At 44.1% G+C, this 70,909-nt stretch overlaps 4 protein-coding genes across 5 annotated transcripts; 2 read left to right on the top strand and 2 right to left on the bottom strand.

Moving 5' to 3' along the window:
* Nucleotides 1-319: 319 nt before the first annotated feature.
* srd5a1 (steroid-5-alpha-reductase, alpha polypeptide 1 (3-oxo-5 alpha-steroid delta 4-dehydrogenase alpha 1)) lies at nucleotides 320-5,867 on the bottom strand. The gene is made up of 5 exons (XM_070846729.1): nucleotides 5,557-5,867; nucleotides 5,139-5,305; nucleotides 3,726-3,827; nucleotides 1,575-1,725; nucleotides 320-1,455 (listed from the first exon to the last, which is right to left on the bottom strand). The coding sequence occupies exons 1-5, from the start codon at nucleotides 5,865-5,867 to the stop codon at nucleotides 1,389-1,391; spliced, it is 798 nt and encodes a 265-aa protein (XP_070702830.1). The 3' UTR covers nucleotides 320-1,388.
* A 496-nt stretch (nucleotides 5,868-6,363) lies between these two features.
* nsun2 (NOP2/Sun RNA methyltransferase 2) lies at nucleotides 6,364-17,560 on the top strand. Of its 2 annotated transcripts, none has more exons than XM_070846920.1 (20): nucleotides 6,364-6,394; nucleotides 6,828-7,086; nucleotides 7,758-7,915; nucleotides 8,085-8,189; nucleotides 8,276-8,381; nucleotides 8,592-8,663; nucleotides 8,758-8,842; nucleotides 9,051-9,243; nucleotides 9,818-9,892; nucleotides 10,229-10,359; nucleotides 11,282-11,355; nucleotides 11,511-11,641; nucleotides 12,381-12,477; nucleotides 12,703-12,917; nucleotides 13,910-14,002; nucleotides 14,094-14,229; nucleotides 15,159-15,239; nucleotides 15,755-15,893; nucleotides 16,724-16,763; nucleotides 16,860-17,560. In XM_070846920.1, exons 2-20 carry the CDS (start codon nucleotides 7,021-7,023, stop codon nucleotides 17,158-17,160), a joined length of 2,298 nt encoding a protein of 765 aa, XP_070703021.1. In that variant the 5' UTR covers nucleotides 6,364-6,394; nucleotides 6,828-7,020; the 3' UTR covers nucleotides 17,161-17,560. The 2 variants fall into 2 exon arrangements, with proteins under 2 accessions (XP_070703021.1, XP_070703022.1); XM_070846921.1 differs by lacking the exon at nucleotides 6,364-6,394 and adding an exon at nucleotides 6,579-6,656.
* Nucleotides 17,561-36,199: 18,639 nt separating this feature from the next.
* Nucleotides 36,200-46,623, bottom strand: ube2ql1 (ubiquitin conjugating enzyme E2 QL1). Its single transcript, XM_070847038.1, has 2 exons — nucleotides 45,722-46,623; nucleotides 36,200-36,746 (listed from the first exon to the last, which is right to left on the bottom strand). The coding sequence occupies exons 1-2, from the start codon at nucleotides 46,424-46,426 to the stop codon at nucleotides 36,615-36,617; spliced, it is 837 nt and encodes a 278-aa protein (XP_070703139.1). The 5' UTR covers nucleotides 46,427-46,623; the 3' UTR covers nucleotides 36,200-36,614.
* Nucleotides 46,624-48,675: 2,052 nt separating this feature from the next.
* med10 (mediator complex subunit 10) lies at nucleotides 48,676-51,424 on the top strand. Its single transcript, XM_070846509.1, has 4 exons — nucleotides 48,676-48,913; nucleotides 48,996-49,079; nucleotides 50,395-50,497; nucleotides 50,639-51,424. Exons 1-4 carry the CDS (start codon nucleotides 48,792-48,794, stop codon nucleotides 50,732-50,734), a joined length of 405 nt encoding a protein of 134 aa, XP_070702610.1. The 5' UTR covers nucleotides 48,676-48,791; the 3' UTR covers nucleotides 50,735-51,424.
* Nucleotides 51,425-70,909: the final 19,485 nt, after the last annotated feature.

Raw genomic sequence — 70,909 nt, 5'->3', positions numbered from 1 at the left:
ATTGATGAAACCATGTGCAAAAACGATGACAAAATAAATTTATTTTAAACACAACGCATTTTTTTCACTTCACCATGACGTGACCTTGGCTGCGACTGGTGTTGGAAAATGTCCCCCACTGGTGAAGATGAAGCTGTTCACGAGTTACAGGAGGAAACTGCAGCTTGTGCTTTGTGGAAGAGGCTCCCTGTGGAGGGCTTTAGTGTTAACAGTTCAAGCCAAGCAAGGTCATTTTGGCTTTTTTTTTTTTTTTTTACCAAAGTGATGAGATAATTGCACTGTTTTAAATCTAAACCTATTATGAGAAACACTGAAAATAAGGCAGATCACATTATTATTGTGTAAAACGAAAGACTTGCACGGACAAAATGATATGACCATGAAACAGTAATAGTGGAGAAGAGGTATTTGCTATCGTTACCAATGTTTCCCTTTCTTTATCTTTTCTCCCAGTCAACCTCGTCCATTCAGTGTCTTTTAATCCTCGACGTGGGCCTGCTCTCTCACGCTCCCCCCGAACTTCTTCCTTTCATTTCTTCACCACCTCTTCTTCTCTTCTCTCCCTCTCACAGGGCCAGACAGGAGTGACGTGCTGAGGCAACGCTGTCTTCTTCTCATTTCAGGCATGGCTGAGTTATTGAGGGCCATGCTTGATCTCTTTGATGCCCCTGCAGCTCAGTAGCCGTTGACAGGCCCTGCTACAGTCTCAGCCTTTACGGGAGAGAGATGCACTCATGCCTTTTGTTCCGCGGCGGCTTCTCTTCCAGGAGTGCGAGATGATGAGGTAAGTAGAGAAGTCTTTCTGTTTGCACCCCGAGCGAAATGAGGTAGGACTTGATTCGAGGTCTGCTCTTTCATCTGGCTAATTCGAATGAATGTTAAAAAGATGCATTTGCAACAGATGCCTCCTGTGACTGAGAGAAAACTTTAAATGTCTGCTTTGCATTTCCAAGTTTATGTTCCATCTGGGAGAATATGCAGATCAGCGGAGAGTCTTGGAGCTGCTTATCGCTGGTGCAGAGAGTTATAAATCCACTGTATTACTGGTAGGCTCTGCTCACTGCCTCCTGTCCGCTGGAGAAGCGCTTCATGTCATCTCTCCAGCAAACCCAACTCCTACAGTACATTCAGTTCATGACAGTTGAAGTTACTTTGCGCTCCATGGACGTTATTATCAAAGCAACGGCAATAATGCAAGTCTTTTTACGATGGTGGCTTTTACACGTTTCTTGCTTTGCAGCTTGGATGAGACTCACAAGCATGCGGCCCAGTGTTTCAATCTGTTTTCAGTCAACGAAAATCTGCATCTTCAGGGTTTGTTCTGACATCATGCCATCTGCCTTTGTGAGAACCAGTGCCTTTTCGGGTTTCCAGTGCCCACAGTGTTTTTAGAACAGAAAGGGGATCAGCGCCTTCCTACTTTTAGGATAGTCTTCGAACTTAGCGAGGTACCATCTGTGGAGAGAGGAAGAGGGAAAAGAGCCATTTCCTCCTATTAATACTGGTATTTGCTTCAAAGTGTGTGATACAGTCACTAAAAACTGCTTACTATGTGTGTGTGCTATGATTCGTACTTGTGGTGGGCCACAGCCCTGCTGGTGAGGACCACTGTGGTGAAAATGGCGAAGGCTGAACTGTGAACAGAGTGGCCAGCCAGAGCGAAGCCTGCCCACTCTGTTATCTCTCCTAAGAAGTTGGCTCCAGACACGTATTCAAACATTCCGCCTGTGGGAGGAAGACAGGAATCAGGGCAGGTATGCTCATCCTTTCATTCGTTCACTGAAGCAGAAACAACCCAAATATTTTACTCGGGAGGAAAATAAAATGTGATGGATTTTCAAGCTACTAGAATTTAATACTTAGCTGAATGAGTGCTGACATTTCCACCATCTCTAAATGTAATTTCAAGTCTGCTTGCTGCTGAAAACTCTGTGCTGTACTGTTGCTATGCTCTGTGTGAAAATGGCAGATTCTTGGCAGAGGGCGCGCCTGGAAGTTCATTTGGAGCAGCACAGCTCACAGCTTCCTCCCGCCTCGCCTTCTCCGCTTTATTTTCCTTGACGGTCCGGGATGGATTGTTTGAACAGGTTCACCGCGAGTTCAGGCTCAAGGTGCTATTGTTGTGACTATGTTCTCAGCCAGGGCAGACGCTCTCTGTGTGAGCCTGTTATGATTACTGATTCATTTAGCAAAGGAATGATCCAACTTGCGATATGAATTAATTACGTGATCTGAAAAAGCAGTGATGTGGATGTTTATTTTGCTTTTCCAATACATACGAGCCTCAAGGCTGTTTGTCAAAAGGAATTTGGGGATGGGTCAAATCTTGTTTACCCAGCCCCTCCCCAGTACTTGTCACATCTCATAGAATGTGCACCCATTTTGGCATAGTAAAAGGTCATATGCTGTAAAAAATATATATATATATATAATATATCGTGCCATAAAACCTTCTTTTTCTCGTTTTGTCAGTGCATTGTTTTCATTGTTAATCGACTCGTTTCATGAATTTACTGAAAATTTCATTGCTACATCGTTCTTTACTTTAAAGGAACAGTTTGACATTTTGAGAGATGCGCTCTTTCTCTTGCCGAGAGCCAGATGAGGAGCAGGATCGACATCACTCCCTTATCCCTTCCATTACATCTGAAGCTGGAGCCAGCAGCTGCTTAGTTTATCTTAGCTTAGCTTAGCATAAAGACTGGAAACAGGAAGAAACGTCCATCTTGGCTCTGCAAAAACCACCCCCGTTGTTTTTGCTTGTACTGTTTTTGTATGGATTAATGGGTGGATGGGTCAGATTTTGTTACTGTAATGCTAAGCTAGGCTAACCAGCTGCTGACTGTAGCTTCACATTTACCCTATAAACATGGGTGTTGGTGTCGAACAAATAAACATTTAGCCGAATTGTCAAACTGTTTTTTTAAATACGGTATTTATGTACGGAAAGCAGTCTTGGAATTACTGAGTCAAAAACAAGCATTTGTCAGTGGACATGAAAGTAATCCGTACGCTGAATGCTTTATTGAGCTTGAATCTCCACTCAGTCTGGTCCCGGCATCCACAGACATATAATGTACATGTTCCAGCACGGGGCCGGCCTGCTGTCGAACATGATTACTATCAAGGCTGCGCTGCTTAGAACATTTCTATCTGTGTCAGGAGCAGCAGGAACCTTTTTAGAACGCTAATGTGAGGGCTACAGAGGGCAAGGCAGAGCGGAGGAGATAACTATTGACAACCTGTGATTCTGCTTACAGTGCGATCCTGTATAATCACGCGACCACACTGGAAAATTAGCATGTAGCGCTGCGTTCAAAGACCACAGAGTTCTGTGCCACCGTCTGATTACTGCTTTTCTTGACTTTCTTGTCACCCCACAGCAGGGTGGAAAAAGCATTCAAACTCTAAAGCAAAACAACGTATAATGAAGCTAAATGTCCCACATTCTACATTAAAAATACTCTGAATACTTATTTTACTCTTATGCATGTTTGTTAAATAAAATATTTCTAAAGACATATTGTCAAGGCTGCCTCCAGTAAGAAGTAACAACATCCATCATTTACAGTTAATGAAACAAAGTAAAATAGTGAAGTGTATATAAATGCAGTGCATAAATCTCCTCTCGGACCGTTAGATGTCCTGTAACAGGAGTATAAAAGACTTGCTCTCTGTGGTGAGAGAAATAATTCCCCCCAGTGTTCCATGACTAAAGCCCTTACCTGTGGGAATCTTGTACCCAGTCTCCCCGGGCTTCCTCAGGTTCCTCAGGATGTGGTCAGAGTGCATGTTCACCAGCCAACCCACCAACCACAGCACAGACCCTGGAGACGCACCAAGCACAGGCCGCTTTAGCACCATGTTTTACCAGGCTGCTTACAATTTATGATGAAGAGGTGTAAGTTGTTTTGCTCTCTTTCCAAGAATGACACGCGCAGATCGATATCATTCTCGTTTATGTGCGATAGTAGGTTGTTTACCCCTGATAGCAATCTTCGCCTGCAGCTCCACACCTCATGCATTTGCCAAATGTTGGACATTTCTATAAAGGCTACAGCATGTGTCCACAGTATTCATCAGTATTGCTGCTGCTGTGACCCACCGGCGATATAATCCTTTTGTAAAGCGTCTCTTTAGTGGGTCAAATCAGGGCCACGTGTGACTTCAAATCTACATAATGAGGAACTTTCTAATTCACCTCGATAACGATGAACTGTTTAGAAAATAAACACACGTTCTGTTCTCTTCGGTCACTTCTGACATGTTTGTCCTGATTTAAGTACAAGTACACTGAATTTGTACTTCAATACAGTACATTAGTACATTAGTAAATGTATTCAGCGGCAGTCCATCACTTTTCAGGCAATATATTGACTGAAAGCTCATAATACTCAATATATTTGGTGTATTGTTCAGCTCTAGATAGATAGCTAGATACTTTATTCATCCCCAAGGTCAAATTCAGGAATGAGCAATATATTTTTAATAATATTTTAGATTCTTTCCCGTCTGCTGCAGTGAAGGGTTTGATAGGGACTGTGAGCGGAGTGCGGAGGGACAGTAACAGTGGAAAAACATATATTCTAAACTGACAGGCTCCTGCTTTAGCTTCAGCAGCAAGTGGAGCCAAGAAAAACTGCTGAGCACTTTGAGCGCGAGAGGCTCCTGGCAGGGGAACAGAAGCCAGAAGAGGAGAATGACAACACGGACGAAGGAGTTTGAATGACAGCTATGGTTTTAAAGCAAAGTCTTGCCTTTTAATTTAATTATAAGTGGAGAATGAGGGGAGGAAAGAGTGGTAGAAGGGATGGACGGAGGGTAGGGATCCTGCTGACTGTGCAGCTTGCTCTGCTCCTGCCTAATTCATTCGATCGGATCATTTCATCCGATGCGGTTTAAAACACAGAGCAACTTGCACTTTGAGTACTTTCTTTACTTTCAACATGAAAAATAAGAACTAATGTAAAATATTATTTCTGCCATGCTAACGTAACACAAATCGGTCTGATACTATTTACAATGAGTCCCCCAGGCATGGGCTTCAGCACAGTCATATTCCCCCTGTAGAGACAAGGTGTGTGTGTGTGTGTGTGTGTGTGTGTGGGGGGGGGGGTTACCAGACACAGAACACCTACCTGCCACGAAGCACGGATGTGTAACCCAGTGTGCTGGGTACTCAGCATAATGGCTCAGGTACCTGACCTGCATGTAGCCATTATACATGCAGAAAAGAAAGGCCAGGGCAAATGAGGCGAACGGTGTTGGTTTACCTCCTCGGATTAAAAATGGATAAATGAGGGATCTGCAGCGGAGCAAAAATGGTAGAAACACACGTCAGTTTTTAAAACACACACACGGTTACTTATTTATTATGATGTGATACAATAGAAGAGACAGTGCACCTTTTTACAGCCTGATTATTTAATGACATGATAATTCAGACATTAGTTTATCACTGATAAGAGCAGGAGCCCACACACTGGGAAACACTTTCTACTCTATCCATGCTGCTGAAAGCCTCCAGTCGTGGCTGACCTGACAGGAAGTACCTACCTTTGAGCATAGTGGCAGAAATACATGGCCATGAGCAGCTGGTTGGGCAGCACAGAGGTCTTCCCAGAGGATGTCCAAACCACCACACACAAAGGCACCAAGAGCGCAGGCAGCTCCTGCACGAACCAAGCAAACCTCACATTGACTGGGAATCCATACTTGCTGCTAGCATACCGCCCGTACGGGACGTTTTCGAAAAGCAAAGACACGGAGGTGCAGGCTGCCATGAAGACCATGAGGTAAGCCAAGCAGTCCAAAATGTGCAGCTCATGCTCCTCCGAGGAGAAGAGAGCGGAGAGCAGCGCGTCCATCACGGCGGAGGAGGAGGAGGAGGAGGAGGAGGAAGGGGGGGCACTGTTACAGGGACGGTGGAAATGTTGGCAAAGAAACTCTCTGCTGTTTGCAACATTAACTAATGTGTCACGATGTGCTCTATCACTAACCAGCACGCTACTGACGCACGGGGTTCCCCTCCAGGACCAATCACAGGCCGAGGACAGATGTGGTCGTAGGACCTCGTCAGCCAATCAAAATGCCCGGTTTTGCATGGAAGTGGTGTCAGGTGATAAATATTCATGGTGTATTTAGCCTATAATACCGCCTGACCAGAGTCTAAGGAAGAGAAGGGAAAATAATCAGAATCTAATCAAATAAATTCATGACTGGAGGAGGAAGGTGGAGGAAGGTGGAGGGGGTGGGGGTCCTCCTGAAGTCCGCGGTCATCTCCACAGTTTTGGGGCACCGGGTTGTTAAACTGAGGGGTCTCCTCAGGTGCAGTCGTCCGTGTGGAGCGACCTGCTGCCTGCAGTCCACCAGGAGGTGTGAGGTGCACAGACAGGTGGGGGCTGGCTGCCTTTAGAGCAGAGGTCTGCATCATCCAGTGCTCTGGTTGACTAGCGGTGGGCACACTGACTGCAGGGGGTCCGGCATCCATGGCCGGCAGGGGCCTGTGATGTCCCCGGAAGCATGTCAGGACCACAGACAGGAAGGAGGGCCATGTAGCACCGGTCCTTCAGTCTTGTGATGGAGGGTTTCTAGGGGTTACCTGGTGACTCACTACACTGACATATTAACTTAGAAAACAGACAGAAGACAGGCAAGTTGGAATAATCGCAATTATGAAATAATACAGGTTTATGAATTTAAATTCGTAGTTCTTTCTAAGCGAATTTCGTTCGTTGTGTTATACATCACACCGAAGCACATTGAAGTAATTAAACTCAAATATTTAAACGAAGTGCCTCGAAGATGTTTTATTTTACTTCAGGCAGACTTCGCGGCCACCTCGAGGGGTCCTGATTCACGTGCGTCAGAGGCAGCACGTTTCGAGGATACACAGCAGAGCAGTCCACCCTCAAACCCTCAGCGGACCGACTCTTTATACGAGTTGCAAGTCACTTCTCTCGGCTTTCACCCACCACGTCTTTCCGCAGACTTTTCTCCAGGGTTGTCTGCTACTCCAACATGGGGAAAAGAAGCAGGCAGCGGCAGAAAAACCAGACTGGCAGCAGGGACAACAGAGACAACGCTGTAAGATTCACACTTCTTCTGCCTGCAGCAACTCTTGCTAGCGTTTGGTGAAAAGTGCTCAGTCCGGCCACATTTGACCTTTTATTTACTAAAAGCGAAGGGGTTAGGTTTACTTCTTACATCTTTACCAAACGTGTGCAGTCACGCTGCTAAACAGCTGCAACACCAGAGAGCTTCACTGTTAGCTGCTGTTCACTCTGCTGCTCTCACAGCCATGTGTGACCGCCTCTGGTTAAGTTCAGCCTCTCTCCTGATATGAGCCTTTTTTTGTTTTTGTGTGGGGAGATTGTGTGTGTTCACCAGACTTCGCTCAGAAGTGTGCTAATTTTTAGTGTAGCCGTGCGAACAGGCAAAGCGGCACTGGCGTTCATCTTTGATCAAAACACCATGGAGGGAAGAATGATGGAGGGCTATAAAAATGTGAGAAATTCAATTGAATAACCACTGTTTGTGGATTAACACTTGCCGAATACACTTTTAGTGCATACATAAATGAAACAGGTGTCATGACGTACTCCACGAGTTGGTTACCTTAAACTTGGAGCAAGAAAACATTAAATTCACAGAGTTTTGAATGACATTCAATGTATTTTTTTCCAAATGCCAAACATGACATCCCCAAGTAGTTGATAGTATAGGACCCGCCCACTAATAACAAGCTGTGTGTTCAGGGCTGGGGAGCTGGCTATGCTGACATCGTCAAGGAGAATAAGCTGTTTGAACACTACTACAAAGAACAAGGGCTGGTGCCTGATGGAGAGTTCGAACAGTTTATGGAGGCAATGAGGGAACCGCTGCCAGCCACCATCCGCATCACTGGGTACAAGAGGTGAGCTGGACAGATTTATAACCCTGAATTCAGACTCTTCTCACCTTTTGAATTCTCATTCTTTAAGACAGGAAAAGAAAATATTGTTGATGTCTGACACTAGATTGCCGCTGCCTGATGAAATCCGTCACTACATGTTCATTTCCTCCTCCTTTGTGTCCTGTTCCAGCCACGCCAAGGAAATCCTCCACTGTCTGAAGGAAAAATACTTTAAAGATATTCAGGAGCTGGAGATCGATGGCCAGAAGATCGAGGCTCCACAGCCTCTGAGCTGGTAAGATCTCATGGTTTACCCACAGCTTAAAGAGCACGCAGATTCAAATTAGCAGCTCAGTACACACTGTGCCCTGTCCCCTCCAGGTATCCCGATGAGCAGGCCTGGCACACCAACATGAGCAGGAAGATCATTAGGAAGTCTCCCCTGCTGGAGAAGTTCCACCAGTTTCTGGTCAGCGAGACAGAGTCGGTGAGTTGAACTCAAACCGTAGAGAACATTTACCAGAAACATCCGTGGCCCCACTAAAGGAAAATTAAAAAAGGGAAATTATAACGGGAGCGTTGTACTTTTTAATATTGGCTTTGCTCTCATAATTTAGGGAATAATTGGAATAGGTGGTTGAAAAAATAAGAATCAGAAGTGAAGAGATGAGCATTGGTTTTGTGTTTGTCATTGCAGGGTAACATCAGCCGACAGGAGGCTGTCAGTATGATCCCTCCTCTTCTCCTGAAGATCGAGTCCCAACACAAGGTAAAAGCACTGCCCTCTTAAAAGGCTCTTAACTGTCTTTACTAATAATAACAACGTTGGTCTGAAGTGTTGACGTGCGTGTCTCTCTGTGCAGATCCTGGACATGTGTGCAGCTCCAGGGTCAAAGACAGCCCAGCTGATTGAGATGCTCCATGCTGACATGGACGTGCCATTTCCAGGTAAGAAACATACGTTTCAAGTTGTGAAAGATGCTACAAGGGCTGATTGCTTTGTGTTTGACTGAAGGAAAAAAAACATTTGGTCACAGGTATAGTGTAATTATCAAGTACAGAGAACATTTGTGAGGACAAGCTGTACTTCACAGTAACCCAGTGAGTCAATCAACAGTCGCTGTAGCAGAAGTTAATCCACTTCTCTACCTTCCAGAGGGCTTTGTCATTGCCAACGACGTGGACAACAAGCGCTGCTACCTGCTTGTCCACCAGGCCAAGCGTCTCAACAGCCCCTGCATCATGGTGGTCAACCATGACGCCTCCTGCATCCCCACGCTCAATATCAAGACAGATGGCAAGAAGGACATCCTCTTCTACGACCGCATCCTGTGTGACGTACCCTGCAGGTCAGCGAACGGCCGCAGGACTTTGTGTCTGCACCACTCACGTGTTACAGATCTGCAGGAGACGAAGGGGCTGGGAAGTTTGAGGAGGAAGTGGATATAGAAACAAATATGGCTGATAAGCTCTGCTGCTTGGGTGGTTAGTTGTGTGACAGATGGAGATATGGCTCTGCATTCTGTCGAGTGCAGGGTCTTTCAAGGTCCTTTATAAATGGCTCCTAATGTTGTCATTAATTTTTCAGTGCCGTGGTAAAACGCCCCTCTTCCTTTGACATCTAGTGTCACTCTATTGCTAAAACAGAACTGCATTTGTTTGCAAATGCTGCCTGACTTTGTCCAGCTGAAGTGCTGAAGCCACTGGGCTCTGCCAAACACAGCACGGAGAGGGAGGGAGGGGAGGAAAAGCAGTAACAAAGACGTGAGGCAGGCAGTCAGCTAAAGCCTCGCTTTTAGACCGTTGGTGCTTGGCAGACATTTTTGCCTGTGAGAAGTGTCGGGGATCTCTGATGGTTTCAGCACCTCGGGCCTAACTGGGTATCTGTCTGACTGGTGCTGCTGTCTGCTCCGTGTTCTGCAGCGGGGACGGCACCATGAGGAAGAACATCGATGTGTGGAAGAAGTGGACGACCAGCAACAGCCTGCACCTCCACGGGTGAGTGGGGAGAGGGTGTGTTCATGCTTTCGCCACAACACAGGAAATCATGCGCTCGTGTGGTAGACCAAAGTGACTAATCGACAGGGGAATGGAGTGTGTTCTTTTGGTGCTAATTAAAAAAGTTGGCAGTAATACACACTGTGTGTGTGTGTGTGTGTGTGTGTGTGTGTGTGTGTGTGTGTGTGTGTGTGTGTGTGTGTGTGTGTGTGTGTGTGTGTGTGTGTGTGTGTGTGTGTGTGTGTGTGTGTGTGTGTGTGTGTGTGTGTGTGTGTGTGTGTGTGTGTGTGTGTGTGTGTGTGTGTGTGTGTGTGTGTGTGTGTGTGTGTCCACCAGGCTCCAGCTGCGTATCGCAGTGCGTGGTGTGGAGCAGCTGGCTGTGGGAGGGAGGATGGTCTACTCCACCTGTTCACTCAACCCTATAGAGGACGAAGCTGTCATCGCAGCGCTGCTGGAGAAGAGCGAAGGTAGCAAACACACAACACTCACAGGGCAATACCACTGAAGCAATATGTTTGACTTTTAATTCAAATGAGAGCTCAATCTTAGTTTGTTTCATGCACTCCAGTTGTTACTTTAATTTCCTGTTACTAAAATTTGTCTTCTGCTAATGATGATGGTTTTTGTTAGCGATTAATCTCCAAATTGTTTTCTCACTTGTTTGTGTGTGAAATGATAAAAAATGGTGACTAATGCCACTTTTATGATTACAAGTCTACAGTGACATCTTCAAATTGCTCATTTTGTCTGAACAGTCTCAGCAAATCTTTGCAGATCCACATACCAGAGAATTCATGACACTTTAATTTGTAAAATCACCATAATAATTAATCTGCCTAAATAGTTGCTGATTAATTTTCAGCTCAAACAAAGCACATTGTTAAAATTCTTTGCATTCGCTACAAACAATCAGTAAATCTGCTGATTTTTGATTTGTTGCTGTGGACGCTGCCCATCACAAAGTGGACCAATGCTTACATTAGTGCAGATGTATGAGATGGTGTGGAAGCAAGCATTTGGTATGCTCACATGACAAAAGCATACATGTCAGATCTATTTGAAAATCCCATGGAGTGTAATAATGTCTCCTCTGTATGCCCATACAGAGCATCTCTGCTCTGATATCATGCTGTGCAAGAGATTCATTCTGTGGTTTTCAACACTGCATGTTATATTGTAAAACTGGTCACATAACACAGAACGGCAGAGTTGGAGCTCCTCCTCGTCGCTGAAACACAAGGCCAGTAGCTGTGGAGCCAACACGAAAACCTCTCCAACTCTTGTGATACTAAATGTTACCATGAGCGTAATATATGAAAATGATATCTGAGCGTAACCGCTGAGTCTCTCTCTGCCAGGTTGTAATGTCTTTCCCATCCCCGTTGGCAGGAACGCTGGAGCTGGCCGACTGCTCGCATGACCTGCCAGGGCTGAAGTGGATGCCTGGGGTCACTTCCTGGAAGGTACTGGAACTTTTAGTCTTAGTCATTAACAGCAAACCATAAAGGAAAACAGTGTTTAAGTCATGGAAGCGCCTCAGCTCCAAAGTCAGACAAGAATCCTGTTGGTACTGACTGTGGGTTTCTGTGATTGGATCACCCCCCCCCCCCCCCCGTAGCTGATGACCAAAGAGGGCCAGTGGTACTCGGACTGGTCGGACGTTCCAACCAGTCGTCACACGCAGATCCGCCCCACCATGTTCCCGCCCAAAGACCCAGAGAAACTTGCGAGCATGCATTTGGAGAGATGGTATGTAGACACTAAAACCTTCTATTATAAACGCAGAGTGCTTTTTCAGCTCCTTTCCCACAACTCTAACCCCCAAACCTTAATCTCTAAATCCACACGTGGTCGGTTCGCTTCTAATGGCGTCAGCTAAAGGCTCTATAGCCAAAGCAAATAGGAGCGGGAAGCCTCGTTTTCAGCGCCCCTTTGAGTGCCAAAGTAATCAGAGCATATGCAGTTGTTGAGTTCAGTACCATGGGGGTGGGTATAAAAAAAAAAAAAAAAAAAAAAGTTTTCTCCTAGTTTTTGTCAGTGCATAGAAAAGAAATTCATTCCCCACCAAACCCTCATCTTAATTTAGCCAATTTTTCTCATCTTTTTGTCCATTTGAGAGTATTTTGTTGTCATGAAAGCAGAGAGCAACAAAAAAGTAATGTGTGTGATATATGCTTTTGGTACAGCTTTGCACACACACACACACACACACACACACACACACACACACACACTCTGTCTGCATGGATGTACATACATGTGTACACCTGCACTCTCTCATAATGGGATATGATGTCATTTATACACTGCAGCTTTTACTTCAGTGCTCAGACTGACTCGGTGTTGGCCAGCAGGGGGAGCTATTGTTACACACTGTCTAAGCAGCTTTTTATTTCATGCTGAAAAAAGTCATTGTTTGTCCTCACAGTAGGTGGCACCACAAGAGTCAAATCCATGATTTATGTTTGTGTGTGTGTTTTCATGTCAGTATGAGGATTCTGCCACATCACCAGAACACTGGAGGTTTCTTTGTGGCTGTTCTGGTGAAGAAAGCCCCGATGCCTTGGAACAAACGATATCCCAAGGTACTTCCTCACAAACACACACTTACTGGATGACTAAACTGTCAGTCTTACTTGAAAAGAGAAATGGAGCAGAATTCCCATACGTGGGTATGGAGTATGTTCAGTGAACCAGGGTAGCCCCCCCCCCATCCCCCTGCTGCATCATTCACCTGTTCAGTTTTACTAACCACAGCTGGGGCTTCCTTTTTTCTTTCTTCTTTGTCTGCTCGTCACCGCCGTCTCCAGCTGAGGAAGGACGTGTCGTCCAGCTCGCCGGCCCAGGTTGCAGTCTCTCCTGAGGCCTCGACCCCCGCAGACACTCCCTGCCTCGCAGAGAGTGCTGCGGAGGAGGGGGAGGGAGGAGGCCCAGAGGGAAAAGCAGACGGAGAGGCAGAACAGGAGGCACCCAGAGGAGCTTCCTTGGCCCAGGAGACCACTGCTAAACAAGAGGGAGTGTGTGGGTGAGTCACTGGTCTGAGCTAATAAACAAAGGAAATCTGCAAGGTCTTGAGCCATTATGAACAAAACACAATACATTGCTTTTACATGAGACATTATTCTTTGGTTTAACATCACTGGACTGAAGAAATATGCAAATTTGAAGCGTTTTCCTTTATTGATCGCCGGCCATGTTGATGATCAATATATAAGGACATCATTAAAAGCTCCATGAAAGCTTTATTTAAAGGGTTACTTAACCAATGAATCAATCGGCTTTGTATCATCACAAATTAACTACTAGAGTGTAGCCTGAAGTTAGAAGCTCTGAGGACTTATAGTCGATTTAAAAAATGGAAAATGGGTTTGCCGCTTAAATAAGACACACCGGCAATAAGGCACACCGGCAATAAGACACACCGGCAATAAGACACACCAGCAATAAGACACACCGGCAATAAGACACACCAGCAATAAGACACACCGGCAATAAGACACACCAGCAATAAGACACACCGGCAATAAGACACACCGGCAATAAGACACACCGGCAATAAGACACACCGGCAATAAGACACACCGGCAATAAGACACACCGGCAATAAGACACACCAGCAATAAGACACACCAGCAATAAGACACACCGGCAATAAGACACACCGGCAATAAGACACACCGGCAATAAGACACACCAGCAATAAGACACACCGGTTCGGGAGTGGCCACGATGCTCCTGTTGGATAGGTCTCGAAGGCATTGACCCCAGGCATTCTGGCAGCTGTAGCCTCCTTCCAAAAGTGTTTCAGTATTCCCCCTCTCCTGTTTTTTACCTTTTGAGCAAAAATGAACCCCACAGCCCCTTTTCTCTGCTTTTTCTGGTCACATAGCACCAGTCTCAAAAATGTTTCTGCTGCATAGACGGCTCGCCTTATGAAAAAAACAGCTTTCACAACCCAAGCAAATTTGGAATTTAAATAAACACAAGAAATGTATGTGACTCCTTTCTGTTTCCCAGGCCTCCCCCCACTAAGAAGATGAGGCTGTTTGGTTATAAAGAAGACCCCTTTGTGTTCCTCACTGAAGACGACCCTGTCTTCACCACCATACAGTAAGTGTCTCCATGTGAATTGGACATGGAAATTGTCATTTTCAGCATTTTGGCATAACAAATTTTTTATTATTTTTTCTGTTTTCTCCAGATCTTTCTACAATATGGCGCCCGACTTCCCCAAGCTCAATGTTCTGACCAGGACCCATGAGGGCAAGAAGAGACACTTGTACATGGTGTCCAAAGAGCTCCGCAACGTGCTGCTCAATAACAGTGAACGCATGAAGGTGCGTGTTTCTCCTTGTAGCGTTTAGATCATTGCACAAGCCAGGTCTGATGATGAGGATGATGAGGAGGAGGAGGAGGATGATTAAGGATTTTCTTGCATGGAAATCTGATGAAAATAGATCCAACAAATCAATAATCAATTCTTTCCTGGAGCCGATGCATCGAGTATTGATCAAACTAAACAGTGCAGTCAGACAAACATGTTTACCATAGCAGTGCACAGGCCATGGGTACATCAGTTTACTGTTAGTGTGTGTGTGTGTGTGTGTGTGTACTAGCCCATCAGAGGGAAGCAGCTTAACAGATGGGACCCCCCTCTTATTCCAGATCCCTGGGGTCCCACACATATGAGCACCTGCACAGGTGGCTCTTTGTGTGCTTTTGGTCTCCTCATTGTGTTTCATGCTCCTCACTTTTTAGTTTACTTACTTTCTCTTGGGCTGAACCACAGTGAACTGCATGTTTTATTACGACTATACAGTACCCATGTCTCCTGCCTTAACATTCTCATCTTGCATCATCACGTAAATAAGTTAATTTTACTTGCTTTACTTCACTTAGCTCGGTAACGTGCACATTCAGAAGTGTTGTTGAGTTTTCACCGTGCAAATCGCAGACAGTCCCAGTCAGACTGGGGCACCAGAGAGCGGCTGCACTGTGTTTACTCACAGCTCTCTAACATTTTGGAATTTACACAGCAGATGCTTTGAGCAAGGCACTCTGAACATCAGTGATTACAATAATACCAGTAACACAAGAAGACCACAGGTAACATAATTAGTCCTTTTTATTTTGATTTTAAATTACCACCCTTGATTATGTTCTCAGGAGCGACATTAATTAGTGCAGTTAAAGTCGCTAGAATTTGGCATCATTGTGTTGTTTGTGCGGAGCCACATGTCAGCATGCTTTTGTTGTTGTTGTTCAGGTCATTAACACAGGGGTGAAGGTGTGGTCTCGCAACAGTGATGGAGAAGAGTTTGGCTGTGCTTTCAGACTTGCTCAGGAGGTAACAAATACACACACACACACACACACACACACACACAGCATCTTTCACCACAGCGCCCTGGACAACACTTCTCATCCTGTCTGTAAATCCACTCGCTCTTTGTCGAGCAGAGTCTTGGTAATGAAAGGTGTATTCTGAAAACTTTAGCTTCTACATTTTCACACAACTCCCATAATCCGCCTTTTGTATACCTCATGATTTGCAGTGACGCATGCAGCGATGCATGGTGATAGCTTATATTTCTAAGACTTCAACACCCCACCTATTATTTGATTTTTGTAATGTATTTCATTGTGAAAGCACCTCCTCTTTGTGTGCTCAAACACTGCTGCTTTCGTCGCTCCGCAGGGGCGATGAACGCAGCTGAATAACAAGTGAGCCAGACGGCGGAATTCACACTCAAATAAACTTCTAATTAAACTCATTTTATATGCACCGTGTAGCTGTAAAGAATCTGGATTAATAATGTCGGCCTGCAGACTGTCAACCACAACTCCTGTCTGTCCTACAAGGGTATCTACACTCTTCAGCCATATATCCGCTCCAGGATAATAGGAGTGAGTGTGGAGGACATCAAAGTGCTGCTGACCCAGGAGAACCCCTTCCTCAGCAAACTGGAGGAGGACGCTCACGCTCAGGCCAAGAAAATGGGTATGCACGGCAAAAGACTGTCATTCCAAAATAAAAGCATTCTGACTAAATATACACCATCATACTGTAGTTGAAAACATTTGGGAGGCAGCCGAAGCAGCCTAGAGGTTAGACTTGTGGATTAGTGACTGGAAGGTTTCTGGCTCGGCTGGCATAAAATGAAAGAAGAGACTGAGTGAGTAACACTCCGTCGTCTTCATCCGCTGGTGCTGAGCCGCCCCTGAGCAAGGCACTGACCCAGAAACCTCACACCAGCAAAAGAAAAGTGTAGTTACAACAAGCACTTCTCAGGTCCCACATTCTGCTCGCGTCTTTTGAGGTCCTACTAGAACAGGTTTACATTGTTTTTCTCCTAACAAACACGGCTGCTGCAGCTGTTTTCAGCCTCTTTCTACACGCTTGCTTCCTGTTTCCAACACCTTTGTGTTACTGGAGGCTGGTCTTAGTGAGGAAAGAACAATGCCGGGCAGCGAGGTGGATTCAGGAGGTTTCCAGTGGGCGGGGGCAGCCAGCCTCCCCGAAGGGCTGGAGGAGGTCACGTGATCAACAGATTCCCCTTATGATGTCATAAAGGGAGCCAAATCTAAACAGTGTGTTTTCACACATTGATTTTAAAGATGCAGAGCAATTATGGTCTTCTCTGATTGATTGGTAGTCTGTGAGCACACGGAGCACACACACACACACACATGTATGTTGAAAAGTGTATTTAGCCTAATATCAATGTAAGTGAGTGTACATGGCTCACATGCTGGAGTATCTAACTAAAATGGAATAATCTAATCTAATGTCCTTGCTCTCTAGTTATTATTCTATCATTCTCTCCACAGTTATGGGAAGCATTGTGTTGAAGTACATTCCCAACCCAAAGTAAGTTGTTTTTTAGTGTTTTAAGTGTTTGTGTGCATATTTCATCGTTATCTTTTTGAAGTGACGTCCTGACCACCACAACCCTCTGTTTGCCAGTAACCCGACGGAGCCTCAGTGTCCCATCCAGCTGTGTGGCTGGAGGGGAAAGACGTCCATCCGAGCCTTCGTCCCCCGCAACGAGAGGTTTCATTACCTGCGAATGTTAGGCGTGGAGGTCTTCAGAGACAAACAGGGCCAGGGGCAGAAACAGAGGGATGAGGAAAAGGAAGGGGCGGAAAAGGACGCAGAGGAGGGGGGAGCGGAGGAGAACGAGGCAGAGCTGGACTTGGAAAACGGTGATAAAAACGGAGCAGCGCAACCAAAGACGGACAGTGGCAACCAGGGGACGAGCAGCTGAGAATGTAGAGGAGACGGCAGAGACAAGGGAGGATGACTGAAGACCTATGAGAACTCTGAGAGCAGCTGACCAGGTCCAAGACCACATTACGAGGTAGAGGAGGGTGATGTGCCTCTACGCGTTTCTCTGTTTATCACACTGCCTTTGCAGAAGGATTCCCTCCCAGAGGTTGACTCTTTGGGAGTTTGAATCTTTGGATCCCCTCCAGGAGTGAGCTTTTTAGTTAAATGGCTCGTCTTATTTTTTAAAGCTGGTTTTTATGTTTTAACAAATTTATTCCACCAGCCAAGTGGTCAGTGTCAGTTTTCTTTCGGCTGCTTGTGTTTAGAGAGGTTTATATTAACCGCCATCTCACTTTCTACACCTGTAATTAAGCAGAAATATGGAGTTGATTAAAAGCGTTGAAGGTTAACTGTGTCACCGGTCACATTATTTGACTTGTAGCCCACTGAAGTGTTAAAGACATGCTTTAGACGGGGTCGATCAGTTTCTGCAAATTACAGATTAGATATAACCGCTCTAAGGGATTAAATAGGTCAAGGTGGTTTAAGAGCCCCTAAAAGTGGTAAATTAAGGGAGCACTCTGGGGGGTCTTAAGGACAGGCCAAGTTGCTGCAAGTTTTTTTTTATTTTTTTAATTGGGTATTTTTATAGTCTCACTACATTAAAAGACAGTGACATTTACAGAAACTATATTTTTCGCAACATGTTTTCAAATGCATAAAAATGAACGAAGCAAAACCCTGAAGACATTAAAACTCTGTAAGATAAGCAGTTATGTCATTGCTAAGACTCCTGGCGGCAGTCTATGGTTGCTGGTTGTCATAGTAACATGCTCTCTGGCAGGTGCGTTTTCCAAGTTAACAACAGTCAGAAACAACTGTGGGATGCAGATAAGATGCCAAGTAAACTCAAAAAACAAAACATGTCTCTCTAGTCCACATTGTAAATTGAATTTCTATATATTTGATAACTGAAAACCAGAAGAGTACGTCTGCCATGCTGAACCGCATATATCAGATCACATAACCCTGAAGGCGTAGAGTTCCCTCAGGCCGCAGAGAGCCACACTTTTCTTTAAGTGACGATCGAAATGTGAAAAACACGCCGACAGCCTCGTCTGCCGCATCTTGTCAGCGGTTGCCACGGCAGCTTCACAGCACTGGATGGACAGATGGACAGGCAGACATCTCTCCTGTTTATTACCCAGTCCAGCTGCCATGACAACAGCCGTCATGACAACCAGCCCCCTCACCTCTCCCTGGTGACGGGAGGGAGCAGAGGACAGAGGTACCACAGAGAGACAGAGAGTATCCTGCACTCCTCCGCTCTGCTCTCATTTTCTTCACCCAGCTCCCTCCCCTCTCCTCACCTCCTCCCTCTTTCCTTTCTTTTTTTTATGTTTTTTTTTTTTTATTTGATCTGCGACCTCTAAAGTGCACGGCAGTGGGTATTACCATGCAGCAGAGCGGCTGTCATGTCAATTCCCTGGGCTGTGGATACACCAGTGACAGCGCTGTTTGCAGAGGCAGAAGGGGACAAGTCTGGGACAAGAGCAGGCAGTGTTTGGGATACATGCGAGGGCCATGCAGAAGACTAAACCCAGTTGACCCGAGTTTTGCCCGCTTTTGTTCTCATGTTAAGAAAGAAAAACAAAAAAAACATTTTGACCGAATTGGACTGATTTCCAACCGTCGGCACTGCTTACGTGACGGAGACAGATGGAAATGAAAAAGACCAAATGTTTGATGATTGAACAAAAGATCAAAGAGAGATGGACAAAAGAGATTTGGAGCTGTTTCTAAAAGCGTGCAGAAGGTGTTTCAGAGCGAAGGTGAAGCTGTAGCACAGGAGGAAGGGTGGTGGTGGTGGTGGTGGTGGTGGTGGGGGGGGCTGCTTATGGAGTCAGTCAAGGATGAACGAGGAGAGAAAAACGCTCAATTTTTTCAAGCTGAGTAGAGGCTAGCGCATGAAAATGGAAGGAGTTGAAAACGATAACAGCCTTGGGAGGATGAAGAGAGATGAGTGGATGGAGGGTTAGAGAGAGGGTGGGGATGAATAAATTGAATTGGACAGATAGAGAAAGGTTTGGAGATAAGGCAAAAGTTGTTACTGAGTCACAGCCTGCCTGTGTGCGTGGGAGTGTGTGTTTGAGTTAAGCCTGCGTGTGAAAATGTGTGTATGCTTCAGCTAAGCCCATCTTTGTGTGGTTCAAATGTGTGTGTGTGTGCTGGTTTGTCAGTATGAGTGATACTTTCTGCCTTTTAGCTTCAACGCTTACTGCCAACCTGTTAATGCTAGTAATGACATCAACGCTGCACAGGGACACGTGCATTAAACTTTATGTCCTCTTTCTCCTTCATCCCCTCCGCTCCTCTTCCCGTCTTTCATTTTCTACTAAAACTCAATCCAGTCCTTGTCTCTAACTCTGTTCATACCGCTCACTTCCTTTTTCCATTTTGATTATCTTTCTTGCTGGAGGAGCTTTCTGAAAGCACTCACAGCCCCCTGAAGCTTAGAGTCGAACTGACTTCTCAATTTGACGTCTCTGCTTTTAGTTGTTCCTCCATACGCCATTTTTATGAGAGCACTTGTGTGGCACATTGAGATGTTTTTCAAGCACTCAATAAAAATAAAAAAAAACATTCGCAGAGTATAAAGTGTGATTGATATTCAATCCCGCTAAAATTAATGAACTGGGTATTGCTGCGCTTTAAAGCTGCACTGCTCAAAATGTCATAGTAACAATGGATCAGAAGTCTTTGCGTAATGTGAAAGGTGTCACTTGTGGCGACGTCCTAAAAGTAAAAAAAAAGTGATATTGTGTTATTTGTGCTAATTTGACCTGTGAACGCTTCTAGTTAAAACTCTGTTAACTTGCAGAAAGGCTGGTGTCGTTACCTTTCACCTTTTCAGGCAGCCGATCAAATTATAGATGAGGGAGAGTTGTCACCCTGGTGACCAAGAAAATGGAGGAAAAGCCTGTTCTGGTCTGTTTGGAGCTTTAAATCTGAATTGTCAGACAGAAACTTGGACTCCAACTCAGACCAGAGACAGCTGAGCAGATCTGCCAGACACTGGACTGATGAGGTGATGATATTCACCGTACTGTTGTCTCAGACAGATCCTGCCACTGAGCGGGGACGTTGGGGGACAATAAGCTCATCTGTACAGAGTGAGAGGGTGACCTCCTCAGGTCGGCACTCGAAGTGAAAAACAAATCGGTACGGCTTATGTAGTTAATAAAATGCTTGTCTGTCATACACCTGCAGTCAGAGTATGTTGTAATAGTTTTTTCTTTTCTTTCTTTTACTGCTCCAGTGCTTCCTTCCATCACCCTGCCGGTGCTTTTCTGCTAGAAAACAGTGCTATATGGCCCCATATTTAGTTTGGTGGTGGGTGTTTGTGCGGCAGCTGAGCCTTTGACTCTTTTAATTCACCAGAAACTTCAGGTTGTGCCGTTATTTTCCTCCAGTCTCACTTTCTCCCAACGTGGATTCATGAAACCCCCAGGATAAGTGCAGAAGCCCAAGTTCAAACATTTCCAGCCCACACTGACATGGCTTTGCCTCAGCTCATGCTGTCCAGGGTGAATTTTTGCATCTATTCGCACAGGCTCCCGTCTTTCCACCGACTTTCTACAGAATCACGCCACCTCTGAAGTTTGGCTTGCGCTCAGTATGAACAGCAACACTCTCATCGACCCAGGCGTTTTCAGCAGAAAAGCTGCCAGGTGGCCAGACACACAACTCCAAATGAATGCTAATGTTGCTCTGTCAGCTGAATGTGTAACTAGGCCAATGCTAACATGGTGAATGTTGCTAACACAGATGATGTCCAGTCTTCTGTAATTGCCGCCAAGTGAAGAATATTCAGTAAATCCATCTGTAAGCTATGTGACTTTAAAAAAAAAAATGAAAATATCAACTTATATTTTCCATTATTTGGTGGTTTTATCCATCCACGGCCTTTACTGTGTTCTCAGGACCTCCTCCTCTGCTCACCTGGAGTGTACATCAATGTGAATGGATTGACAGGAGTACGTGTGTGATGTCATTAGAGCTCTAATCCAGACAGGAAGTGGAGTCAGAGCACAGCAACACTGTGGATGTTTTCTCTTCTTCACCTCTTTTCTTTTCTTGTCCTCCCTCCTCCTCTTCCTCCACATCATCCCCCTGTTCAGTGTGATGCTCTTGCATGCTTCACGCGCTGCAGCGCTCAGCCTCGTGGACATGCATATATGTTCGGGATTATATAATCAAGCTGTTACGCAACGCTAAAAGAGACTGAGGGAGGCAGATTCGCAACACACACTTAGAGAGAGAGAGAGAGAGAGAGAGAGGGGGGGAGGGAGGGAGAGGAGAGCAGAGCAGGGTTGGGGGGAATCTTGTGTTTCATGTTTGGATTAAACCAAATCCCACTCAGCTCTCCACACACACACACACACACACTGCTTGCCCTTTTAAAATCCACTGGTAAATCTCTGGTTATGGATGTTGGCTCAGTCTGATAGTGTTATTGTGCAAAGCCTGTGTGTGTCTGTATCCATGTGTGCACGTGCACCCTCAAAATGTAACCACTTTGACGCATACTGCCCTCACACTCCACACATGCGGACACAGAGCTCGTCCCATGCCATTTTATTGCTATCTCGTACACACACTCTGCCCTGTAGCATATGACGCTGCAGCTTTCACAGGCTTTAATCCCCCCCCCCCCTCTCTCCCGTCCTCTGTCCCTAACTCGTGCTAAACGTGTATGTATACACTTGTGTGCCCAGGACAACATCTAGCGTTTAAACCTGACTTCACCTCTAATATGTTGTAAAAATCATCTCTCACAAGCGAGCAGACACCCAATCCAGATTACAGCCTCGAGAGGTCCACGCCAGTCCTCCTCACACTTGTTACAAACAGCTGAACAGCACAATGGATTTCCCTGCTTATGCATCACTCAGTGTCCCATGTGAGAGGCAAAATAAGCTCAAACACTAGCTAAAAGAATGAGGTAATATGTGTATATGCATGAATTATGATTATCATAATGAGAGTTTAAAAAGAAGGCTTTGGGAGTCTAGAAGCACAAATTCCCATCATATCGGTCAAAGCCAAGGTCACAGCTCAGTCCAGGGTCACTGCTTACAAAGTGTACTTACTTGCTGCCTGTCAGGTTGACTGATCTCATATATGGCCCAAAGATTTATCCTCCTCCGCAGCAGGCAGAGGAAGATGGGGCAGTATGTCAGAATGACAGTTTGGGGTTAGTTTTACCTGCCCATGCCCCCAAGTGTGCTGTCTTAAACTGCTGCCTCTTTCTACCCATCTGACTCTGTGCGTCTGTAACCTCAGCCCTCATCCTGTCTCCGCTGATAAATCACCAAAAGCGGAATAATAATATTCTCAAGGTAAATTAACCGAGGGTTCACGGCAGACTCCAGGTGAGGGCCGGGTCACCTGTTCACCCCGCGCATTCACACTCCTGGGAATCCCCGGCATTAAGCTGGCAGCAACGTCTCCGTGCAGATGCATCAATCAGCTTTCTGCACTTAACTGCTTAAAAATGTGGCACGCGCAGTCTTCAACTGGTACAGTAGTGGAAAACCTTTCTGGAGGGTTTTAGCACCACAGAAGCCTTTAAGAGTGCACGAAACGCTCCATATAGCAGCTGTATTAAAAGAACAGGAGCTCGAAGGAAAAAGTCTTTCTGTTGATGTCTGTAGAGGCGGTTTGTTGATGGTGGTTTATTGGCGAACAAGTTCTAAGGCACTTTGCAGGCAAAATAACAATAAAAAAGAGCATTTAAAAACTTAAATAAAGAGCCCCCATTACATGTAGTTGTTACAAAAGGACGATTTGCAGGCTTTTATTTGAAATCAGCCCGCCTCTGCACAGGTTGTTTTCCTGGTTCCTCACGATGAGGACGACTTGCACTAGCTACTCAATAAAGCATTTTATGCCTTTTGCTTTTAAAATGCCTTGAAGCACTTACTGCAGCTTCCCAGAGGTATTCTAAATGTTCCTATGTGAGTCAGACTGAGAGATTTTCATTAAGCCCTTGTAGAAGTGCCATTTCTGAAATGCTTAGGTTATTATCCGAACAGTAGTAACCCCTTCAGAGCGGGATCCACTTCCTCTTCGTGAGTTCAAAACAGGACAGACTTGGCCGTGTTAGAACGTGAGTGTTGCCTAAGTTAAAAAATTAAACAAAGGTTTCAACACACTAACTGGATCTTACAGAAACGATCACTAATATCTACATCCAGTAACCGCCAGGCTCTAAGGTGACTAGAATTACTGCTGTACTTTGCACAGAGAAAGAAAGAAATTCTTCTCTGAGAGCTTTTGAGGACAAATGATTCATTCTTTCATATGAGCCAACACCGATTAGATGGTGTCCTCGCTATCGCCAAAGAGGACGTCAGTATGAATGAGACATCCTGTAAATTCAGATTGGATTTTGATTGGCTGTCAGTGATTCTATTGCTCATCGCTTCGCGTGATCCCACGATGTCGCTCACCGTTGCTCTTTATGGTCGTGGTGTGAACATCCACTTGAGTTAGAACGATATATTTATTGTTTTCTTAGCTGTCACCTTTTCTTAACCGCTAGCTAACTGACAAATGAACGTTAGCTTGATAACATATTAGCTGTTCAGAGTGAAGACTAACAGAATATTTGATGTGCGGCACTTGATAAAATACTGTTTAAAAAAAGTGTAACCATGGACGATTTAAAATTATATTTAACAACTATGTGCAATACATACATGCATATAGTCTACTTTACTTTACATATTTTTTATATTTGTATTTATTTCTAAATGTGTGGGCTAAATAAAATCTCTCTTATCTTTATCTTTTAAAACAGCATTATCTAAAATTACAAACTTTTATTCCCCAAATAATTTAGCTTTAGCTAGGTTAGCATAACTTGACATTAACCACCACCAGCACAACAACTATTAATTCTGAAATACACATTTGTACATCTATGCATATGCAACTAAAGAACACTTACAATAATACTTACCTTCAGAAAAGATAAGCATAATGCATAATGTATCCCTACAACTGTAGTTTCCTGAAATAACACTACAGACTTTTTGCTCTCAGTTTAGTGCTTTTGATGTTTCCTAGTACCTGATGTACTTATTGTTTAAGGCTTAACCAAGGCATTTGTTAAGTTTTAATGAAATTGTAAATTGTAAATTGGCAGTTTAATGGTAGCGAGTGGTTGCTAAGTACTTAGGAAGGTCTTACCTACAATGTAATGGATTTATGGATGGATGGTGCAACTTACTCCAGCTGATGATGCTGTTTCTATTACACATTTCTTCACAGGTCACCTTCATCAAAAGTGGTACAAATAAGTTCTTCTTGTTGATGTGAACACCAGCAGCTGGGGAAAGTGTAGCTACTTTTCAGTGGAAGTCCTTAAACACAACACTGAGCAAATCAGACCTATTCTAAATCAGATCCTTTCTGTGTCCCTTACCTTGTTTCTTTTGTTTTTTTTAATCCAAGGACTGCTGTCGTTCCTGTTCAGTGTCAAACCTGAGCCCAAACCAAACTTCCCCCCTGCTTTCCGGAGTGTAGAGGAGGAAGAGGACGACACAGGAAAGAGCAGGATGTGTGAGTGGGGGAAAGTAATGGGCGCTGGGATGATGGGGTGAAGGCTAAGGGTCCTGGAGAGTTGAGGGGATGAATGAGAGAAGGAGAGATGGATGAGGCTGATGAGGAGAGAGACAGAGAGTTGGAGTTGGAGTTAGAGGAGGGGGGTTGAATAGTGGGTACAGGGCTTTATTTAGTGCATGCCTGCAGGTGTTGCCTAGTAACAGAGAGGAAACAGATCGAGGGAAGAGAGCTGGAGAGCACATCTCCCTTTATCTTTTTCACTCTCTCTGCTCCTGGCCTTACCCTCTACCAAAATCCCAATACAGACAGGCACACACACACACACTCACACACACTGTGTCTTTCTCCCTGAAACTCTGTCACACACACACACACACAAAAATAGCAAAAGCCCTGTCCCTCATTAGCAGTCAGGATGGCTGCTGTCCTCCTGTCAGGAGGAAGGCGAGGAAAGGAGGGCAAGGAGAGGCGGGAGGAGAGAGATGAATTTGGGAGGAAAAGTAGACACGGAGGAGAGAAAATGCAGTGAAATCCTACAGTAAAAAAAAAAAAAAAACATCCACCAAGGTTGTTGCCATAGTATTTGTTTCTCCGTGACACTTACTCATCATTTTGCTCTGTGAAAGGTTGTTTTCGACGGGTGCTCTGCAGTTTGCAGAGCAAACAGCGCACACATTCGACACGACGGCCTTTAATGACTCTGATTTACATGCAGCGTCTTACCAGAGAGCTAATAAAATGAGTGAGGAAGGCGGCTCGATAAAGTGCTCGATGTCCTGTTGCAGCCTCCATTCAGTCATGACCCTTTGTAGCACTGATCAAGGTTAGATTGAGGGCACTCTGGTTGTGAGAGAGAAAGATGATCACATTGCATCTTTTGTTGTTTCCACATTCAAAATTCCCATGATGATGTTGTGAGTCTTGATTAAAAAACAGAACAGATCCTCCTGTGTCCACGCACGGAGGGACACAAATTGCATCACTGATGTGGCTAATGATCCAAGGATGTGTCTAATGTCTGGACTACCGATGAGTGTCTCTTGGGGTTTTTATATGTTTCTATCATCTCTTTCTGTTATGTTTAAGCAGATGCAAAAGGCTACATCCTCGGGTGTTTGCAGCGCTGCCACTGTGTGTGTGTGAGACCGCTGTCTGCTGCTCATGCTCATGCATGCATGTCTTGTTGGCCGGGGAAGGGATGTGCTTTGCATTTTAACATCCCATCTCTCACTGACGACGACTGCAAACGCTTCTCTCTCCTCCTATGCTTTGATTTCCCCATCTTGCGCTATCAGTGTCTCTATCGTTCTAATTGTCCTTTGCGAGAGAGGGAGGGATCACCTTGAGTAAAATCCCACATGTGCTGAGACGCGGCTCCTTTAAACTGGAAGTTTATTGAATTTAAAGCTAACACAGCGCATCCTACCTTAAAGGAACTCATTGAGAATCAATGCTGTAACTGTTGCTGGCGGGCAGCAGTCACAATTGATCGAATTAATCAAAGCCGAGCCTGATGCACATGCGCGTATGCATGCACAGACGAGGAGAGTGGAATTAATCCACACCGAAAAGCTGTCTGGCTTCACAGAGTGCTGGCTTCTAGTGAAAGCACTGAAAGAGGCTAAAAATACATTTTTCCCACATGCACTGTGCCATATAAAATATTTATAGTGAGCCCCAGTCTGCTAAGAATGGCAAAGATGCTACAGAGAGAGAGAGAGAGAGAGAGAGAGAGAGAGAGGGGGGAAGTAGGTGCCAAAGCTTGCGGTAGCCTCCATCCCAGTGCCAGAGCTTACATAAGAGCTAACTGCACTTTGAAAGAGAGGAGTACAGCTTTACATTCTCTCACTGTATTTAACACACACTCAGATAGAGAGCGGCAGAGAAAGACAGACAGGAAGAGAGATAGGACTGATTTCACTGAGTGTCCTTCCTCCAGGAATCTATATTTACCACCACTGTTCACTCTACAACTCACCAGCACACATGCCCTGATTTCACCAAGCCCACAGTTGTGGCAGCTGTGCATCATTCAAGGCCTTAATGTCTGAGGGAAGAACTCAAAACTATGGTCTGGATTGTATTAACATGACATGTTTGCATTAGAGTGAAATAAAATGAAATCCACAACCAGCGTAAGATGAGCATCGCTGTGCTGAGGGTGGTGATGTTTCAGCACACGTCAGAGATCAATTCTCACAAAGTTTTGCCAGCTTCACATGGATGACAGCTCACCTTTTTGGACCAACAATATCTGTATTTGGAAAAGAAACTATCTTTAGAAAAGTCGGGGACTTTCCATTGTCCTCTAATATCAGCAGAAAATGTGTTCAGGTCACTACACGCAGGATGATGACAGACTTTCCTCCTTAACGTGGGAAGAAATGCTCCAGCCTTGTGTCATTATTTCAAACAATTTAGTCCTAAAAGTCACTATTTAACTATTTATTTATGCGTCATTGCTCAAGAAATGATCTGCCGACCCCTCATCCTGGCTCTGGATCTTTTTAATACCCTCTCATTTATTTAGGTACAAATAGTATGGGGTGTTTGGGGTTGGACGGTGAGACCCCTTAATTAGAGAATGCTGAATCTTAACAGGGTGAATTTAAGAACCAGAATTTAAAGCCCTTGTGAATAAAGCATGGATGAAACGTCCATTGCTACTTTAATTAATTTTCTTAATGAGTGGGAACCACCATGTGTTTCTGGTGCCAGTTCAAAACTATAGTGAGAGCTCTTCTAATGTGATTTTGATGCTGTGCCATAATTGCGTAATACAATCTGAGCTGACATTGACCTCAGCTGTCTGCTGCATTTGTGTCTGGCTGTGCAGTCTGGGAAGACACCATCTCAGATTGAGCACCATCCTTGGAGTTTCAAGCTTGATGACAATTAGGCATGAGGAGATGTTAATGAAAACTGTGTGCTTTGAGTCCAGAGTGGGAACTTTGTGTTCACATGTTGCAGTCAGAGATGTGATTGTGCAGATGGTCAGATTTCTCCCCCCAAACAATGCTGAAAACAAAACAATACTGCGAGGTTTGAAGATTTTCTTTTGGCTCGTACTTTATACAGAACAATCCTCTTTTACTTTTCATGTCTGTTGGTTTCCATTGCTTTCACTGAAATCCCTGTCATTGGATAGCTACAAGCTGAGCAGAAGTGTGTACGGGAGAAACCTGCCGTGTATCACTATCACTTATACAAGAGTTTGCCACCTACTGTAAGCTGGCGACTGACACACGGCCATGCTAATGAGCAACAGCAGCTATGCTAACTGAGCTAACAGCTTCCATTCTTCTTACGGCTTTAAGTGGCCTCTGATTTATCAGGCGAATGTTTGCTCGTGGAGCAAAATACATTTTTGATGGCTCCAGTTATTCGCGCACATGCACTATGCATACATTATCTATATGTAAATCTCCCCTCACACACACACACACACACAGTCCATCATATCCATACATGTGTTTATCAACAGGAACAGAACAAATTCATTATTTAACACCGTATTTCCAAGTGAGACACCAGTGTGTTGGGTACTGATGCATAATGCATGCAGTCTGTATACAATAAAATCTCCAGTATCCCTCACTCTGCACAGTAAAGCTCCATCTCATCCGCGCACTGGAGCCATGGCATCACTTATGCACACAATATTCCTTATTGTTTCTCACCCTGCTGTGGAGGAGAAGCATCCTCCCGCACACCCACTTATGACATATGATTTTCCAAGGCAGCAACATTGTATCATCCTGGTGGAATTAGCACGATCAACAGATAATATATTATGTGTGATCCATATATCATCGATGCAAAAGCACCTCCAGTATTTCATGCATTTTGAAAGAAAGCTATATACATCATGTATTGACTTATGTATGGGGAGCGAGGGAGGATCTATAATTCAACACGGGCTTTTTGATGGCTTCTCCCCAGAGGTCTCTGGGTTTTCTTCTCTGACCCTTTTACAAACCTCTCCAGCCTCTACTGATCCTCTTCATATTAACTGTCACCAATTTAACAGCGAGTGTTTCCCTGTGTGAGGGCCCGAGTCATAGTTATAGTTTTATTTCATTTTTATTTGTTGTTTTCAGGGTTTCAGTTAAATTCCACAGTAGCTTTTTTGTTTGTTCATTTCAGTTCAGCTTTTCTTGTTATAAAATGTTTAGCTTTAGTTTTTTGGTATTAAAATAGAAACACTTAGTGAAGGCAGCTGGCTCACAGTCATGTAGACGTCCCAGTTTCAATAAACTGAGAGCACAAAAGCCTCCTCATGCTGGTTGTGTTGACAAGTTTGACCAAATTGAAAGAAAGACAGAAACCTATGATCTCCTGTATATTTTCATTATTTTAGTTTAGTTTTAGGTAACTATAATAACCTTGGTGGCGTTCGATGTGTGTGTGTGTGTGTGTGTGTGTGTGTCTAATAATACGTATGATTGTGTGTCCTCCGGCCTGATCTCATATAGAGACATTCTGGGAAATCTCCTCGGCATTGTGTGTGTCAGCAAGGACGGGAAAGAGGAAATGGGCGACTCACAAATCACATCTTATCTAATGAAGCTAATATAATTCAGTTGGAGAGGAGAAGCTAACCCCCTGATCTTCAGGCTGTGTGCCCTTATTTCATTGTCTTATAACATCCCTGCTTGGTTCCTCCGCTCCAGCTCGACGGAGGGCCACCTTCCTTTTGTGTTTCCCTCATGAAATTCATTGATCAGCTAGTCGACTGACAGAAAATTAAAGAACAAAAATGCTGCTAATCAAAGAATTCATTGATGCTTCACAGCTAAGAAATAAAAAAAAATAGGTGGCTTGTCAGAGAGTTTAAATAAAACACCTTTTACCACAACCAATACTGTTCTTACTGTTCTACATTATTATTATTATTTACCATCTAAATGTGTTATTAGCTAGCTCCATCTTCTTAAGTCTGAGGATTAGTTTCTCTGACTTACTGTAAATTGAATACATATATAGGAAGCAAAAAAAAAACTTCTAAACTCCACAAACTGTTTAACTATTCCTAAAACGATTTACTAATAGACACATTATTTCATAGTGCACTAGTGCAGCGCCTGTTCGGAACAGAGCCAAGAGCCGCTTGGCTCTCCGTTGCTGCCTGTAGCTTACACGAGAACCCACTCATCCAACCTGCCATGACAGGGTTGTGTCCCCTAACAATGCTGGAGTGTACACGTCATTTGGGTGCATAAGTTCACACAAACATTTCATTGCCTGAAGTCGAAGCCCCATTAAATATCATTGGATAAATGCCAGGTTTTACATACCTCACTAGTGCTGCTGATGAGCTGATGTTGTTGTCTGGAGCGAGCAGCCACAGTGCGCCTGGAGTAGCTGCTGATGCTTGAAAGGTTTGTAAACCTTAATGCTTAGCCTTTTAATACCTAGTCATTGCTAGTTAGAAGGGACCAGGCTATTTCCAGTGTAGGTACCGGACTCGCTTGATCTGCCACGTCTGACCTGGGTTCTGCATTCACAGATAAATAATAATCTACATCATAACATCATGATCGGCTGTATGTTGGAAAGTGTATTGAAGCTGTGTGTTTGCGCCACACATTACCATGTAAATGAACACATTTTGATTGTAGAGAGAGAGAATTAGATCTAATTAAAAAAATTAAATAAAAAAAGACATTAGCTTTGTGTCATGAGTTTGTTTGTTTGGAATTGATGTGTGCCTTGCCATGGATAATTTATCGGTTTGACTGTGAATGTATGATTTATTTCCACGGTGTGTTCACATTATGTGATATTATATCATCACCTATCAGATTTGTAAGAGTTTTTACATTTAGTTTCACTGAAATAATGATGGAAAATGTCTACAATGACGCACAGCAGGTCGAACACATCTGATATCAACATCATGTTAATTTTAAAAGTTACATTGCTGATGCTTGTAATGTTTAAGTTTGCTGCAGTGTAACATCTCTGGTTTCTCTGTCTTCGTCTGTTCTTGAATGTAGTGTAGCAAGCAACAGTGAGTGAGCTGTACCCAGCATGCCATCCGTCAGTGTAACAGTTCATAGGGCTCCCCCCTCAATACCTTACACAGTATGCATTCCTGGCAGCACTAATGGACCACTAATGAATATGTCCTGAAGTACTCATGATCTACACTGCACTTCCTTGTGTCCTCAGCAGTTCACCTGCCAACTGTCAAGTCAGCTGGATGAGTGATTGTCAAGAAACATACAGACGGATAGAGACACACAGCTCAATGGCCCAGTTGGGGCTAGTGAAAGTAAACAGCTGTAAACAGCCACCTTGCTGTACAGACTGCAGGCTACTTTAAAGGGCCCATTCATATAAAATGTTTTACTTAATAAAAAAGAACAGCCTATCCTTATCTAACAGCCGGTGTGCTGCCAGTTGCAGTGATATATCCTCTGACTTTATCATAAAGATTCATGTTCACTCTGCAAAGGAAAACTAACCTATTTCACAGCTACAAACGTGGCTAGACTGGACTTAGGAGCTTTTACCCTCCACAACATCCATAATCCTGAATAAAACAATACTCCAGGAAAACCACTCCACCCATATAAAACAGCTTATCACTACTTCTTCACCCCTATTAAAGTCTCATTCCATCTGAGCTTGCACCATGAAAACAGGTGCCATATGTTTGCATCGCTCAGATTGCCGTGCTGCTATTTCATCACGCCGCGTGCCGCCTTTACAAATCACATAAACAGCTTCCTCCGGGGGAGGGGGTTGGTGTTTTTTTCGAATAAAAGCAATAACCTGAATAGATAAACACAGTCACGGTCACCTTCCTCTTAGCTTGCTCTGTCTCTGTGAGCCTCGCTCAGGTTGCTTTGGATGTTTTGTGTCAAGGTAACCTTCAGGGGATTGAGTCTTGTTGTCTTACAATTGAATAATGAATGTTTTTGTCTGATGTCTCCTCTGGAGTTGGAGTGCAGGCAAACACACACACACACATACAGACACAGAGACTTTGCTTCTTTGTATGCTTATTGTGTTAACCAATCAGTAAAATGAAGCTTCTTTGCTTGGCCCGCTGTCCTCAGAGTATTCAGAGCGGTGTCATCAATATCCCGCTCGCTCGCTCTGATCCATAAGCTGCTCGGTCTCCCTAATGAGCAGCAGGGAAATATCAGCTACACAAAAACAAGAGTGCTCAGGGATCAATTAATTGGGATATGTCAACAATGATGATACCAACGTGTGTGTGTTCATTTATTTTTTACAAATTTGCATAGTTCAGCAGATATGAGTGCTCTCTAACACCTGCTGTTGTGGTGCTGACAAAATGAGTTTTGATGTTAGAGTGTGTATCTGTGTCAGTTTTCATTACCTGACTTTACCCCCCCTTAAAAACCAAGTTGTTTTTACACTCCAGTTTTAGTAAACAAGCAAGATAAATGTGTTAGTGAGTGAGCTTTAGCGCCGCTGGTGGTCGGATTACCTTTGGACAGAGCCATGCAAACTGACCCCCCCTGTCTCTGTCTATGCTAAGGCTGTGGCTTCATATTTATCACACAGGCACCAGAGAGGGATCGATCTTCTCATTCAACTCTTGGCAAGACAGTGACCATTTTTTCCCAAAATGCTGAACTATTCCTTTAAGGGACAGGGTTGCTGCTGCACAGGTAATGTTTGTTGAATGCTTTGATATACTGTAATAGGTCTTTTTGACTTATCTCAGTAGGAAACGCTCTGGTATTACCAAGCATGTCAACAATGGCTTCATTATATTTAAGCCAGAAGACACAATTACAGAACCTTTTTTTCTGTGAATTTTATTATGAAATGTAGAATATAATCCCAGTATATGTGTGGTGGTACAACTACAGTGAGTTTGGTAAATCCTGATTGGCATTCACAATGGACAGATTACACTAGCTGTTTGCATCCAAAGCCAATGGGCAAAGGAGGCGGTGAAAAACGTAATTCTAATTCATAGAAATAAAGAAACTGGATTTTCGTTTAGGCTGTATATTTTCTTTACGGTGCACCTAATTTAACTTTTATAACAGTGCTTGAGTGTTATGCTCAGCTGGGGTAATCTCTCAGCGTGACCTCAGCACACACTCTCTTTAACACATCCACTTAGGGCGACTACTTCACACACGGAGCGGGAACACTGTGTTTCCATCAAGCTTGAGGCCGCCTGTTAAAAGCCCACGAGTAGAGGACGGATGATAACAGTCTGTCCTCACCGAGGATGTTAGAAACGATGTCTTACTGACTGCAGCAAATGAAAGTAGGACAATGCAGGGGCCATGCAGAGGACACGGCAGCCTGAAGTGGGTCATTAAAATGTATGCAAGTGTGGCATCAAAACCAAGCACCCAGGTGTGACATTAACTCGTAGTGCAGGTACGGAACAGAACCACAATCCAATCAGCAGAGTTTGAATAAGCTGTAACTTTTATTGCACATTCCTGTTTGGTCTTGCAGCGACCTTTCACCTTTTGATCTTTTAAGACCTCGGTCTCGACCAAACACTCAAGTCGGGAGTGGGATGAAGTTGCCCAGAGTAACTGATCACAGGTCAGATGTGCACATTCCCTTAACGAGTGAGATTTGAAGCATAGGGAGGTCATACTGATCCTAGATCTGTGACCGTGGGAACTTTCAGTCCAGATCTTTGCTTTGACTGCATTACCTATAAGCCAAATCACTGTCTAGAGCAGGACCAATGGGAGAGGGACAGTAGTGACATCATGGAGGGGACTCAGAAGTATTCAAGGGAGCGTGGGAATTTTCTGGGTTCCACTTTGATGCACCCCAATTGTATGAAATACTCCCTTTATAATGTTGAGGCGTTGCAACCACCTGTCCTTCTTTACTTCCTGAAATCCCCCCCGAATAAACACACCTTCCTCCATCACACAAACACATAGGTATCATTCTTAGTAAGGTTTTTTTTTTTCTTCTCATTTTCTTGTGACGATACCAGCAACATGCTTCAAATCTTCATTTTGGCAAACCACAAATAAATTAAAACACAAACATTCATAAAACACAATGTGACATTTTTAGGACGCTTAGAAAGAGAAAAAAAAACAAACATACAATACAGAACCCAAAAAAGAAAAAAGAACAAGAAAAGAGAAGCATTTGCATTTTTGTTTTTCCCCATATTTTTTCTTGCTTTTCTTGAAAAAAGATATACAGTAGCTAGCTACCAATCACATATCACATGCAGATATAATACAACATAATCAGTTCACCCAGTTAGTGTCTGCAAACTACCGATCTAAACTATATCACAAAATTATGCTCTTGAAACCAGCAAACACTCAGCTTTTGAGATATTTTGTCTTATAATAATTCAGTTTACAGTTTTCTCCGCTGACGAGCCAAGAGATCACTATACGATCGACCCTGAAATGACTAGCCAAATTCAAAGAGGACTAACACGCTTTCGAACATGATCACATACCAGATGGTGTGTCGTTGTTATTTTTCTCTTGCCTATTTTTTCATAATGGGAGTGTAACACGCGTATTTGCTCACACATGCACTCACACACAGACGGAGATTTGTTATCGACCACGAACGCGACACAAGGGGTGGCCTTGACACGCGGCTCGACCCCGATCCCAACGTGGCACGCCAGTGGCGCAGCTCGGCGGTGTAAACATCCTGCTCCGGCACCACGGCCGGGCCCTGCTGAGGGCCGCCTGGCATCGAGCTGCTCCTATACCCCCTTCTCTCCGTACCTAACCCACTTTCTACCCTTGCTTGCACTCCCCCCCCCAAAGAAACAGGAGCGGAAAGCGACAAAATGCCAGCGCCGGGCGGGAGGTTTGACATCCTCCATCCTTCTGCTCTCAGCTGCTCTTCTCTAATGAAGCTCTGCTGAAATGTCAGACCAATTAGCAGCTTTCCCTCTGACATTTAACTGGCAGATAGCAAAACAAACACACGAACAGCCCACTGGACTGAACTGGACGGACAGATAGTCTGTGGCTGTAGGCGCCCGATTGATTGAGACTGACATCGCAGCAGCCGTAGAGTTAATATTAGATATTTATAAAGTCCTTTTAAAGATTGGAACTCAGGAACTGTGTGTCTCTTAAGTAATCACAGCAGGTAAAGCAAATAATATCTGTCTTCCGCCATTTTGCACACCTCCTGACATTTCCGAGAAGCAGTCGGTAGTGATCAAAGCTCCCGCACTTCCTTCCTCTCCCTCTGTTCTTGTTCTTCTCCTCCGCCTCTTTTAGCAGACATCAATCAGGCGGGCTCTGAAGCGTACGCTCATTTAAAGCACCACTCCATCCATGGCGGCGCTCAAGCCCCTGTCTGTCTTCACCCCTGGGTGTTACCACCGTGTGTGTGTGTGTGTGTGTGTGTGTGTGTGTGTGTGTGCACGTGTCTGGAGCACAGCTAAACGTCCGAAGCGTATTCTAGGCTACTGACCTTTAGTTCATTACATGGATCGGAGAGAGAAAGACGAGGCTATGTGCACGTAGATATTCAGTCACAACCACGTTTACAGTAGTAATACTCAGGAGCTGACATAGAAAGTGGAACAAGACAGCGACAAGTAATGTAACAAAAAGAAACCAAAAAAAACAGCACTCCCTTTAGGCCTTAGTGTCATTCACAGTAAATCATATTATTCTCTGTTTAAAGGGTTGTTTCCCTCACACACACACACACACACACACACACACACACACACACACTGAGGCCTAGCCTTCAGCTGTACCATCTGGTATCTAAATCATGGGAATTACAGTCTTCCTCCTCTCTTACACACACACACACACACACACAATAACATGAGAGTAGAGCGAGAGAGAGAGAGAGAGAGAGAGAGGTGATTGACTGTCATTCTATTTATCATACAGAGTCTCTGCATAAAGCAACATGTGACTTTTTAGGTCTCCATGAGAAATCAATATCCATCTACGCAACAGTGAGCTCTAAATTTAGCCACAAGAGACGGAGAGAAAGGAAGAGAAACAAAGTGAACGAGCGAGCTAAAGGAAGAGATAGAGAGAGGAGAGAGAGAGAGAGAGCACAGCTCCATGTAAATTACAATCTTCATGTTGCATTGAACTGTGAGCAACGGCACAGTCGAAAAAGAAAGGGGAAATGAGAGGAGTGAATGAGTGAACGCCAGTGCGCTGCCCGTCTATTAAACATTAACAGCTTCATTTATATGTAAATGACCAGACAGCTACAGAGAGAGGCGGTGGGAAGTGACGCCAGTGTGGGACGGAGAGAGATTAGAAGATGGTGAGGGTAGAGGGGGGTGGGGGGGATGAGTCTCCTTCATTCAGTAGTCTTTCACTTGGGTGGAAAAGTCCACGCTGTCCGATGTATCCGACTGCACGTGCATGGGTGTGCGTTCAAAAAAAATCCACCAACAATAACGCACACTCTGATGCACGCGCACACACTCCCAGCTGATGTCCGATGGGCTGACAAGCATGCACACACACACACACACACACACACACACACACACGCACACACACACTCCTCCCTCTCAGGTCTTTCCAAAATGGGGGAAAGAACCTCCCTGGGTGAGAGGGGAGGGGAACAAAAGTCGCTTCTTGGTGGAGGAGGGACGATGACGACTGCTCTCCGAGAGTTTCAGTGGAGATGAGGGCAAAAGAAAAATTCATCAAATGATAACACAGATTCACAAAACCGAAAAAAGAGGAAAACTCTTGAGTGAAACAGCAAAAGGTGAAGATGAGAGATCATTGAGTTAGCGTGGTGTGTCGTTTTGCGTGTCGGGGGCTAGCTGGGGTTTGTCCGGCTAGCGCGGGGGTCGGAGGGTCGGCGGCCGGGCGCTCAGCCGTCGGACACGGGCGGGGACACCCAGCCGTACTTCTCGTGGGTCTTGACCAGGGACTTGAAGGTGGCCTCGGCTTCCTTACGACTGAAAGCTTTCTTGGACTTCCCTGATTTCCTACATATGCGCCCCTGTGAGGAGAGACAGAGACAGAAGGGGGTGAGAAGGAGGTGACGTTAGGAGTGGGTGGAAGGATAAAACAAACACAGACACAATCAAACTGTGAGCTAAAGCTAAGCCAAGCGCCTGCTAGCTGAAGCCTTGTAGTTAATGTACAGATATGAGCGTGGCTTCAACCTTCCCGTCTGGCTCTCTGCCACAGATAAATAAGCTCCGTCTTGGCAGGCCGGAGAACTATTTTTGCTTTTTGTTTCTACTTTTGTTGTTGTGCTGAGGGAAGATGGGCTCATGACCTCAGTATTTCCAAATTCCTGGCGGCAGCCCTGCATAGAAGTACAATGGCTGCCAAAGAAGCTGTTTTCCCTCAGTATATTTGTCAGTCAGATGGAAAACTCCAAATTATCAATGAATTTTCACAAAGTTGTCTAGACAAACACGCCTAAAGCCAAAGAACAATTGATTAGACGTTGGCGATGATCTAAATGTAGGATTAATGTTTTTGTTTAGCCATAACTATGAAACTAATGGAAATAGAGGTATCCTTCCAAGTCCCTCCAAGGTTGTGTTTGAATGCTGCAAAATCAATACGCTTTACCATTTAAGAGCACTGTGTGTAGAATTATTAGGTGACTGCAGCATCTTATTAAAACTGCAACTAACAATTTATCGATTATTTTCCAGAATAATTACCAAGTGGCCATGGTGACTTCAAATGTCTCATTTTGTCCAATGAACGGCCAAAAACCCAAAGTTATTTACTCCATATCCACTTCATGTCACACTAGAGAAGCTGCAGCCAGTTTTTGCTTAGACAATGTCTTACGGGACTATTTATCAAAATGTTGCTGAATATTGTGTTGGCAAACTAAGCGATAAATCGGCGTCAATTGTTTCGGTAATTCTTATGTCGCAATGTTTGTTTGTGGGACAGCATGATAATCCCAGTGAAAGTTGATTGAGAATGTACGACCACATGCCATTATTGGCACTACCAGTTGGTGGCGCTAAATCCAGACATTTTTAAATCGGACAAATGGCGGCCATACGAAAGAGCAAGCAAACTGTTCATTTTCATTCTTTTCCGCATGTTGCCACTGATGCTGCTTTTAAGGTCTGCTCAAAAGAAGAATATCATTCTGGGAACATTCAAAAACCAGCATAGGTCAAAATATTATCCGTCTGATCTGGACATGTGTTGTCAGATCAAAAGAAAGACGGCTCTCATGTTCATGGCTGTCTGTGTTCTTGTCACGCTCACTCTGGAAAATCTGCTTCACGTCTTCACGGGCAAAATGTAGAAAGACGGAAGCACAGCACACGCTCGCACATGGGTGAATACGCTGCCGGGGGGAGATGTTGACGGGACAAGAGGTCTGAAGGCAGGTTGACCAACATTAGATCAATGTTACAAGGCAGGGAAAGGGCTTTTAAGACGTCAAGGTTCAATCAGAAGTGAAAATATACCCTCCACTATGCTGGGCAATTGGAGATAAGTGATGCCTATAAGCGACCATGATGAAAAGGTTGTAAATATGACAGAAAATAAATATACGAGCATGTAATCCTCTTGTGCTCGGTGTGAAAAGCATCTCACTCAGAGCACTGTGACATTTTCACCCAGGCAGCACCTTGCTGAAGCCTTCCCTCCTTCACGCACTGGGGCTAATAATAAGTGTGTGTGTGTGTGTGTGGGGGGGGGCATTGGGGAGAAGAGGTGTGGGTGTCGCCTGTGACGATAAAGCTGCTTATTCTGATGTTGGCAGTCTTCCCTACAGAGGAGTGTGTGGGAGCATGAATAGAAAAAGAAGCAACTGTCTTCACATTGAAAGGCGAACACTCAGATAGATTCGCAGCCATGAGAGGGATGTGAGTCATATGAATGTCACTACAGTTTGCATCATTTCATGTACAAAAATCACCTCACTGAAGCATCACAAAGGGAAGGTCGTGACAAACAGGTCTGACGGCGCAGTAATCTCTGCCCATTGGTCAGACTGCAGCTACACCGGAGTTTCTGTTGTGGGTGACTCACTGGACACTACTGCTGCTGTGTCATGTGTTAAGTACTTTACTGTAATTGTTTGTATTTGCTCTGTTCCACTGCACCACTTCCCTCTACCCAGAATGCTTCTTGGCAAAGAAAAAGACACAGAGGCCACTCCGCTGAAACCAATACTAATGAAATTCTTGTAGGTGGCGAGCTCCTCTGCATGCTGCAGTGCAGTACAAATATAATGCCCTCATCTTGTTGGACAACCATGGTCTGCACTGTAGTGCTGCAGCTTTTTGCTCCCATCCAGTTTATCCAGAGGAAATACTCCATAAATGCAGTGGTGGAAGAAGTACTTAGATCCTATATTTAAGTAAAATTAGAAATACCATTGTCTAATAGTACTCCATTACAAGTAAAAGTCCTGAACTCAAAATGTCACTCAAGTAAAAGCACAGTAAAAAGTATTCAGAAGTTCCTCTGTTGCCGATGAATAAATGTTGATGTCGTAGTTTGTCAGAGTGATATTTGTTAGATACCTTGTATACCACTCATTTAATAATGTCAAGTGTTTTTATCTAAAACGTTACTAGTAATTAGAATAGTCAAAAAAGTACAATATTTCTGTATGAAAGGTAGTATAGTGTTGTAGTATACAGCAGCACAACTTGGAAAACTCAAGTAGAGTACAAGTATGTCAAAATGGTGCTTAAGTACAGTACTTAAAGTACTTTAATGTACTTTAAGTTAAATTCCAACACTGAATTAATGCAGTGAATAAATGGTTAGCCACTGTTGCTACATGTAGTGACACAATGATCACATATTCAGTTGGTTACAGTTTCCATCTGCTGCTTAAAGGAAAAGTTCCACATTTTCAGAAATTGGATCTCTAAATAAGAAGACTGATAATACTTTTAACTAGCAGCATGTTAGCTTAGCTTAGCTTAGCATAAAGACTGGGAACAGCTAGCCTGGCTCAGCTGTAAAGCTCACTGACATGTTAGATCTTGTTGGTTTAATCCAAACAGAAGATGAAGTGTAAAAACGACTTTACACAGGTTGTGTGTGTGTCACACTGTTAGTTATTGGTCCTGGACAGGAAACACTGTCACAGCTGGAGGTATCTAGTGACAGATAATCCACAGACAGACTGTCCACACTGTTTCATAGAGACTATTTCCAAAAACACGTCCACATTCAGGTCTTGAATTATTCAGTGTAGATGGGACAGTGCTTCTGGGAAGACTCATTGTTTATTTTTTCCAGTGTCATTTTTCACCACTAATTTACTGGGATCTTGGCAAAAAATCTCAGAGATGGCCGTCTAAAAACCTCAACAACTAAAACCCAAAGTATCTTGAAGGGTAGGTGCCACAAGAGGTAGACCTTTAAGTAAGAAGATGTGTATATTTCTTTTATAATTTGGGTGAACCAACTCTTCTTTTTTAAGCAAGTGAAAAACAAAATGGTGGGATGAATTGCTAGTTTGCGTCTGTGCTGATTATGATTATGCTTATTTCATACCTTTTATCTTGTCCCAGTGTTGGCAAATAATTCTAGAAGGAAAATCTTTTAATATACTGATTTGAAAAATCATCCCTGACCTCTGCTTTGGATCCAAGAACTACCCCGATAGCTCATCACGCTGATATTAGCAAAGGTTTAAGGATAAAAACTGTGGAACTTTTTCTATTTTTCTTTGCTTTGTTCTTTTTTTTCAGCGTCTCTGGTTAACGACAGCTACGGCATCACTGTGACTGCACATTTACATGATGTGATACTTTCTATGAATGAATGTAGCATCGTGTGGCATATGGGTTTTTCTACATGTGGGCCTTATGTACACAATAGTAACACTAGTGTCGTACTTTACACATAAATTTAATGTTTATTTCAATGTGACATTTCGATGTTCGCATGAGTCGTGTAGTAAAGAACGCAATAAAAACAGAGTGTATTTCTTTCAGCACGCGTCGGACATAGTGTCCCCATAAAACACTGGCCGACTCCTGGGTCCAAAAGATAACAGCTTGTGGTATTTTTAACTACTTTCATCAGCAGGAAAGAGGAGTTCAACAAGATTTATAGGAGAGATTAAACAAGATAAAAGTTTATCGGCATTATCTGTAATGCTCCACAACCTAAGCCTGGGAAAAGCATTAGTGCTACACTTTTTAAGGCAGTAGATTTTAGGACTACACTTTTGAAGAGGACGATTTAACATGGGATGAGATACAAACACAGTCCAGTGTTAATTCTCTGCTCCCATGACATCTGATGGATGATCAGCATGTCCTGTTGCATACTTGCTCTGCTATTTTGGGTCAGAAGTGATGCAGGGGATAAAGGGAGATGAGGTGATAACATTGAATGATCTGGAGATTAGGGTTACAGTTTCCATTCCTGTAGCAACACTGGCCTCATTTCACTGCGGAGCTTAGTGACACTCATGCTCTGTCTCTCTCTCAATTTGGCACTCTGTCTCTCTCAAGCGGGCACACATTCTGAAGAGCTTGTCCTATTATTTCGCCTTGTATTCAAATCGATATTGAAATCAATCCCTGCTGTGCATGACCGCCATGGCAAGGCATTTCATATCATATTAGGTTTGACGCATGAAACACAATTGAAACAAGGCAGAATATGGCTGATCTCACCACCAGGAAAACAATGACTTGATTCTGAAAGCTGACTCGTGCTGGAAACCAGAAAACTTTCCCTGCATTGGCAGAGTTTGTCGCGTGTTTTGAAAAACTCAGGTAGATATTACATTCAACTCCTCGGGGGCCTGCTTGGGGACTAGTGAACCACATTAAAAGACAACTGATCCACACAGCCTTTAAAATGGAAAAAACACGGCTGGGTGTCACCTAAGCAGCGCTGCCTGAAACCTGCTCTGCCTCTCTGTGCAGCCAGAGGCCTGAGATACAGATTACCCCAGCTGACAGACTGATAATGCACCGGTTGGCTACTGTCAGAGACTATTGGAGAAAAGCAGGGGCGTGCTGTTCTCTTTTCACATCACGACTAACCTCATAACCGTGCGCATCTTCACATCCCACCATATGGTTGCTGTCACCACCTCAAAATGGCGGCCGCTGCTTTGGGTGTGCATGTCGTTATGGCAATTGGCCATTTGTTAAAGAGGTGTGATTACCGTGGTGATCGATGGCAGGGAGGGATGTACCATCGGCTGAGCATCTTGCCATCAGTCCAATCGCACAACAGTGTGTGAACGACTATGAAAATGTTCTTGTGAATGTGTGTGTTGATGCACAAGGCTGCAAAAACGTCTGTGACTTAACTGCAGTATGATGCGTCCAAAGATGGCCGGAGAGAGAAAGTAAAAATATCTGCTTGTGAGAGAGAGAACAGGCAAACAAAAGAGACCGAGAGAGAATGAGTGTGTGTGTGTGTGTGTTGCGGTTCAGCTGAGTGAGCGCCCCGGGCCTATACAGTGCCATGTCAGTGTTTATCTATTTCAGCTAAGCGCCTGCTCATTGAGAGGTACATACTCGTGTAAAGTGGCTGCTGGGTAATCGTGTGAATGGAGATCAGTCAATGGGCAGAGCAGGGAAGGCCCCAGTGCATGTTGGGAAGCAGCTCTGGGGGCTGGGGGGGGGGGATTGCATAACGCAGACATGTGCTTAAAGGAGTCGGGATAAACAAACAGGGATCAATGTCATCATCATCCTCATCAGATCATTAAGGAGCCCCGTGGGACTGATGGCGAGGTCATCCAAGGATGATGCCGCTTTTTTTAACGTTAATGTAATTGGTCACGGTTCAGCCGTCTGCGTACGGTTGTATGCAGACAGCGTAGCTCTTCGTCACCATTCATCAAGACAGCATGTTCATGAGTGTTTGAGAAAATTTCATTAGAACAATGAAGTCATTTGAGAAAAAAAAGGAACCTTTAAAGGGGAATTCCACAGAGTTTACACATTAAGTTCTTGGTTACTCATCACAGCAGTGAAACTAGTCGTAGTGTGTAACAGCAGATTGTTTTCTGTTCCTCTGGAGGAACTTTCCAAAGTTTAAATGAATAACCCAGGGGTTATTGCAGTGTGGGATTGAAGACCACAAATCTTCAACGTTAGGTCTGCATTACAAACTGGAGTTGTCGGTTTTGGGAGAGGTGAGGACTGATAGGAATCAGAATCCTGTGTCTTTGAGGCGGCACCCACACCAGGGACTAAAAGTCAGGATATCTCAGCTACTGCTGCCTCAACTTTGCCCGCCCTTGTTTTAATCTCTTGTGAATCCCCATATTTCATTTGGTTTGGTTAGGTTTTCTCCTTATTTAACTGTTCATATCCAGGACTGCCACTGACTACTAATTATTTCCATCATCCATCTATCTGTCAATTATAGTTTCATAATCATTTGATATAGTCTATAAAATGTATAGAACATTTGATAAAATCTAAAATTTGAAATGCCTGTTTTGTCTGAGTTTCAGTCCAAGATATTCCAGTCAGTCATGGAAAAAGTGACACAAGCTGCAAATTATTACACTCGAGAAGGTGGAAATCAGTTATCCAAATTGTTTTGTCACATCTTGTTTACTTTGGGTGTCGTTTTTTTTGCTCTTAATAGAAATTCATTTCAAGACACTTTTTAATAAGTTTGTAATTTCAAATGAATGACGAACAGCCAATAATGACAACAAGCAGACTGTACAAGCTGACTGTAACGTGATGAAAGCCTAAAGACTGAAACGCTGCGAGTGCAAGTGATTGACAGGGTGTGTGGATTTCTTTTCGTTTTTCCATTTACCGAAATTAATACTGCAGAAATGTTTGCAAAGAAATCTAATCAGACTCGTCTGCATTGCAAAGTGATAAGAAGAGAACAGGTTATAGCCAGAGGTAAATGGACTATCATTCTAAATGACACACAATGATCTTCTAAACATGATACAGTGGCACAGATCAATTACCAAACTGACTCAGACTGCAAAGACTCTGTGATGGGGTTTCTACCACCTGCACAACACTATGAGGCTGCCAAACAAGCTAGATTATACTGTGATGGCGATTGTCTACACTCGTGAACTGGTGATTTCTTCTACTTCGGTCAAACCTCTTGAAATGTCACCTAATCTCACCTGTGCGACTACTGTGTGTGTTCCAGTGTGTGAGCGCTCTCTCACGTCTGCAGGTGAACACATGTGTAGCTCTGTTGACTTTCACCTCGCCACTTTGTCACTGCATGTATCCTCTCACACTAAAAATAGGGAAGGAGCTTCTAAACAGGCCACATCTCCATTGTTACGGTGAACCAGAGCCCGAGGACGAATAAATATATTCTGTGTATTTAGGTTTATATATAGTTCTGTGTGCTCTCGCGCTGCACGAGAGATGTCCCCTAGACGATTGGGACATGAAACACATGCAACCTGCGTGGGCAAACAAAGAGATGCACGCACACACAAACACACACAAACAGGAATAATTAATCAATATTGTTTCCATTAGCACGCTGGAGAAGAAAGACACTGCACCATAATTAGGGAGCACTGCAGAGCTGCTAGCTCATCTCCTCAAGCAGCGAATCAAGATAAACACACACAAACACAAACACACATTTTCCTCTCTCTGCTGTGGGTTCGGTTTTTGCATGACCTCTCTTGGTAACAGATGCTTAATGACCACAGATGACTCAGGAAAAAGTTCGGTTATATCATCAAAGACCAAAAAAAAAAAAAGCACTAAGGGGTTGGGGGCTGGGCAGGAGAATCCAGTGACAGTTTACGTAAGGTCTCCTGCCACAGCGCTGTCATACTGCTGACGTCAAAACACAGAGTCAGTGAGGGGAAGGGAGCAGACTCTACAGATTAAAGGACTGGAATAAGACACAAAAGGCAGCATTTGAAAACACATTAGGAAACAGCAATTCTTATCTGGGTGGAAAACAGAAAATCTATTCAGAGTTTAAACGATTATAGCCTGGAGTGCATTTGGAGATGCAGCCATTTCCATCGGAACTGCCGCTGCTGCAGTGCACTGAGGATGTGAAAAACAGATTTGACAGGATTACATAATCCAGTCGGTTGCTGGTAGGTAGGCAACCTGCTGTTATTCATCTGCCTTTCTATCCATCACTGCGCATCACACATGTTGAATAATTGTCTTATTCCTCCTTTAGAGTAATCTGACAGGAGTGCAGTTACTGTGAGACAGCATTAGAGCTTGTGTGGGGACGTTTCCATTGCATGGCAGCAGGGCTTTGTTGTCAAAGGACGCTGATTTATGGAAGAGATAAAAAAGAGAGAAAAGCAGGACTGCAGAGAAGAGCCGGCGTCAAGGATATACTGAGTGTTGCACTGCATGAAATGGCCGCCGTAAAGTCACGTAAAGATTAATAATATTCACAATCACCGCTTTGCTCATAGCAGAGAGGAGGGGGGTGAGGAGACTGGAGGCCTGTGATATTACAGCACAGCACCTTTAGCTCACGAGGAGCACAAGATCTGCAATAAATAGGTGACATGTGTCGCAAAACACCATTTTAATGAAGAACAATATTGTCTTGTAATCATATTTGTTTATGAAAATAAAACTGTCTCCCATTGGGTTTTATTTCCTATCAGGATACACTTGCTTCATGAATTTCCCTATGAACGTGTTGTCTTGATTGTCCAAAAATGCCACTGAACTCAAGAAAATCACAATTGCATGTGGATTTTCATTAAAACATATATATAGGGTTACCAAAACACATTTTCATATTACTTCACTTGCATTTAACTAAATGCTGGTTTAAACATCCACATTAGACTAAAAGCGTCGCCATGGTGGACATGTGTTGTACATGCGTAAAAGCAGTTTTACGCGTCAATTACGCATGACGCATGAATGCTTAATGCAATTGCTCATTTCCAGTTGGGTGTCATGGCCGAAAATAACCGTACCAAAGATGATAAACATGCCGTGTGGTTGATGGTATTCCATGCAAGGACCCTCCCCCACCAGCCCTTACTCCCCTCACCTGTCCTTTTACGAGGCTGGCCGCAAACTGCCTCATGACCGCCTCCACCGTGTAGGCGCTGGACCATCCGCGGGGGGTCAACAGCTCCATGCATATGGCCCCGCCGTCCAGGACGTAGCCGTTCTCCAACCGGGGCGTCAGGACCCGCATGAACGGCGGCGAGAAGGGGAAATTATCAGGAAAGGTGACGTTGAGCAGTATGAACTCGGTGCTGGTCTCCTTCATGTCCTGCCACAGCGCCGAGTCCTTGTCCACCTGGTGCAGCTTGACGTTCCAGTCATACAGGTTGTCCTCCACCAGCTCCACCGTGATGAAGTTGTCCCCTAACCTCCTGATCTCCTGTAGCTCCTTCATCAGCCTCCGCGTCCGGACCTGGGTGCAGTGTTGCCGGTGAGGCGCCAGCGGTGGTATCGAGGAGGCACTGGTCGCTTTACTCCCGCTTCCTCCCGTCTGCTGCTTCTCCTTCGCATCCTTGCCCTGCTTATCCTTGCCGGACGGCTTGTCCTTGCCGTGCTGGTCCAGCTTCCTCGCTTTAATCTCCGGGGTGCTCAGGATGTTGGTTTCGTTGGCGGTCTGACAGTGTTTGTTGGCGTTGTTTTTCTGGTTCCCTTTGGAGCCCTTTAACGAGCCCTGGTGGTGCTTTGGGTCCTCGGTGTCTCGGTCGTGCAGGCGGATCAGACCGATCTTCCGCAGTAGGGTGGCCATAATTTTTTATAGATCTATATTTCTCCACCGATCCCCCCACACAGGGGCGAGATTCACCCTTTGGAGTCGCTTCCCGCTCACAGAGAAGACCTTTATCGATGCTGATTATTAACCTTCTTGTACCGCAATCCCCCCTCCGTTCACTGCAGCCTCAGGATGAACACAACCGGGGAGCCTGTGCCGTTTTCTCCTCAGTGCAGCATCTCGACGCGGCTCTGCTGAAGGAGAAAAAACAGTAAAACAACGATTAGACACGAGTTTCGATGAGCATCAACACCAGAACAAAACAGGCTTTGTCAAAAGAGATCGATGGAATTCAGTCTTTCCCTTTTTTTTTTTTTCACGAGTGGACCGACATCATGACTGTGACTGCAGTTGTTCAATGATAGGACGATGCATTACGCAGAAGCACTGAGGTGATCCTGTGATACATTTTAACAGCAGGGTGCATAACATGATACCAGAGCGAGAAGCACAGGCTGGAGGAAACCATGACAGGAGCTATGGACGATCAGAAGGAGGAGAAAACACCTGAACGCATCACAAGGTTGTTACAACACACGATTACAGAAGACACATTAGACTCCCGCAGGAAATGTTTAACAATCATGTACAAACACATGTAGTGAGAGATGGAGACACACATTACATACTAATACTATTATGACCATGGAGCACAGCTCAGCTGAGGATGAAATACCGATTGAAATGAAGGACAGATGACACACATCAGAGAGTATCGCACATTTTCCTTTAACGTGTCTTCTCCCGCCCACACTCAACCCAAATACTGGACCAGCAAACGAGACAGCAGTCCGTGCGTACCGTACGCGGGTGAGATCCGGAGTGTGACCGTTTGACGTCCCGTCGTGTGGACCGGACACCGATCCCGCAGTGTGGGAAAAGAGGAGAAGGCTCCACCGTCCAGTCAGCAGACCTGCCGTCGGTGGGAGCTGCAGCGAGGAAGAGGAGCAGAGCCTTTGATGTGTGTGCAGCTGCGGCAGCTCCGGTTTAAATGCAGCCGAGGACAAACCAGCCCCCGGTAATCCTCCTCAGCCAGTCTGCTCTCACCGGTGGAGCTGCAACGGCGACGTCCTTTCAAAATAAGAGCCCGGATTCAGGTTTAGCGAGAGAGAGGCTATGCATTGGATTACAGTATGATCACATTCCAGTTGGCGATTGCTATTTAGATGATACAAAATCTGTCACTTTAAGTTATTGCACGTTCCCAGTAAACCCCTGAGCCCATACGCCTTTGATGACACGCCAGCTTGATAACTACAGGATGTATAATGAAAGTGGGCAGCAATCAATAGAATAGAATGTGATTCCTAGCAGGGAAACAAGCGCCATGAATCGACTATAACAAAACGAAGAATACCAGAATAACCACTGATTCTAATGAGGGAAAAACAAATTACACTGGAAAAAGAATGGAAATATGAAACAATGTGTTATAACATAAGAGCAACCCAACTACTGTCAACTGCATATTTTCAATCTTTTAATATTATTTTAGAAATAATGCTGAAACTCGCACACAAGACCGCTGCTGTGGTGTCTTGAGTGTTTAGATTGTGGCATTACATGGGGTGCCATGTATGTTAACATTAGAATACTTTTATTTTGAAGGTCAGTGCTTCATGCCCTGGTTTATTATGGTTAAGTCAATGTAGCTTAGTGTTCCTGTGCTTACCTGAAAGGCTATAATCATTATGCCGTCATGCCTACATTATGCACTTTGTGTCATGTAATCTCAGCGTCACTGACAATCACTGTACCTTGTAGCCTATTATTTATTTATTTTTACCCCAAAGCAGTTACTATACATACATCCCACATCCATAAAAACCTGTATTATTCACATTCGAGCTGATCCTTCACATGTTTGTCAATCGGCGGCACGTAAATACTGCGCTGTCTATGGATGTGATAATACATAGTGATAATACAGTAGAGCTGGAAACATGTTTGCCTTGAAACAGCACTCATTTAAACACTGTATGTTGTCAGTATGGTTTAAATGAACATGTCGTTTATATTTGGCACAGTAATTCCACAAGGCTGCTTCAGATGCAGCCAAATCAAAGTTACTCAATTCATTTCATGGTCTTGACAAAGAGGTTCCTTCCTGATCAGCAGCGCGACACTTTGATGCCGTAAGAGCCAGTTAACGACACTCTGTCACTGCTTGTTACCATGGTAGCAGGAGAGCACCTACAGCGATTGGCTCGTCTGTTGCCGTAAAGTACTACAGCCTTGTGAGCGCCCAGAGACTAACCGTAAACAGCGATTATTTCACAAAAGGTTCCTCTTAACGGAGCCATTCCTGTTTATTACAGTGGTTCGATAACAGTCGAATAAGATGGCTGAAAAATTTGATAATCTGGAGGAACATCTGGAGAAATTTATCGAGAATATTCGACAGTTGGGAATCATCGTCAGCGACTTCCAGCCGAGCAGCCAAGCAGGTCTCAACCAAAAACTGTGAGTCATGTCTGGTGGTCACGGTGGCAGGAATACGAAAATAAGCGTCGTGCTTATCTGTTCTGCTGGTTTTTCTTCTCAGAAATTTCATGATATCTGGACTGCAAGACATCGAGAAGTGCCGTCAGCAGCTTCATGAGATCAACGTACCGCTGGAGGTGTTTGAGTAAGTCCAGTGTGTGTGATGCTAGAGAATCACCCAGAGAACAGTCTCTTCTCTGTCCACTGTGTCCACTGAGTCCACTGTGTCCTCTGTGTCCTCTGAGTCCACTGTGTCCACTGTGTCCTCTGAGTCCACTGTGTCCTCTGTGTCCACTGTGTCCACTGTGTCCTCTGAGTCCTCTGAGTCCACTGTGTCCTCTGTGTCCACTGTGTCCACTGTGTCCTCTGTGTCCACTGTGTCCTCTGAGTCCTCTGAGTCCACTGTGTCCACTGTGTCCACTGTGTCCTCTGTGTCCACTGTGTCCACTGTGTCCACTGTGTCCTCTGTGTCCACTGTGTCCACTGTGTCCTCTGAGTCCACTGTGTCCACTGTGTCCTCTGTGTCCACTGTGTCCACTGTGTCCTCTGTGTCCACTGTGTCCACTGTGTCCACTGTGTCCTCTGTGTCCACTGTGTCCACTGTGTCCTCTGAGTCCACTGTGTCCACTGTGTCCACTGTGTCCACTGTGTCCTCTGTGTCCACTGTGTCCACTGTGTCCTCTGTGTCCTCTGTGTCCACTGTGTCCTCTGTGTCCACTGTGTCCACTGTGTCCACTGTGTCCTCTGTGTCCACTGTGTCCACTGTGTCCTCTGAGTCCACTGTGTCCACTGTGTCCTCTGTGTCCACTGTGTCCACTGTGTCCACTGTGTCCACTGTGTCCTCTGTGTCCACTGTGTCCACTGTGTCCTCTGTGTCCACTGTGTCCTCTGAGTCCTCTGAGTCCACTGTGTCCACTGTGTCCACTGTGTCCACTGTGTCCTCTGTGTCCACTGTGTCCACTGTGTCCTCTGAGTCCACTGTGTCCACTGTGTCCACTGTGTCCTCTGTGTCCACTGTGTCCTCTCTCTTCGCCGGGTCGCTGTCAGTGCGCGTGTTTGTTAACCCTAACCCTAACCCTTGTTGACCACGTCGGCCTGTATGAAGCCACGCCAAACCCCGTTTGAAAATCTGACGGTTTTGTCGTAAACTTCATTGTCCGCAAATCTGGTTTAGTTGCATACCATCATGTTAGTGCTATTCTTGATTGGTGATAGCCACTATACAAATCGGCATGCACATAATATAAAAAATGTTCAATCTGAAGAATGCTGAATTGCTGAAATAAGTCAATCATATATCTAATTTAGAAAAACTCACCTAATATTACTATTGTAGAGTGTGCGTTTGCCAACAAGCAAAGCCAACTTATCAAATGTAGCTCATAGCATTTATAATTCCTATTTGTACCTCATAGCTTCATCACAGTTTCCTCCACTGTTATCATGCCTTGTGTTTGTAGCTACATCGACCAAGGTCGAAACCCTCAGCTGTACACAAAGGAATGTCTGGAGAGAGCCTTGGCGAGGAACGAGCAGGTCAAAGGGAAGATTGACACCATGACGGTAAGAGATAGTGCCAGGGCCACTGAGATTTCCCACCCATGACACTGGAAGATAACACTTCTGTGTTATTTGGTAAAGCAGATGACTCACGTTATTGAGTCTTCGGGTTAAGTTCTACTGTTGTATTTTCCTTTATCACAGAAATTCAAGAGCCTTCTAATCTCTGAGCTCAGCAAAGTTTTTCCAGAGGAGATGTCCAAGTATAAGGCCATACATGGGGAAGATGCTCCCTCCTAGTGACTGCTCCACCCTCACCCCTGACCTTCAACCTGTGACCCTTGAAATGAAAGCCTGGATGGAGTTTGACCGGGCAGGATCCTCTGAGGTTGCCAGCAGGATACGATAACAAACTGTTATTATTTTTCATAAATATTGTGAAGCTGTTGCTGACTGAGGGAGAAGGTCTTATTTCCGCTCGGCACACTGGCTCTGCTAAACGTCTCCTTTTTCTACATTTAAACTTAATTTAAAGGAACACAAATCAACAGCAAGGGAGAAGTGGAGAGGACAACCTACCAGTTTTATGTTGCCAGGAGACACATTTGTTTTTAATGTTCCTGCTGATGCATGGGCACTGAGTTAGCAGCAGAAGCAATTTCTACGACTCCCAGCTGTACAGAAGAAAATGTTCAGGAGCTGTGAGGGATTCTGCATTAAGGACTTTACTCCATCAGTTGTACATACAGTATATTTATACTCTTCCACTCTACCTTTTGTAATGCTTCCTAGTCATTGTGCAACATACATTTGTACCACACACGTCGTGACATTTTGTATCAAGCTCAGGTTTCTAATGGCCTTGATTCTCGAATGCAAATGTTATTTGATGGTAACTGTGTGCCTGATCACTTGACATGGTCAGAGACGAGTCCACTCTTTATTTGTAACTTGTTTGTAATTTTTGTTATTAAATGATCCTTGTCGGACTGACGCTGCATTTTGTCTTTGTGTTTTTGACAGTATTTTTGCCCACATATTGAATCAATTAGCTGTAACGTATGAGAAAATAATTATATAGAGAATAAAATAATAGATCATCAGTAGAATTTTCTTCAGTATTTGCTGGCCTGAAATCATTGCACATGATCACCAAATGTAATTTTTCTCTACTTCTCTGTCCACAGTAGGCTGCATTTATACCCGCTAGGATATTTGAAGGGTGATATTTGTGCTGGTGAAAATGCAAGCATTCATGTGCACAACTTTCAGGGATGGAAAAACTGGAAAAATTCTAAAATGCTGTGGAATAACAACACTAACACCTGCTGAAAGTAGTGTTTTTCTTTACCTAACTTTACAAATATTGCAACTACAAATAATGCTAAATTGAAATATTGCACAAGAGGTAATTAGTGGTTAACATACAGAATTGAAACGGGGGTAAATGTGTCAGTGGGCCACCTGTAGGTGTGACCTGCCAGGACATGGTGATGCCTCTGGGATGTGTTCAGGGTCACTCAGCTCAAGTGTTGCCTGCAGGACGTCCTGCTATGTAACTAAACACTGCCTGTGTAAATGTATGTCCTCCCGTCTACAGCACACAGCATAGATGAGCACACCCCCCTCTTACGAGCAATTAATGGGAAGATGACAAAATTGAAATTTATTCAACACAGACCGCACAACAACAGAGAAAGATAAGTATGTATTTGTAAAATAAGTCAATCAGGCAACTGCTTTACCTCCTCGAGTGCCTTGATGTTTGGTGGGGAGTGCTGTCTCCTCAAAATTCCCCACAGTTGCTCAGTAAGGTTGAGGTCAGGTGACTCACTGCAGCACTTCCACCTTGCTCCTCCTTAAGAATACAGGGGTGGCCTTGAAGAATGTTTAGGGTCATTGTCATGCTGAAAAAGTGCCCAGCGACCCAGAGTGTGCAAAGAGGGCAGCAGCTTTTTCATGATTCATGATTCCATCAATAAAGTACAGCACTTATATGTCCTCACATAAGAACCGTACCATGGCCATGCGTCACTGTAGGGCCCATGCACTTCTCATTGTCCCACTGTGCCTTACATTTTGGACGCCATCAGATCCAGAAACATTGACTTAGGTCTCATCAGATCTAAGTCTTATCTTTGTCATTAGGGGCCTTGGCAAAGACTAAACTTGCTTCCTGCATGGACGACCACCATGCATTCAACTTCTGTGTGTATTCTCCTGCACTTTTCTCAGAAAACGGCACTCATCATCAGTTGAAACGACCTGGGCATTGCTATTAGTCCTTTTTGAAGTTAACCCTTTATGAATTTCTGTTCATGTTACTTCATTTTCATTACAATCATTTACTTATCCTCCTCTACTCTTGTCCTTTTCTATGCAATCAAATAATTCTGTTTCTGGAATCCAGTCACCCCCCCCCCCCCAATGTGGTGTCTTCTTCTTCCCTTTGTGTTTTCAGCTGACTGTGAAACACAAAAAAGTGCCCGTGACCACACAACGTAATAAACAGCGGAATAAAATTACCCTTTAGTGAGCAATGCCATGTGACAGGTACACCAGCCAAGGAGGAGGACACACTGTGCATCTTGGCTTTTATTTTGTTGGCTTGAATATTGATTTTTACAGGACAGATAACCATTAGTGACATGCAAAGCTCCTTAAGGAGCTATGTCTTTGATCTGCTGAGTGACCACTTATTGTAATTATTATCTTGCTAGCTATCCTGCTAACCCTGATAACAGAACGGACTCACATGGGGTCGGCCCGGCTAGGAAAACAAAAAACAGAGAAGCCCGGATTACAACATACCTAGAGGGAGCGCGACTTCATTCTTTGCCCAGAACGCCATCACGCCACTGTGTCTTTACATAGCAAATAGTTGTTTGCTGCTTTATTAATGTTGAAAATCTCCTTTAAGGCTGAGAGTGATTTAGTGGATTAAGTTCAAATGTCAACCAATTGCACCTATTTGAGTGGGACGGTCCAACAGACTCATCTGCTGATCATTTCCCTTTAAAAAGCACCAAAAAACCCTTGAAGTGTTGTTTTGTAACTATCAGGAGAGTGTACTTGTTTTTGTTTTTTACCCTTTTCACATGAAAATTGTACTTTCCTGATTCATAGTGGCATGTTGGTAACTGTGAGAGAGTTCCTGGAACATTATATCATATAGGGAACTGAATTATTTATAAAGAGGAATCACTGAATCTGTTAGGGAGAGGGTGAACTCATTTATGCTGTATAGAATAAGAAGAGCTGCTCTGGAAACAGACAGGGCAGCATCATCAGACAGGTTACGGCCCGACACGCCTCCTCCTGCTGGGGCGTCACCACAGGGACACGCCCCTCTGACCCCGGAGGCCCATCCTCTGGGACAAAAGGAGGGAAATGAGCCCTGTTATTGGTTTGTGAAGTAATACAGACGGCCCTCTTCCCTCGCTGTTACTCTTCCCTGAGGATTTCTGAACACGTGTCCCGTTAAGTCAGCCGTGGTTTAGAGAGGACTCAGCCTCCACCTTTTACTGGTGGGAGGTTGAGAGTCATCTGTGGTATCACTTGGGAATGACACACTGATAATTTAAGATGCTCTTGATGCTTCCTGTGGAACGAGTATGAACTGCTTATATTTGTGGTGGCGATCACTTCACTGTACCTGTCCTTCAGTGAGGATGCAACATCACTCACACCACCTCGAGCATCTTTTATCGGATACCATCAGTGCCTCTGTTTCTCATTTCTAGCACATTTTTACCCTCTGACCCCACGTCTCTGTCCCCGGATGACGAACATCTTCACAGCAGTGAGTCACAGCGGTGTTAGTCAAGGGCACCTTTTCAATCCAATAACAAGCCAATTCGGAGAGATGGGAAATGAAATTAAATGCTGTTTTTATCCAGTTTGTGCACCGTGACATTTCTTTCACAGGGAGACAGTGGCTGTGTGTGTGTGGATGTGTGCTGTGATGCTTGACTAACCAGAAAAGTGGATAAGGAGAGGGAGAGAGTATTGTACCGTAAATTTGGATCTGTGTGAAGTGCTGAGGTGCGTTAGATGACTCATCCAAGGTCTCTCTCTTCTTTTTCTTCCCTCTGCTCACCTCCTCGTCTCCCTTTACTCAGGTTACAGTCTTCCCTCTCTTTCAATGGCCGACGCTTCTCTCCTCCTCTGTGGCCTCTTTCTCCGTGTTCCCCGGGGAGCAGTGGTGTGTCAGCAGAATGTCAGCGGTGTTGATCGAAATGATTCACGTGGAGGTGGACTCTCTTCTCCTTTGTTGTTTGTCGCTCTCATAGGCTTGAAGGGTACTTTAACGCGGGATGGCACAGTTCATATCATACGGTGGGTGGACTAAATACTGTAATCGCCAGATATTGTGATATTTGATTTTGTCCGCCGGATGAGCCCTCCATTCTCCAATTTCATGGTGCAAATGGGCCACTCAACAGATTGCTTTTCAAAAACAAAGCCACGAGTGCACCGGGCCGCCGCTTACTTTGTCCTGCAGGTATCACGTTGTGAGGGAGTGTTTGGTGTGGTATCAGGTGATCTGTTGCCTTTGCAGTCTCTAAATAGTTAATTTCCCAGAAAACATGAATGTAGGTCAAAGAAAAGCATTAATCACAAGGCAAACAACCTCTAATTTAACCAAGAAATCATTATTTCCAGCATCTAGCTGAGAAGCCCTATCATCTTAGAAGACGTATTCTTATTCTATGTTATATATCTATGTGTGATTGAACTCTACCTCCCCGTATTGTTCCATCTTCCCAGTTCTGTCTCCCTTTGTTGGCATCACAGTGCTGTAGCTTGCAACTTTTAGCCCGAGTGACTTTTAAGCGGCAAAAGTATTGGGCTTGTGGGGAATGATGGTCATTAAATGCCATTGAAATTATAAAGAATAAACACAGAACAAGAATGTACCATCCCTGTCTAGACAAATTAAGCAAACCACGACTTGATGTCAACTAGCACTGCTGAGCAATGACATACTGTAGGAGATTTTGAATGAGGCTCTCTAGCACAAGTGAACAAGAAGCTCTGGTTTCACTTTGACTCTCTGTTTTGTAGTGTGTACTAAGCTTAGCTTGTTTCACCCTCCGTCATGCTGCCTTGAAGCCTCTCCTCTCAGTGCCTGTGGGCTGTGGACCTTTACGAGCTTGGCCGTGCTCCATCGTTTGTGTAATGCATCACATTTTTACTTTTCTTTATTTCATCTTCATGCAAATACGTTGGGAGTTTAGGGCCGGAGCTGCTGTTGAAATGTAAAATCCTCCCGTGCCCTTGGGTTGGCGCAGGAAACACAAAGGCGGGGGCTGCTGCTGCCTTTGATGCTATTAGCATAATGTCTTTCTGATGCTAATGCTAAGTGCCTCAGACTGACCAGTGGAGCTCGCACGGCCCTCAGCCGGTGATGGGCTTACATGGCTGCCGGTCGCTCTCTCTCTCGCTCTTGTCTTGCTTTGTGACCACTGGCTGCCTCGCCTCAGCTTAGTGACAGTCATTCACCTCCTCATTGAAGGTCGGGAGGCAGACCCCCCTCTTCCTTCTGTCGCCCTGGTCGCCATGGAAACACCCCTCCCATTCACCGTCACCCACCCTTTCTCTCTCCTCTCTGGACAATGGCCTTTGCTGTGTGTGTGTGTCTGAGCGCCGTATGGTAAATGTTAAAAGTGTGTGTGTGTGTGTGTGTGTTGAGGTAACAGGCCCTTTCCCATCACAGCTGATTTGTGTTGGTGATTCTATGGCACTCCAGTGCTCAGATATGAATTGTAAAACACATCACACTCCTACGTAGTGCTCTCTGAGCATCTATTAACTCCACACAACTACCCCCCACACTCCCTCCACACAAACACACTCACACGCACATACAAGCATGCACAGGCACACAAAGTGAGTCAAGTCAAAGAGCCCCGCTGTGGAGGTGAGCAAGGCCTGATTGTCCTGCAAACACACAACAGAAAGGCTAGACCTTTTGGGACTCTCTCAGTGTCTGTTTGAATGTGTGTGTGTGTGTGTGTGTGTGTGTGTTATGGTCAATGATGGGATGACAAAAGCACTAAATGAAAACTATAAATTAGCCCACTGATGTCTGCTGCACCTGCCGCAGCAAAGCACCTGTCAACAGCAGAAATTGAATTATTGCGCTGAAAAACACACACCACAGATGGAAATTAATAGATGGAAAATATTACTTTCATCTCCGCTTTGTGGCCCATCTACCGGCTTGTGTATGTTCCTCCTCTCCTCGCTCTCATTTTTTGGATCACCATTCGCATCTGCAGCCCGGCTGATTTGCTGACAGGCAGTTAGAGTGGGAGTGAACAAGACAGAGAGAAAGAGAGACGGAAAGACAAGAGATACAGATGGGGGAGGAGAGGGAAAGAGTTGTTATAATTTCCCCTTGGTTTAATTATCTCAATCGGTAGACAGCCCCTTGTTGTTAAATGTTAGAGGTGGAAATTTGAGTCGTCTGTCTGTGTGTGTGTGTGTGTGTGTGTGTGTGTGTGTGTGTGTGTGTGTGTGTGTGTCTGTACATGTGTGTGAGATATTCTTTTCCATGTGTGCGTTAATAGCATGCACAGTGCAGGGCAGGGAATAACCTTATCCCACTGTGATGTTTAAACCTTGCTCATTACACAGTGAAAAAAGGAAATCGATCATTTTCATCACCCGCTGTCACCGTGTGATTACACAAGTCAATGAGCCATCATATTGATAGTTATGATTTACTGTACACTTGCGCAGTACTCCGTCCGATGCACCACGTACGATTACAGCTTCCAAATGATTCTACCTCTTCAAACATTGCCTGGGAAGACAATCGGTGGAGATTCTCACATTTGTATAAGCTCAGTGGTGATATTGGTGTTTGCCAGAGGCTGTTTTGGCCGGAGGCATGTGTTTTCAGGATATCAAGACAAGTCCACTGGGGGGAATCTGCTTCATTACATATTTACTGTTGTTGCTCTCCTCTCTTCAAATACTGTATGTCTTGTGCTTGTAGCTGATTTCATTTTACATCTGCCTGTTGTTTCTAAACGTCGGTATATGTCGTTCACAGCAGACACTGCCTCTCTCCATAGCATGAAGCGCACAGGTGTAACTAATAGCGCTAAAAACAGCTCAGGCCAATCACCTCTCCCAGATAGCCAGCATGCACATCAGCAGGACACTGGAACTGGCTCGCCTATATCGAATGCAGTCATTATTAATGTTATCAATGTGCTTTTCCTGCTGTGACAAAAGGGCTCAGAGATCATTGCTGCACTGCTATGTGTATACCTGCTGTGGCTAATGTTGCTAATTCTAACCACCACAGTTTTGTGTTTTACATTTCAAACCTGCCAAAAAACTAATAGATACTCAAGTAGCATGCTTAAATACAACTTTGATAACTTGTAGCTACTATGAATATTTGTTGTATATATTTATTTGTGTATATTATTTGTTTTAGTTTTAACTTGGAAATGTTCCACTTTTTACTGCTATATGATTGTTGAGGTTAGTAGTCTCTTTGAGACAGTACACAAAAAAACACAGACCTACCCAACAACCCAACAAATCAATTGAAATAAACCCACCTCCACCAGCTATGGCATTAAAATACTATTGACATGTTAATGTGTCAGTAATATTAACACAATAGTACTAAAACTGACTATTACTGGGTTATTGAGAAGGTTAACCTGCTTTCTTTTGGACATGAAGTACATTTTTCTGTTTGTAGAGCTGACAGGATTAGTCCATAAGTCAGTCGACAGAAATTTTAATAATCAGTTTATCCCTTAAGTCATTTTTCATGAAAAAATGCTGCACCTTATAAGACAAAAAACTGAATATGTTTGGGTTTTGGACAAAACAAGCAACTTGAAAATGTCACCGTGGGCTCTTTGTCTGACATTTTATACACCAGATGAATGAACTGGGATAATAAAATATTAAAAATTGATGTTAGTCACTTAAAAAAAATTGTATACCAGATTTTTACTTGTGATGGAGCATTTTTAAATTGTGATATTGATGCTTTAACTCATGTAAAGGATCTGATCTTCCAGCACTGCGTGAAACATAAAATCCATCAGTGCATGTGCAGCATTCATTGTAAGGAAAGAATGAATGAATTTAAAGGAAAATATTGCACATCATTTTACGATCGCCATGTGAGATTAACAGGCGGTGCCCCAAGTGGTCCAGGGAAATGTTAATTTGTTTCTTGAATAATTTCCCCTATAGTCAGCTGCTACACACCTCTATTATCCTCAGGGTGTCTCTTTTATCCCTATGGACACACACACACACACACACACACACACACACACACGCCAGGCTCCATAAAACTCACAGCCACGCCTTGCCTTTGTTTCGCCATTTGGCTTCAACTTCTGTCTTCTGATGTGACCCCCGCAGGGGTCATCACATAAATGCCAAGCTGGTCGAACCCCACCCCAGCAAACACGCTGCACACACCCCAACACACACAAGGTGACCCGGCCACATGCATGTCAACCAAACTTCCTCCCACACACATCTGACCGCGAGCCAGCTCAATACATCAAGAGAGCTGCAGGGAAGCAAGAAAGAGAAAGCGAGAAGACATAAACCGGTAATAAAGCTGATTGTGTCTCCAGAGGATCCAGAGAAAAACACAAATGATTAGTTCGAACATCGGCTAACTGGTAGCTGGTTTTGCTTTAATGAGCTAAAATAAGTCTGGGAACAATCCAAAATAATTAAGACTGAAATCCAGATTCCTCCAGGTCCTCAGCGCTTTAGATTAAAAACAAGAGGGGGTCTTTGCATAGTTGAATTATTTTCTCTGGCTTTTGGAGGAAGGGATTACCTTCCTCGCTTTCAATGCTCTCTCTGTTGATTTTGTTAATTTGTAGCTCTTATTAAAACACTTTACTGCTGTTCTCTGCAAAAAAAAGGCAACATGAAAAGTGACAAGTGTTATTGTTCTGGTCTGCACTGTGGTCTGCAGTGTGGTAGGGCTGCAGCACACACTCACAGGGGAGTCTTTGTAGAAACCCTGAGTGAAGCATTCTGGGAGTTCTTAGGGATGCAGGTTGCCTTGGTCTTGGGGGGGATGATGGATACAAAATGTATAATGGGCATATGTGTGCTTGCGGGGGTCATGCGTTTGTCTGTGTGTGTGTGTGTGTTGGAGGGGGTGCTTTGGGACAAAATGAGGTTGCCACCAGCATAATGAGGGCAGAAGCGTGTGTGTGCATGTGTGTGTGGGTGTTTCAATACGACTGGCCACTGTATAATGGGCCAAGTAGGCCATATTGTTTCCGGCTCGTGCTGAAGTCTCCGTGGCAGCAGATGTGGTGTTACACAGCAACAACAAAAGCTCATTAATCACTGACTATAGTGTGTGTGTTTGTGTGTGTGTGTGTGGTTTCCTGCTCTGCTGGGTTGTTTTGCATGTGTGCATTTTTTTCTGTCTGCCTCTCCAGTGTGTGTGTGTGTGTGTGTGTGTGTGTTATATGCTTGTATGTGCATATTTGCAAGCGCAGCCACTTGTGCGTAGTTTGATCTCATAGCGGGCTAAAGAACGTAGTGCAAAGCAGTGTGTGAACTCCCTGGTGTGTATGTGTGTGTGTGTGTGTGTGTGTGTGTGTGTTGGGACAGGGTGGGGTTTTCACAGTAGTCTAATTCAAAGTCTAGCTTGGGGGCTATTATGTGACACCAACATCATAAAACACTGGCAGCAGCTATCACTACTCTCTGATCCTGCTTACACACACACACACACACACACACACACACACGCGCGCACACACACACACACACACACACACACACACACACACACACACACACACACACACACATGCACACACACACACACACACACACACACACACACACACACACACACACATCCATATATCCGCTCCAGGCATCATTCATCTCCAGAGATTCAGAAACAGTGTTATAGACATGATTTACAACATTAGGGTAACAATTTAGTGTGAGGCTCTAACCCTAAACACACACACACACACACACACACACACACACACACACACACACACACAAACAACCACATTTCCAGCTGGAGAAAGGTGTACAGAGACCTGTGGTAATCTGATAAACACAATCCACTTTGTTCTGTTTCTCCCTTGCAGTTACGTGTGATATTTGATCAGTTTGTACTGTGTTGCCCACACACACAAACACACACACCTCCTCACGGATGACTCAAACCCACACTGCCCGAACCCACCTGCTGCCTACACTTGACTTATTCTAAAGTAGTGAATGGACAATAGAAGCCTAATCATCCCTCATCCCTCTCCCACTCTCTTCTAACTTGTGTCTTCATCAGCGCAGAGTCTCTGTCCTCATGCGAGGTGGGAGGATCACACTGATGTTTGCTTAATGACTTTTGATCACGATGTTGCAGCAGAACTCGTCAAAGTCCTTGTGATTCTGGAGGAGGTCCAGATGTTGGCTTGCAGAATCTGTAGCTCAACTTCACAGCAAAATGGATTCAGTTTCATTTCCACTTCTTGTGCTGTATTCATGTACCACGGGAAAGGATACGAGATTTGTATGAATAATGCTGTTTATTTTGGACAGTAAATATTGCTCAAGGCCATGATTTTTCAGACTTTTTGAACTGTGAACTTTCTCGGTTGAGAAATTCTAGCATTGGTAATGATTAGATTACCCTTGCTGAAAAAACAGCAGCATTGGTTTTTTTGTTTAAACAGCCAAAATGACTGATGTGTTTACTATTTTCTTGACACAACTTCTTCGGAAATCTGTAGCTCCAACTGGACTTTGTCTCTGGTACCTTCAATAACATGCCCCCGTCAATGAAGCCCTTTTAGTTTTCTGTCTGAACACCTACCTTCCATACTTCATGAGAATCTTATCTGATAAACGTCCAGTGACTGAAATGTCATAACTAAGTAAAGTGAGTACAAGAGTGTGTCCGAGAGCAGGATTTCTGGTTTCTTTACAGAGCTTTTGGACCTCCATACATCATTAAGATTTTTGAAAATTTCTGTCAGAGGTCTAAATGTAACCGTCCGTTAACCATGATGTCGGATCGAGAGGTTTTAATGTGTTATTTCTACAACAGTCATTTTGGCACTGAACTTGCTGGTAATGACATATTTATTCAAATATTACAAACCAGTCCATGGTGATGAAACAGCTGGCTGCTGCTGGCAACATCAAATGCTCAGAGGGGTTATTAAAGGCTCTGCAAACCCAGCAGGTGTTTTCACTTATTGCGACTGATGGGGGAAGCTGTGTTGGAAGCGATGTGACGTCACCAATCTACACAAACCAATAAGAGTGGTAAAGGTGCAACTGTCCCAATCTAACTGGTAGCTAAATGCTAATAGGAGGTTCAGAGAGTCAAGCACAGTTTGTATATGCACAAGCAGTCCAAGAGAGAGGACGAACCAGCGTGACTAATGAAAACATCTACGTGGGGAGAACCGAGGTGTGAAAGGGCGTAAAGTGGTACTAGCTGATTGAAAGACATGTTTCGTTACCAGTCAGTGTTGAAGTCAACTGAAGAACAAATAATCAAAATATTTAATTATTTGTATTTGACTTTGGCCTTCAAGAATGCATTATTAAATGAATGTTTTCAACTAGCGGCCAGACCTGTCTGAGTGTTAATGATCGCTGTGTTGACTGCAGGCTGCTGTAGAAATAGCCTCTTGGAAGGCATTGGAGTATTTTTGGTAGGACTCGACCAAGGAGAGCTTAATCTGGAATCACACCAAGCCAGTCAAAAATGTAGCAGCTTATGGAGGAAACACTGCTGGTATCACCATGTCACATAATAGTTTCACTGGCTGCGTCCAACAGACCTCAGTGCCAAACACCTAAATCCTGCTCTGTGTTACCTTCACGGCTGCTGCGCTTTGCCCTCCACACCTGCTGTTCACCAAACACACACTGTACACTTTCCCACTGCGGCTGAAGCCAGAAAGAGCTCAAACCCGGAGTAAAACGCAGAGTCTTGGGTCATCCCTCAGACACCGCTTTCACCCAGTCAGTGTATCGCCGCCTGGCTAAGCCTAAGCTGTCAAATTTAGACCCAGTTAACTTGTGTTCACAGGGCAAGCAGCTTAATGGCTTGTCCTGACTGGCAGACCGTCAGTGGCAACACTGGCTAAGAGTTACATAACACAATGTCATGGAAGTGGATGTGGCCTTTCTCTGACTCACAGCTGGGAGACTGCTGCTCTTGGGACCACGACATTTTAAGACATAAGTCTAATGTTCTGCCTCTAGACAAGTTAATCTGAAAGTAGGATTCGCGCTGCCCTCAAGGAACCTCTCTGAGCATTGTGGTGGACTCATTAGACCTGTGAAAAACCTGCAAAGACAGGGTCATCAAACATTTAAGATTTTTTCATGTAAGTTGGACTTTTTTCACCTTTCAAGTCCCAAACCAAACACTTCTTAGCAAGAATGCACTCAGCAAGCTTCATAAATAAGTTATGTTTGTGCAGGTTTGAGGATTGGAAATGGTTAAAACAACATACACTTTTCCGGTTTCCTCAATGCATTGCCAAGGCTGTGATGGTGAAATCGTCCCCTGCAGGTCTACAGAAAGCGATGACTGTGAATTAGGAAAGCAGCAGAGAGAGGCAACAACACCTGCTTACAGTAATGATGCATGCCCAAAACAATCCTTCCAGACAAGGCTGAAAGTAGGCCTCGGTGCTGCCTTACATGCCCATAGTGCACCCCAGGCACCACAATGCATTAAAATCAAAGAATATATGTGTGTGTGGACATGCTTGTGTGATTGCCACGCTCTACCTGTGTGACGTTTAGGAATTGCAAGTGAGAAAATGTATTATATATTATTATTGTGTTTCTTGGGCCTAAGTCTCGAGGGTGTTACGGTGGGAGGAGGCGGGGGTGTGTGGAGGGGGAGAAGAGGGGGTTATTTCAAAGTGCACCGTCGTGAGCTGGCCAAATTTAGATTGGCAGAAAACTGCTGACTTTCCTACAACGTCAGCACTTTGTCTGTTCAGGGCAGACACGTGTGGAGAAATTAAGACAGCCGAGGAATAAGGTGGAGTAAGGGAAGTCCATGTGGGAAAGGCAGCTTTTAAAGAGAGACCTTGTCAAGCTTGTCCCAATCCTGCACTCTCACTTCAGCTCTCTTTACTGGAGGAAACATAAGGGGCACTTCATTGGAGCAGAGAGCCTGCTTTACAAAGTCAGGACAGGGCCGAGACCGGCCGGAAGAGTCTAATGAAAAGACCTTTGCATTATGGGAAGTGTAGGATCCAGCATTTGACCCATTCTACAGACTAACAGTCAGGATATCGTTCACTTCCACTTGTTTAATCATTTTTAACTTCTGCAGCAGCATCTGCTGAATGGACTGACATTCATGGTCCCCAGATGATGAATCCTAATGCCTTTGGTGATTCCTGACCTCCCAAGTGGAATGTCTCAATGAATACAAGAGGGATTACCATGAAATTTCTTGCAATCATTCATGTCCCCTCATGAACTGATGAGCTGTTCATCTTTACAGTCTCTTAACTTTTCAGCAAGCACCATCATCATCACCACATTTTACTCTGTGCAGTACTTTAGTTTTTGACCAGATACCTGCAAATCTCACAGTCCCATCAGCTGAAGTACTTTGTACTATAACTTAGCACTAATTATCTTATGTTAGCATGCTAACAAGCTAATCTAAGATGGTGATGGACAGCACATTAGCTTTCATTGTGTTCATATTAGCGTGATGTTGGCATTTAGCTTAGTTGGAGTCTGGAGCTCCGTCTTCTTTAAATTTGTCTCTTGCAAAAGGTAAATGATGAATGGTCTGTATTTGTATGGCACCTTTCTAGTCATTTCCACTGCTCAAAGCGATTTCACATCACATCCTCATTCACCCTTCCACGCATCATTCATACAGAAGGGAGTTGGAGGAGACTATTCTTTCACACACATTCACACTCAGGACTTGGACTTCAGGAGCGAGTCTGGATTCAGTGTCTTGCCCAAGGACACTTTGACATGCTGAATTGCGCATCCCCCAATTTTATGGAAGTGTAATGCTAAATGTCTGGAGTGTCTCCTTAAGAGTTGGGTGGAGGGGTAAATTCGGATGAATGATGAGTTTGGAACATTTCAAACACATACATGCAAATTTACATAGTAAATGTAATGGCTGCAAATGTTAAATCTATGACATACTGCAAGTGCAGGATTCATATTACAGTAAAAATTGCAATTTTCCCTTTGAAGGTTTATTTGACACATTAGTGAGCTGATGAGGTCAAGGTCGGACTTGTCAGATCAGCAATCCTTCTCCCTACCCATAGTCACCAGCAGAAATTTATCAAAGACCTTTGTACAACAATCTATTCATCCCTATAATAATTCTCGTGCGATAGCTTGGAGTTAAACTGCGTGTCAGATCATTTGTGAATGTGCAGGGACTATGGACTAATCCCTTCCCAAAGACCTAACAGCTTTGCATTTAATTTTTCAGCCCCTCTGCCTTCGTCTTTTTTCCCCTTAACCCACTTTCTCTCTTCTCATGCCTCCACACAATGAAAGGCAATAGACAGTGCTGTGGTAAGGATGTCTTTGGCCTTTTCTTATCCATGTCTATAAGCTTATTTAAGACAATTAATCTGTCTGGCTTTACAGGTTTTAATTCCCCTAGTTGAATATGGAGTGTGGAGACTACATTACAGCAAATGCAGGTGATTTTCCAGGGACGTTCCTTTGGTTTGTAGTATTCCTCATACATGTGTGACTCACTGCCTACTTTAGAGTCAGGACCACTGTAATCCTCTCTCACATCACAGAGTACTCACACCCTCACACACAAACACAAAAGGGCATACATCTCTTTATACATATTCATCACTCACACTAAAAAAATGTTTTATTCAAAGCCTTTATTAGAAGTGATCCTTTCATCTTAACCTGCTGCTGCCTTTACATGTCGGATCTGTTGGCTTCTGTCTCTCATCAAAATATCAAAATCCCCAAACAAAATATCACAAAAGTCATCACGCTGTGTCTCCCTGAGGCGCTGACAGCAGCACAGACCTGGAAATATCTTTGACACGAGTCAGCGAGTCACAGAAAAGTCTAATAAACAACATGCGCACTCATGTAGTCTATGTAAAGAGTAGCCAAAGGTTCTGCATCTTTATTTGGAAGCAGAGGTCACCCTCACTCTGTTACTCCATGCCGTTCACCTGACAGGAATAGGATGGGATGAAGACGGATTAGACGGTGATGTCATGAATTCATGCTCTAGGAAAATGTCATCCAGTGCTGGAGAACGTCACAGAGATTCCTGGAATAATAAAGCCTGAAGTGAAACCACTCCAACTGGATGGTGGTGTGTCTGGGCCTTGGCTTCCTTCTGCTCTGTAGGCAGTAGTAAGCTAATCTTTATCAATCAAACCAAACCCTCTTTACCTTATTTTAGCATTACTCTCACTAGCATTGCTGGCTCTGGCATTAGCGGGGGAGTTGTGTTAATTGGAACAAGCAGAACTCTTGTGTTGTTGTTTTTGAGATTTCCAAGACTAACATAGACAACTCTCCAGAGTCAGAGATGAATAATAACTACATGCACTGCGTTCCAACAGATTACTTCACATTAGCAGCTCTGTAGTACAGTTGGTCTTTTACATTTACCATAGAATAATGGACCCATTCCTCACCTGGGAACTGAGCCAGCCACTTTCTGGCCCCCATCTTTTACCTCCTGGCTACAGCTGGTGTGATTTACCTTTCATCTGACACCAACATGCCTGTAGGATGATCAGACTGTGATGTGTGAGAGAAGAATGCATGAAATGCAAGCACACAGTGCACAGGGTGCAACCAAAAGCAGTCCAGACCACCTACTGAAGGCAACCAGGAATACTGTGCTGCAATTTCCAAACCAATATCTGAACAGATCTAGTGAGCTAAACTGTACACAGTAGATAAAGATTCAGAGAGAGAAGATGAATTGAATGCCATAAACAGACACAAACACAGAACAAACGGACCACATACAGCCATCTGGTTGCATCTGATGTGGCGACATTAAAGCGAGACATGTGAGGGTCCACAGCACTACTTCAGCCTCTGCTGTGGACCTCACTCTCCCTCCGTGCTTTTGAACTCAGCCACCTAGAAAATAATGGACCACCTGCTGTCTTTCACTTTGGGAGCCAGTGACTGGACACATTGAGTTTGTAGTTTATGGACCGTTTTACTGACCGTGTGTGTGTGTGTGTGTGTGTGTGTGTGTGTGTGTGTGTTTGCCCAAATCACATTTTCAATGAGTCTTTTTTGAGAAAGAACCGCAGGGATTTTGCTCTGTAATGGAGGCTAACAGAGTCAGAGATGCGCGTGGGGTAGAGATGAGGCACGATAAATACAACAATACAAACACACACACACACACACACATACACACAAATATTTGCACGCTTCTGTTCATCATAATGGTACTTACAGTCATAGAGAGGCTTTCAATTGACTATCATTTCTGCATGATTAGTTTTTTTATGTGTGTGTGTGTGTGACTGTGAATATGGGTGCCATAATCACCCATGCCAGTGTGTTGGTGGGATCATTTGCATACTGATTGATGGGCTTGTGTGCACATGCCTTCTATATGTGTTAATTAATCCATGTTTTGCAGTCACACTCCATCTGCAGAGTAGGCCTATACGTGCATACACCCTCATGTATGATTTCCACCTAAAGAGCACGTGTGTACTTGTGTGATGCCAATGTATGTGTGTGCATAAATGGGGAGGCACAGAGTGTCTGGGGCGCACAAATGACGCAGAAGAGAAGAGTTCATAATGTGAGTGTCATCTGGCCTTCTGCTCTGTTTGAATGTCACTGTGCGACTGACTGCACACACACACACACACACGCTCACATACACAATGCTTAGTTCACTTACAGCAGTTCAGCTCCTTAAGCTTACGCAAGCACCTGTGTGCTTCAGTCGGCACAGACAGGAATAGGCCCATAAGGGGCTTAAACACAGACACATACACAGCTCCAGATCTCTGAATGGGGCTAAGCTTTTCTTCCCCGTGAGTGTCATCAATGAAGTGTTGTCATGACTTAATATCTTGTTTCTCAAAGTGAATGTTCTCCTTTATTTCCCTAAACAGAGGCCTTGAAACGCCATTGCTCTTACATAATAGAAAACACACAATTCAGTCGCACATATAATTCCATAGAGTAGCTGCTTGTGACCAGCCGGTAAAATGTTAGAGTGACCCGTCCCCGCTCTGGTGCAGTCCTGTCCAAGGCTTATGTAATGGACTTTATGCAGCCTCATGAGTCGCTGGTGATTCGCCCCTTATTTGGGAAACAGTTGAGGATGACACAGCAAAAACGTTGTCCCCCATGCCATGTCATTGCATGGCTATTTTAAGATCACATCCTCGCTCGGCTCCTCATGAGGTGCCTGTGTGTTTCCTATAGTTAGAGTGCCTCTCTGCCTTCTCATCTGTTTATAGCTTCTTAATCTGTTTTTCTGTGCAGGCACAGTAGAGTAACAGGTTCAAAATTGAACCAGAGTTTAATAAATGACCGTACACAAGTTTGAATATGCAGTAATCACTGGGGCTTTGTGTTGTTTGTACAATCTGGGGTGCAGGTGAGCTGGCATGGCAGGTGTAAACAAAGGTAATCGATCATGCAGTATTGGCTCCAGACAGGTCCGGGTAGTTTATTTTTTCTTTTATATCCTCACATTTAAGGGGCAATGAGGTGGTCATGGCTTTTCGCAGTTGCAAAGGCATGTTCCTTGAAAAACGCATAGGTCTGATGTGTCACTATTAGCGTTACTTCTTATAGACACCCCAAACACAGCAGTCTGTCTGTAAAAGGAAATCAAGACCTCACTATATTTGTGACTCTTAGTGGGTTTATCCAGCCAGAAAGTGCAGTCTGCACAGGCTGAAGACAATACTGTTTATTATGCTCCTGTATTATGCTCCTAAAGCCAGGGAATGATCATTCATCCTGCATTTACATTGTGACTAACACAATCAAAAAGTAACTGTTTAGATTTCTGGAATAAACAGGGGAACTGATCATGTGTGAACATGTGGAACAAGCTTGTCAGCAGGGAGAAGTTGGACAAGCGTATCGACTGCCAATAAGATGTTTATACTATCTTGAAAAAATCAGAGAAGTGGCTTTAGCCGAGTTCCCAAGGCCTCGGGATAGTCTGTTTTAATCATGCCGAGCCGTGCCAAGCTGCGGATACATACGTTTCCACTGGGTCCCCACAGCAGGGGGTAGTTGCACCAAGCCACCCTGCTGTGGTGCTGCCAACTCAGGACAATCTCTCCCTCTCAAATTAGAACAAAAGCTTTGTTCTATAATTCTCTCTCTCCCTCTCTGTTTGGAGTTGTGTGCTGTCTGTGCCTTTAGATATAAGCCTTACTGTTGTCTTAAAAGTTGTCGAACAGATACAGGAAATACAATGTATTGTATTTGTCACACGGTGATTAGTGGAGCTGTTCTTCAACAAAAGAAATTGGTTAACAGCAAGATACGGACATTTTTGGCATTATTTCTTCCAGAGATACATTTTGAATACTTTTGGAAGGAACAGTACAAGCAGAAACATCCACAGTGAGCTGTGCTGTACTTTCCTGTGGACACTAGTTCCACTTTGCCAGCACGGCTTGAATGGTCTCAGAAGCTCATGGCTCTACTTGGCAAAAGTATCCCCGTCCTTATCAATAAACTGCACTTGCATGAACAATGTTTCTGTCCAGCAGTTGCAGAATGGGAAAGAAATACATCATAGCCAGCATTTCATAGGTCTCCATAAGATGCATGGAGAATGCATTCATAGTTATTTTTGAATAATCCACCCCAATTATGGCGTTCAGCTCATTAAAATTAATCATAAAAACCAACTAAAGCTGCAAGAAATACACTATTTTCCTCTTTCTTCTGTTCTTTGAGGCTGGGTTTCGCTACATATGGATGCAATCAAAGTCTCTGATACCAGCCTCAGTTTGTCAGAATAAAGTTGCCAAAAATCAACAGAGTAGCACAGAGTGTGAATGCTGGCCCACATGAAAAGTCCACAAGAAAAATGAATAAATCCTGACTTTGCTTTTTTTCATGTGCACACAGATTTACATTTTCAATTCTCTCCAGAAGATGAGAAGTTAATTGCCTTTTGTTTTTATGTGCAAACCTGAGCGTACAATAGTCCTGACATCTTGACAGTGCTGAGCTATGCAAAAATGGAAAGGTTAGGATGTTGGGGTTGGGGGTAGGGTTGGGTTGGGGGTTGGAGGTAGCCCTGCCGAAAATGAAATACTATCAAATTACCATGCTTCACATGTCTTGAATTAGCATACATCAGATCAAACAGCCTGAGACTCCTCAGTGATTATGCATCCAGGCGGATGTTCAGTTTCAACCCTATTTTACTCCCAATTATCATATCATTATCATAGCATTGCTCCTCCGCTGCTGTGTAGTCAATTTAGTCTACAGTGCACTCAGGGGAGTGGCAGACATGGTGTTGCCAGACAGACTGTCTGCATAGCCATCCATCCATCCATCCATCCATCCATCCATCTATCTATCCATCCATCCATCCATCCATCCATTCGGTTTCAGTTCAACACTGTTCTGAGGAAGAGCAAGAAAGAGAAACAGAAAGATGAAGAGAAAGTGAAAGAGCCTGAGAAAAAGAAAGAGACAGACAGAGTGTTATGGAGAATAAACACAAACCAAAGCTCATGCTGATGTCTGTGGTGTTTGACTTTGCTCTCATGACACTACAGACTCTGAATCATCTTCATTTGCTCCGGTTTAACCTTGAGGGATTGATGATCCCTTCTCTGACGCAACTCAGAGGACAACATGGTCAAATGCACAGTTCACTTCAGGTAAAACAATACGGTGGTATGTCTAATTTTCAAATAGAACTCATCGTCATCCTCGTCTGTAGGTATACATGAAAGTACTTTGCTTTATTGCTTAGAAGTCTTCTAATGCACAAGAATTGGTGCAGTCATACTTATCAAACACATATTTGATGTGCAGATTATCTCTGTGAAGCTGTGAATAAACAAGATCTTAAAGAGCATCTTGCAGATAGACATCAACAGAAAGTTGTGGTTGAATGGCAACAAAACATCTTAGAATGAAATGCCACCTTGTTACGGTGAATTAAAATCACAACTAAAGCTTGGGTGCTGTTGGGAAGTTGTGAATTATTTCAGAATTAAACTGGTGCGACAACATGCTCGCACCATCCTTGACTGTCAAAAACCACTCAACCTGTCAGAGGAGGCCCGCGGCGTCTGCACCCACTGTGATGCACTGCGTTAATATAAGAGAACAAAGAGTGTCTGAAAGCGCATACTTGGAGGAGAAGAAAAGATTGGTTTAATAAAAGGACTGAGAGAGAGAGAGAGAGAGGGGAGAGAGAGAGAGAGAGAGAGG

Source organism: Pempheris klunzingeri, chromosome 16 (genome assembly GCF_042242105.1).
Source record: "Pempheris klunzingeri isolate RE-2024b chromosome 16, fPemKlu1.hap1, whole genome shotgun sequence".
NCBI classification, from domain to species: Eukaryota; Metazoa; Chordata; class Actinopteri; order Acropomatiformes; family Pempheridae; genus Pempheris; species Pempheris klunzingeri.
Note: the sequence above shows the minus strand (reverse complement) of the source record. Positions and strands in the feature narration are given on the sequence as shown.

Bases quoted from the DNA above. Each gene is read 5' to 3' on its own strand.
- med10 (XM_070846509.1), top strand. From the start codon at position 48,792: ATGGCTGAAAAATTTGATAATCTGGAGGAACATCTGGAGAAATTTATC. The intron at 48,914-48,995 runs GTGAGTCATGTC...TTTTCTTCTCAG, and splicing joins GCAGGTCTCAACCAAAAACT to AAATTTCATGATATCTGGAC. The intron at 50,498-50,638 runs GTAAGAGATAGT...CCTTTATCACAG, and splicing joins GGAAGATTGACACCATGACG to AAATTCAAGAGCCTTCTAAT.
- nsun2 (XM_070846920.1), top strand. From the start codon at position 7,021: ATGGGGAAAAGAAGCAGGCAGCGGCAGAAAAACCAGACTGGCAGCAGG. The intron at 9,893-10,228 runs GTGAGTGGGGAG...TGTGTCCACCAG, and splicing joins AACAGCCTGCACCTCCACGG to GCTCCAGCTGCGTATCGCAG. The intron at 16,764-16,859 runs GTAAGTTGTTTT...TCTGTTTGCCAG, and splicing joins AAGTACATTCCCAACCCAAA to TAACCCGACGGAGCCTCAGT.
- ube2ql1 (XM_070847038.1), bottom strand. From the start codon at position 46,426: ATGGCCACCCTACTGCGGAAGATCGGTCTGATCCGCCTGCACGACCGA. The intron at 36,747-45,721 runs GTGAGGGGAGTA...CTCTCCTCACAG, and splicing joins CCAGCCTCGTAAAAGGACAG to GGGCGCATATGTAGGAAATC.
- srd5a1 (XM_070846729.1), bottom strand. From the start codon at position 5,867: ATGGACGCGCTGCTCTCCGCTCTCTTCTCCTCGGAGGAGCATGAGCTG. The intron at 3,828-5,138 runs GTAGGTGTTCTG...GTGCGTCTCCAG, and splicing joins ACATCCGTGCTTCGTGGCAG to GGTCTGTGCTGTGGTTGGTG. The intron at 1,726-3,725 runs GTAAGGGCTTTA...TTCCTCCCACAG, and splicing joins TGGGTACAAGATTCCCACAG to GCGGAATGTTTGAATACGTG.